Consider the following 72,089-nt stretch of genomic DNA (forward strand, 5'->3'; position numbering starts at 1 on the left):
TGAAGCTCAGAGATAGGGAGATTGAGATTTTTTTTGCAATTAATATAAAAATTCCTAGGATTAAGGAAATGACCAATTTGCAACAGATTGCTATCTGAGTGAACATATAAGAGGGCTGGCAAAAGATAGAAAATCAGCATGGCAATCCCCAAGAAAGAACAGGAGCAGAGATATTTTACCATTTCTTAGGAGGAAGAGATTGGATTTTAACATCAGAATCACACTGTATATTTTATGTTGAATGGTCCATAACAGTCTCCAGTAAAAGCTTACATCCTAGATAAACTGAAACTTCTGGAATGCCTAGTGGACCTATGGGCAAACTTCAAGCTGTCCTTCACATGGTGGACCAAGAAGCCTCATGGCATGGAAAATTGATTAGACATTTTGAGGGGACCACTAAACTTTGGATCTAAACATCTTTAAGCCAAAGGAAAACAAAGGTTACCTCTTAACACCCTCCTCCCATCTGGCCCAGACAGTGAACAAGATGGGGCAAAATTCCCTCCTAGAGAAACAGAAGAGTTGGGGTCAGAGCTCACTCAGGCATGAAAGTTCAATGGCTGATGCCAGACTGACTGCCAAGCCAGCCCCGGCTGGACCAGTTCCATGAGGGAGAGAAGGCTGGGAGATAAAGAGCAAGTGATAATAACAACAGTAATAAGGAAACACGCAGAGTATCTAAAGGACCAAGGTAGCACAGTTGTGAAAACTTAAAGTATCCCTTGGGGAGGAATTTCTTCCATTTCACTTCAGAAAGAGAAGTTTGCTACGGAAAAGAAAAAAGACAATGATGACACATTGCAGATCAAGAGAGAATTTGTAGCAAAGCAGGCAGTCGAGGAAAATGGAGTCCCACGGGCTCTGCAGGGGACTCCTGTGGCAGTGACCTAGGGACTTCTTCCTCTGGCCTGTAGTGTGGTAGGCAGTCACAGGCAACAGGCTATTTCTTTCACTGTCACTTGTGTGGCATGCTGTAGGTCCGCCCTGGGATCAAAGAGGCAATTAGCGAGGGGTCAGGATCCTGTAGCTCTACCTGGGGACAAGCCAAGGAGTTACTCTTTTATTTCTCTTACAAAGACTGAGTTGTGGTGTGGTCTGGGCAAAAACCTTTCATCTAGTGGCTTTGACTACCTTTAATTATATATTCTGTTGACACTCACAAGTTATATAATAAAATAATTTCTTCATGTAGTGTTGGACATCTTAGCTAGACGTATCCAGTTGAACATTTCTGTGAGCTTTCTAGCACCACATTCATATAGGAGTATTGGGAAGATAAAATAGTTTCACCTTTAGGAAAGCAATTTCACAATATACACCTCATGAATTTTTAAAGTACTTTTATTCTTTGTCTAGTAATTCCATTTTTTGGAAACATCCTAAAGAAATAGTGCTAAATGCTAAGATAAGTGCACAGAGATGTTTATTATCATGTTAGTTATAAAAGTCAAAAGGCTTCTATTAGTCTTAGTGCTTAAAAATTGGAGAATGGTGAAGTAAATTATGAAAATCCATTTTACGGATGTAACAGAACTATTAAAACAATGTGTTTATGATAAAATTTTAACAGGGAAAAAGCAAGCTAGTGAGTTTAATATACAATATAAACTCTTGGCTAGATAAATAATATACATTATGTATAGAAATAACGAAATAGATTAAAAATTCTCTCTGAGTGATAAGATTGTTTGATTTTTATTACTTTCCCTTTATTTTTTTATATTTTACTTTTTAAGTTTCTACATAAGCAAGTGATTAATTTATAATCTTAAAAAAAGATACTGCAGATGCCTCGGTGGCTTAGTCAGTTAAGCACCCCACTCTTGATTTTGGCTCAGGTCATGATCTCACGGTTTGTAGTTTGAGCCCCACTTTAGGCTCTGTGCTGACAGTGTGGAGCCTGCTTGGGATTCTGTCTCCCCCCTCTCTGCCCCTCCTCTGCTTCCTCTCTATCTCTCTGCCGAAATAAATAAAAGTAAACTTTTAAAAAAATGCTGGGATGCTTGGGTGGCTCAGTTGGTTAATCATCTGACTCTTGTTACCAGCTCAGGCTGTGATCTTGGTGTCACGAGGTAAATCCCTCCTGTCAGTGCAAAACCTGCTTTGGATTCTCTCTCTCTGCTCCTCCCCCACTTGTTCTCTCTCTCTCTCTCTCTCTCTCTCTCTCTCAAAATAAATAAATAGCCATTTAAAAAAATGAAGAAAAAATGCCATGTGTGTATGTATGCATGTGTACATATATCCTATGCACACATGCACACACACACACACACACACACACACACACACACATTTGGTGCGTTGACAGGAAAGCAGCCCACCCTTGCAAAATGGCTGCAACAAATGTTCCAGGCTTCACATTCTTTTTTTTTTTTTTTTTAAGTTTATTTATTTTGAGAGAGAAAGAGCACGTGAGTGGGATAGGGACAGGGAGAGAGGGGAGAGAGAATCCCAAGCAGGCTCTGCACAATCAGCACAGATCCCAGTGTGGGGCTTGAACCCATCAACCATGAGATTATGACCCGCGCTGAAATCAAGAGTCCGATGTTCAACCGACTGAGCCACCCAGGTGCCCCCCAGGCTTCACATTCTTATTGCTTTCCCTTTTCTAGTTTGAATAATAGTTGTAAATCTACTTTTTCTATTCCTTTTCTTCCCTCTCCTCATGAAAAACTATACACACACCACATACACAACACACACAAACTCAAACCCACTGTTGGAGCGGAAAAATTTTTATCTACCCTTCAATGTTCTTTTGGCTAGTCTAAGAATTAAGTTGACAAAAGACAGATTAACAGGAGAAAATAAAATTTAATTACATATGTGCAGGATCCATAAGAATATGAGGCCCACAGGCAGTCAGGCATTTGAGACTTACATGCCATCCAGAGCTAAGGAGGAGGGGGCAGGGAGTTGGGACTTCAAAAGGAAGGAAGACAATTTGCAGGAAGATGAAAGAGAATAAATACTTGGTTTTAAAAAAAACTTTGCTTGGCTATACAAAAACAATGGGACATAGGGAGGAATTTTAACAAACAGACTTGCTAGGTTCCTCCCTGTTTACCACCCTTAGTTCATATTACACTGTAGTTATATATGGTGATAGCTCCCTTCCTGGAACAGGTCCTCCATGTACATTCTTTTAGGCATTCTTTTAGGTCATGGGACTTTCCTGAGCCTTCCATTCCTTAAAAATACTCAGCCTAAAATAATCGACATGACAAAGAGACACATTTTGGGGTGGCAATTTTGCTCACCGACAACACCCATACACGTGACCAAAATCTATGTGGACAGAGACCTGAGATTAAATAGTATCAAGTATATAAAATGCCTTCTCTAAATGCTTTCTCTCTCTCTCTCTCTCTCTCTCTCTCTCTCTCTCTCTCTCTCCCCTTTCCCTTACTTTCTTCTTTCCTCCCTTTTTATTTTTAAACTTTCCTCTTAAGTATCATTTTCCATTCAGAGATGCCCAGAGAGAAGGAATAAGATGGGCATGGGGGAAGGGACAGCGAGGCAAGCAGATTTCCTTGGCAGGATTAGAGTGGTTCGTGTCAGCAAGCAATGAGCCAAAAAGCTGCTGAGATGAGGTCCAGGGTGAATTGGAGAAGAGCCTGGGAGGCAGATAGCTTGGATTAGATGAGACAGGCCATTTGGATCTCCAGTAGTTTCCCCAGCAGGGAACACCAACATTCCAGAGAAGACTGACTGTAAGGAAGGTCCCCGGCCAAGTGCAGGTCCAGCCTGGGAGCCTGTCCTCACCTTCAGAGTGCCAGGAAACATGGGAATGGCACAGAATTCTTATTTTTCTGCGGGCTGAGTGGGCTATTTTCTCTCCCCTTTCCCACTATACTGGCTTCATGTAAAACAAAGGTCATGGATTCAAATGCCTTAGGATTCAGCCATTATGTAAGTGAGGCAGGCCAAGTGTGATGAAACACAGAGCGACAGGAACTGCAGCCCACCGGGAAATGTTTGCTCTCTGAAGTGGTTCAGCACAATCTCATGCCAGCACTTCTGCTCAGCAGGTATGAGGCTAAGGGTTGCAGGTCTTCTAATTTTTCCAGGGAAATTGAAAATCCAGAGAAGCTTGGAATTCTCAGTGTGTGTGTGTGTGTGTGTGTGTGTGTGTGTGTGTTAGAGATATCAATTTTTTTAATGTTAGCTCCATTTAAAAAAAAAAAAAAAAACATAGAAACAAATATAGTGTAGTGTAGACCAAACAAATATAACATGTTTGATGACTGGATTTAACTTATGGGCCATTGGTTTGGGAATCTCTGAAATAAAACTACGTAAGACTGCCTCCTTCTTTCCCTTATGACTGGTAAGAAACATGGTGTCTCTTGTAAAATGACAGATATTTAGTTCCTATTATGTGCACAGCATACCCTGGATACCAGGAGATATACTAAGCTGTTCTCTGCCTTCTAGGAGCCTAAAATATTATTGAGGCAACAAGACATTCACTCAGGAAAGTCAGGTGATAGTGCTATGCAGCATTCTGATACCAAGGCCAATATTGGTAAGATAAGATATACCAAAGTCACCTTAAAAACAAAGAATGGCTTTTAGATCTATATCAAAACTTGCCTATATAGTAAAACCAGTGGTGTAAAGGTATCTAGGGTATTGTTCACTTTTATATTCCTAGCACTTGGCACATAGTAAATGATGTTCAACAAATATTTCTTGAATAAAACGTAAAAATTAGTAAGTCATAGAAGGGAAGTTTTGTGAGCTTAAAGAAGTGGGGGAAAAGGGAAGCAAATCTTTTTATGGTTGATGACAGTAACCAATAGTGAGACACTGAATTTAGGGACCAGAGCATTCGGTCACTAAGGTCCCCATTCCTTTTGGAGAGAAGGGGTATATAACTAGTTCTCACTATAAGCCATATTAAACAACGTGCACGGCTATCTTTCCTCTTTGCTGAAATGTCTAGTCAACTTCCTGATGACCAGTTGAGGTTCCCTGACATCTTGATGCGGGGAGCAAGAAGATCCTGGATAGGAGATCCACATAGTCTGCTCTTATGAATGGTCTGTGTTTCTCTAAAATAAGCATTCTGATTTCCAGATGACTGAAGAGTTTGATTAGCAGGACTCTGTCTCCCCAGGCCAGATGCCACTCTTTGGGATCCTGTCTTGGTAACTACAAAATAAAAGAAAACTTTTTTCCTTTACATTTATTTATTTTTTGAGAGACGGAGCACAAGTTGGGGAGGGGCAGAGAGAGAAGGAGACATAGAATCTGAAGCAGGCTCCAGGCTCTGAGCTGTCAGCACAGAGCCCGGCGTGGGGCTCGAACTCACAAACCACGAGATCATGACCTGAGCTGAAGTTGGACGCTTAACTGACTGAGCCACCAAGGCTCCCCAGTAAAAGAAAACTTTTGAGGGCCTCACAACCACAGTTTCATGAAAGACTCTGGGTAAGCAATATGGACCAGCATTCCTAGGGCTCCTTACATTAGATGGGGAACTTATACAGATCACAGGTATCTAGAGCTGCATCTTTCCACCTGTTTTGGAGTTTTGAGGCAAGAACTCATTCTTTAATGAAAACACATCCAGAATTCCAATACATGAAATGATGAAAGTGTCAAGGCTCTGGCAAAAGAACGTAGGAAATCCTTTCTGACAGGCCTTTGGCTACTGTGCTTTCCACAGCTAACACACTTGCCCCTCTGGGGAAACTGAGGCACCTCTGCTCAAGCTCAATGCTCCCTAGAACATGCTGTAAAACCAGCTGCGTGAGACTGTATACCTGCAGAATGGAAACTTGATTTAGCCACTGCCCAAGGTAATAATAGCAATTATAAATATTCGTTTAAGTAAATTTATTTTGCACTTGCTATGTGCCAAATAGCACTTTATATATGTTAATTCACTGAATCCCCCCCAACAGCCCCACGAGGTTAGGAAATATTAATACCTCCATTTTACACACAAGGAAACCAAAGTCTAAGAAAATTTAGCATCTTGCCCAAGCTAGTAAGTGATAAAACCAGGCTTTGGTTGTAGGCAGTCTGACCATAGAACCAGCCCTTTGAGCACTCCAGTCTTATTGGTTCTGTCTCAATACCTTGGGAAAGTTGTTAATCTCATAGGATTTGTACACATGTGTCTAGTTTTAGTTTTCTTTCTCTTGCCTAAAAAGAGAGGAACAAGCAAGGGAGTCAGTCAAGCTTCAAAAGGGCCTGGACTGGAGGCCGGCTCTATTCCGCCCCTCTTTGCAACATTGGAAAACAAATGACTCCCCTAACAGCGTCAGGAAAATATGACATCCTTGCTCTATGCTGCACAGGAGGAGGGACTGCAGCATGGAAGCCATGGCTATAAATATCAGAGTTAATGAGGGAGGACTCCTGGAGACCTAAATGAATCCATTTTATGGGTTTGTCATACATCAGGTTAATATGATTCTGACAAATAATTATATTCAAAACTGGACAGGGATGGAGAATGCTGTTATTCCTTCTGGTTGTAATAGCAGAGCCTTCTGGCCAATGAAAGGTTGATGACGCCAACACTGAAGTGCAGAGTGAAACTATAACAATGTGTGGCATTTAGACAAAGGAGCTCACAGCTCTGCACCCACCCTGGCTCAGGCGATGGGATTGTCATTGTCTGATTCCTTAATGAGCAGAACAGCTCCTTCAGGAGGATGGGGTGGAGGCAGAATGGAATACTAATGTGGCTATTCTTTTTTTTTACATCAACTACATCATGGGGAAGGACATATACATGGGGTGAGCCCTGAAAAGAGGGTTTAAGTTTGCCTATGTCAAACTGTTAGCAGCTTCTTATTTAACTAGGACAATGGTTATTCTCTCTCGAGTTAATTACAGTGGCCTCTGAGGGAAAAGGGCTTCTTACTGAAGAATGGGGGCAGGGTGGGGGAGACACTATGAGCTGTGACATTTGTCACCTAATTGTGTTACCCTGAAGTCCTGGAGTTGTATTCTGGGCTGGAGGGCTGGGACTCCAAGGAAGACTGACCCCAAGGGAGACATTCAAGTTCATGGGCCTTTCCTCAGCTACACAAGTGGTTTCTTTCCAGCGCTATGGACTGTTCACCACACAAGGGCATCATCCCAGGAGGTGCAGAGAGGCTGAAGTTCAGCCCTTACTCTGTTCCCCCAACCTTGCCACCTGGAAGAAGGGGGCATTTTCTAATTTGAACAGAAGTGCTGTATGGGTTAGCAGTGGCCCTCAGCTTATCCAACATGGTCAAGGACCCACAGCCTGGGCAGTTAAGGCAACAAAAGGGACAGTTGTTAGTCCAAAACAACTACCATTTGCCCTCCAGATTCTCCTTCCTTATCACTCTCAGCCTCCTCTTCTGTGGCATTGAGAGGAAAAACAAACTCATAGATACCAATACAGATTGGTGCTTGCCAGAGGTGGGGGTTAGGGAGGTGGAAGAAATAGGTTAAAAGTGGTCAAAAAGGCACAAACTTCCAATCATAAGATAAACAAGCCCTGGGGATGTAATATACAGCATGATGACTGTTGTTAACAATACCATATTGTATATTTAAAAGTTACTGAAAGAGTAGATCTTAAAAGTGCTCATCACAAGAAAAAAGGTAGTGACTGTGAACGATGATGTTAACTACACTTACTGTGGTGATCGTTTTGCAAAGTATACATAAATCAAATAACTGCGTGGTTCACCTAAAACGAATACCGTGTTGTATATAAATTATATGTCAACCAAAATTTTATAACTTTTTAAAAGAGAGTGGGAAATGAGGCACGCAGTCGCGACTACACTAAGAATAAAATTTCATTAGGCCCTGGCCTGACTCTGTTGGCACTGTTTGTTCTCCGCAGTAAGGACGTGTCCTCACTAATGCCCCTTCCTCTCTGCACCTCGCTCCTGCCCAGGAGCTCGTCAGCCAGGAACTGGCAGTGAGACGTTTCTTCGAATGTGCACACCAGAGTCCCCTTCCCACAACGAGGTCAGCCTGGACTCTGTACAGAATGAAACTCAGGGAAGCTGCTTTAGCAAGAAAACAACACAGGAGCTGTCTCTCACCAATCAATCAAAACCGATAGCGGAGTCTTCAGCGTGTTTTTTTTTCTTCATGACATCCTCCGAAGCCGTTCTGGGTTAAATCGGTTAGCTGACTTCTCCTTGAGGTAACTGTGGTGACTTCCACAAGAATGCATGCCAGAATATTGCCATGAGGAAAGAGTCTCCATTTTTGAGGACAGCTGCTCTTTCCTCCCATTCAAAAAAGTTGCCAGTAATGTAGGATTCTCTCCAGGCCTCTGAACACTGGCCCAGGGACCCTCTTCCCCCGGCCTCCCAACCCCCATGTGCTCATCCTTCCTTCTACCACCGCCCAGTTGAGCAGGAGGCCTTGGGCTTGGGCAGAGCCTCCTCGAAAACAGAGAAAGGCCCTGTGAAGGTCAGGCCTCAAACCCAGTATTTGGAGAACACGTCTTCCTTCTTTTTTTCTTTCCCAGGATCAAGAAAGGATAAGGCCACATATTTTTCTAAACAGCAGACACACAGCATAAGAGAAAATCATTTTTTTTTTCCAGCTAAGCTTCCCGCTGGGTTCCCCAGCCAACTTTCTGCAGCTCATAAAATAAACACCATTCCCATTTATCCCCCCAGCTCCAAGTCCATCATTACTTGGCTCTGCACAAATGGGCAGGTGGTGCTGCACAACAGGAACTAGATGAGCTCTTTTTTCCTTCCTGGACGGAAGAAAGAGGATTAACACAAAATCTTTTCTATGAGTGAATGGCCTGGCGGATAACTGGGAGGTTCGTGTGAATTTCATCCTGGAGAAAATTATGGAGGTGATAATTAGAATAGTCTTGCTGTCTCTGAAAGGGCAAGCCTAGAATCTGCCACGTTGACCATCTCATGCATGGTCCAGATTGGCTTCATTAGATGGAGATGTGCAAACATGTGGTGAGGAGGTGGGGGGTGGGGGAACAAGACGGGGAACAATGTGGGTGGGCAGGGAGCAGAAATAACCAGAAATAACGAAGTTCTACTAGAAAGCATTACCTACTTTGTTTCATTTTAAATATTGAAATTTGGGAGAACTTCAAGGAAGTAGGGAAAACATTTCCCTGTTTCAAAACAGGGAAAACATATAAACGAATGTGCATTTTCTATAAAGTTAATAGACCTTCAGTGCCCTCACTTGCTTGGGCCTCGATGAGCGCCGAGAGTTTCTGGGAGTTGTAGAATGTTCTAGGTGGGGAGCTGAGGCCTGCTTATAATTAGAAAGCATTTCTGGATAAGCACAGGCTAACTTCAGAGCTGCTGATGTTGCCAAGTCTTTGTGTAGCTGAGAGGTGGCTATTAAGTGACAGTGCCTGAAGAACGGTCACTTCTTTGACATCTGTAGGCCCTGAGGCATGGTCTGAGGCTGGAAGAGGAACAAGGGGTGGCTGAGTCTGCAATCCATGTCAAGTGTGAAGTTTCCTAGGGGAGTGTTAGTGTTGCAGGGTGAGTGTTGACATTCAGAAACCACGTCTCCTCCTCGGTGAGATTCAGGACCTTCCGTCTGATATTAATGGCTGTTCTAAGGCCTCATCTAGGTGTGAACATGTAGTGTATCTGATCCAGTGTGTACCTATTGATACCTTTAAATACTAAGAAGACAATCCATACCCGTAGGGACACCACCAATCACCTTGGACTTGGGATGCCAAAATCCAACCTGAAATACCCTAAAAGTCCCTATTCGCATGACTTCCTGGGGGAAAGATGGATCCCAGGTCAGAATGATCCTTCTAACTAGGGAATCCATTTCCTTGGAGGAATCTACACATAAAACTGGTAAGTCAGAATCTGTGAAGGGTCTGAAGGTTTCATCTTGCTTGCAAGCTAACAAGTTAGACTGCCACAGTTTTATTTACATGTACCACAATATATATTTTTATTTATATATGTATCTATATACACATATATGCACACACATATATATACGTATATATATGTATACACATATATATACGTATATATATGTATACACATATATATATATATACACACATATATATATACACACACATATATATACATATATATATATATATATATATATATATATATATAAAACAGACAAACACACAGATGGAAGTCATGAGATCTTTGGGTCAATGACAAAGTCCATTTATTACTCTCGTCAAATGCAGCATGTTGGAGAAATATCCCCCAAAGTTTATGCCGGGAGGGCCAAATGGCACCCACACATGTAGTGGGATGCATTATTGGAGATAACCTCCAATAGTTTTTGAACCTCCAGAGTTCAAAAACTCTGCTCTTGTATAAGGCTGCTGGCAACCTACATGTCCTCTTTCTCTGGAGAGAAAAAAACCTTAACTATAATCTTGAATTTAAGCTAATCTTTTGGTAGTGGAGGGGAAGTATTTATCTTCCTTACCTCGAAACATCTCCAGGGAGGGAGATGTCACTAAGCTTTAGTATCCTGAGATGTCTCCTAATACAAACATTCTTAATTTGGCTGCAAATGTCTTTGCCCAAAGAAATGTGAGATATTTGTGGAGAATTGTCTCTCAACAAAAACATGTAGGTAAAATAAAACTACCCTCCCTCAGTAAGAATCTATTTAGTTATACATAGATTTTCAGGAACATTTTATACAATTATACCACCCCAAATATTGGTCTTTCGGGGAATAGAAAAAAGAGCAGTAAAGGGAAGTGTGGCTACTTTCCACATTTATCCCTCTATTATCAACCACCTATGAGAAATAACATTCTATTAAGGGTCATTGGAGTCCAGGGGTTCCAGGCTGTGACACAAATGGTGGTCAGAGGAATGGCAATAGAGACATAAATTGAGAGGGCATCAGCCCAGGGGACAGCTCAATGGAAGGCATGAGATAAACTCCCTCTTTCTCAAAGGACTGTAACAGAATGAGACTCTTGAAGCATGGGGTCTTACAGTTGGAGTATAAGGGTACACGTTTTTGCTGCGATGTGTAGCTAGCTTGCTGAGTTTTCCTTGGCCTAGAGACGGGCTGGACCATCCCAATCAGAGGAAGTCCAGGCCCTGAAAATCTTGGCTCTTTGCTCACTTTCTTTGGACCAAAATGCTTTTGACTTGTCTGCGCACTGCTCTTTGGCTAACAACCATCTCCCTGGGCGTCCCAAAAAAGAAGACAGGGAGTTTGTTTTTCTTTAAAGTGTGGAGGAACTCAGCCCCCAAAACAAATCCCTCGTTGACAGTGCAGTTGAGCGGTTCATCATCACCCCCCCTGCCTCACTGTGGGCTGACTTTCTCCTGTCTGACCTGGCAAGGGCCTCAGATTTTCAAGCTGCAGTTTTGTTTTCCAGCTTCCACCCCATGGCACACCTACCTCTTCCATGCCTCCCTGTACCCAAGCAAAAGATTATCTAAATCCCTATTGCAGGTGAGGGTGAAAGCAGTGTCATGAGTTGTAAGGATGAGGTTCCTCTTAGTTTGAACCATATGAAATTCTTTTCCTGAAAGTCATAAAAACAGTTAAGAATTGGCAATTTCATGATTCGCCTAAGGTTCTTCCTGCTGAAAGCAGCGTGGGTATACATCACATTGGTTCTGCAATTGGTCTCTGGATAAGACACTTCCTCTTTGGGTAAAATTTCTTCTCATTCAAGAGGCTCATTCGATACCATGATTCCAAATACTGCCCAAATACTGAAATGGATAACTCTAAAGTGTGTACCTCCAACTTCAGCTCCTCTCCTGGCCCACTGGACATGCCCATTTGTATATGACAAATGCACCTCAAATCTAACATGTCCAAAATGAAATCACCTTCCTCTTCTCAGACCTGCTTATTCTATATTCCTTCTGGCAAATGGCTCCACTGTCTGCCCAAAGTCACCAAGATCTACCCAGGGAACATGGTTGGCTGCTCTCTCCTTGATCTCTACCTCTAGACACATACATTACTATCTCCTTAATGGTGGTTAATTTATTTCCTACTTCCTCCCTGCCCTCTTCTAAGCCCTCAGAATTTTTACTTGCCCTCGAGCAACAACAATCTCTTCATTGTTTTCCCTGCCTCCAATTTTCTCACACCTCCAAATGATACGGAATCCTTCAACGAGAGAAATATTTCTAAAACACAAATCCAAAGGTTGTTCCTCTTGATGTGTCCTGTTGTCTTTATGATAAAGTCTCTTTTTAATGTTTATTTCCTTATTTTGAGAGAGAGTGAGAGAGAGGGAGAGAGAGAATTGAAAGCAGGCTCCTTGTTGTCAGCGCAGAGTCTAACATGGGGCTCGATCCTATGAACTGTGAGATCCTGACCTGAGCTAAAACCAGAGTCAGACGCTTAACCAACTGAGCCGTCCAGGTGCCCCTATGATAAGTCTTTATCCCTATGGCCCATAACACTTTGTATGTCATGGTTCTCAAAGGAGGTTGGGATCAAGCAGTATTATCCCTTTTGAGTTATTTGGGGTTTCTCAGTGACCAGGATGTTACCGACATTTAGTGGGCAAAGGCCAGGGATGCTAAACATCCTGAATGGGAGAAGAAATTTTACCCAAAGAGGAAGTGTCTCATCCAGAGACCAATAACTCTTGAGTTGAAACGCATTGCTGGGTTTTTTGGCCACTTATTCAGTCTGATTTCTACCTACTCAGACTTCTTAATTTTGTGCTGGAAATGGGAGGTGTCTATTATCTTACACCTGTCTTTGCCTCCCCCATTCACCAGCTTCTTTATTTGACCACTCCTTCCTTTCTACTTATCCTGTGAGAACTCCTCTCAGATGTTATAGGTCTGAGATTCCCTCCTTCCCTTCTCCTCCTCAGCCTGGATCTGGAGCCTGGCCTCCAAAGTACCTTATGCTTCCCTCTCTAGTACTGGGTTTGGAGGTATCTCCCATTCCATGGTGAGGCCTGAAGGGCAAGCCAAGCTAGTTTGTTTCTGTGTTCCTAGCATGGAACTAACATTGTAGTAGCTTCTCAATGAATTTTTAAATCTATAGAGTATCTTCCACTTTTTGTCAATATCTTTTACATCTGAATATTAATACATCTGCTTGGTAAGAATTCAAACGGTACAAGAAAGAGAGCAGGTAGCATAGTCAATAGAATTATCTGAGTTTGAATCCAGGCTTTCCTGCTTAACACATCAGGAGATAACAGAATACCATTGCACAGTGATGAATTCTAAGTGCTCTAGAGGCTTACATACCAGCTCTGCCCCCCTATTAGCTCTGTGACTTTGGGCAGGTTACTTGACATCTCTTTGCTTCAGTTTATACAAAAGTAAACTAAAAATAATGAAATCTGCTCCACATGGTTTTGGATAGTTAAATGTGATAATACACACCAAACACTTAGAACATTGCCTGGCCCAGAGCAAATACTCAATAAATGTTAACAATATTATGATAAATAATAGCAAGAATTCATAAAAGGGTATATATTAAAGGCACCAGCTTCCCTTACCAGTGACTACCATTATTAATATTGTCTATGTATTACTCCAGACATGTTATATAGATACCCAGTATTTCTGAGCTTTCAAAAACAATAGGAGCAAATTACACATTTCTGATTTTTCCTCATTTACAAATATGCTAGAGATCTCACTCATTGTTTTAATGGCTTAATAGTTTAACAGTTCTATGATTTATTTACTAGTTTCATAATTTTTTGACCAACTCCCCAAACTGGGGATAATTATTTCCAGTTGTTCACTGTTGCCGTAAAAGCTTTTTGTTGAGTAAGTGCATTTATCACAAATACTTATCTTTCCCTTAATAGAAGGCAATCTCAAAAACTGCAGAACTTTTGGTTGCCTGGCTTCCTCAGGGTCTCTTACACTGCCCTATATTGATGGAGTAGAGGTGCAAATGACCTGGGGTTATCTTGTCTGTCCCTTGACTCTTCCAAGCCCCCAGAGGCTTTATAGTCTTTGGGATCCACACAGCCTGAATTTTCACCAATAAATACATCAGATAACCGATTACTACTGCTAAAAATGATTGAAGAAGACAATTTAGGTAACACAAACAGACTTTATTTAATACTTCATAAAGTGGATGTGTCCATCTGGAGAACTGCGAGGTGGAAGGCAGGAAGTGTTTACAGAATAAAGAGAAGGAAGTAAGTACAGAGCCCAGAGCTGGCTTGGTGTTTGGGGAATGGCTGATTAGACATTACTAGGACATAAAAGCTGCCTACGTTTTGGGTGGCTGACGTGCCCCCCTAGGCAGGGGGTGCTCCTTCTTGGGCCAAGAATTTTATTTCAAGACTGTTGTTGAAAAACAGTGTGGAACTATAAACTCCAAGGTGACTGCTGCTGGGCAGAAGAGGGGGGGGAACCTGCTCCTTCATCTTTCCAGATAGGGAAAATGATTCACAACCGTCAGAAATCTGATAAAAATTTTAGAAGTACATGCAATCAGTTATATAAATGATAAAACATAAATCATGGTTCTATTTGCTCTGTGACAACTAAAAGAAATGGCCAAGTGGTCATCAATTCAGAAAATAAATACAAATCCATGTAATACCTAAGTGAGTGTTCCCACTCCCTCCCTCTCCTACAAATATACTCACCTTGTGCCTGTGGATGGCATTGGAAGAGTGGAGGAGGCTGGAAGTAGGAAGGAAGGACCAGATGGAAGAGGTGGGAAAATGTCAGTGAGAAATTCTCCTGTGTCCCAGTTTTGCCCAGAGCTGCTTTTGCCTCAAGCTCTACCACAGAAACTGTTCAGAAAGGAGGCCAAAGAGGAGAAACTCCTCTGTGAAGCTTTCCAGGGGTAGACATTTCTGAAAAGCTGATTGTGTTTCTTACCCATCCTGCAGGCCCACCGTCACCCACATCCAGTCAGCACAAAGACTGAGACAATAAACCCACTCCACAAAAGTTCCTGGAATCCAGGCTTGTCAGAGTCAGACTGCTTGAAATATGCAGTTCCCCTCTGGAAGATTTGTTCCTCATGAACCCATGCTTTACTGTCAATTGGAGAAGCAAAGGCAGGAGTCAAGACCGTGTTCTTAGCATCTATCTTCTGAGGATACCGTGCCGCCGCACGAGGGATTAAGGTGAGCGATAAAGAAACATCTCACATTTGCCCTGGAGGAGCACCTCATCCTTCTACTGTATTTTGTACAGAATCAGCCATTTTTTCAATCAGATTTTTCCTGCTTTCGTTTCTGCACAGTCAGGTTGGCTGAATGGAAAGACTAGCCCGTTCATCTGGAAATGCCAGATGTACTTTTTCCTAAATCCTGGAATGCCTGTCACTGAACACGGCCAAGCTTCCATCTGGAAGTTTCTGCCCCGTGCTGCACCTGGGCTACCGGCTCCTGGGGCTGCGAGGGCTGTCCTGTTGGACTGAGAGTGCCTGAGCGTCCCCCTTGCCTCTCTACTCTGCAGAGGGCCAGCCTGGAGTGGCGGGAAAAGCGTGAGATTTAGAGACAGTTTCTATCAACACTCCTTCCTAGTTCTGTGACTTTATTTCTCACAGTTGACGCTCAGTACATTTAGCTATTATTATTAACATTTATTAGTGACCAAATGTCACCAGCAAAAAGGCACGGCTAGTCCCCTGCTTCTCACTCTGCGTCCACAGATGAACTTCATCTTCGTCAGCTGGGAGTTTATTAGAAAGGCAGAGTCCCAGGCCTCACCCCTGAGCTGCTGAATCAGATTCTGCACTTTAGCAAGATCCCCAGGAGATTTCCACACACGGTTGGGTTCTAGAGGCCCTGCGGTCGACACTTTGCACCTCCCTGAAAGGGCCAACCAGCCCACTTTATTCAGAAGAACAATCTCTCCTAACATTCTCCTTGTGATAAACATTTTCCCACAGCCCCAGACTAGACCTGTGGTGATGTGAAATATGGAACTTAACGGGAGCAAGGGGACAGAATATCTGACTTTGAGTTTTCCCATCACCATGTTTAACTCCCATTTCATAGATATTTTGCTTTCTTCTTTCTGAAAAGTGTGGAGCATTATTTTTAAAAAGCCCAGCCTAGTCATGGATAAGACCTTGTGGTGACTTTTTATACGCCTTTCTCCCAAAACATTTCTTTTAAGGAAGAAAAGATTTCCTACAGACCACCCCCCCAGAGGAATCTTCCCCCTTCCCACCTTGCTTTTGGGGGGTCAGACACGGCACTGATGGGGCTTGGCCACGAGCCAAACTGGGGTGGACGACCCCCCCTTCAATGAACATCACAGGCCCTGCCTATTAAATGCTTGTTTCTTTCCACTGTACACACAGGATCCCAGGTCATTTGCAACGGCAGTGTTTTAGTATGACCCGCAATGCCTACTTGCCAGAGAGCAGCAGCCCTTCACCAGGACCGACAAATTAGAGACCGAGTCCTGCTGCTCCCTAAGCCCCGGCTTCCTGGTCAGAGGCCTCTGGTTACCATCCGTGGCACTGCTGAGGGCCTGTTTAGAAACAACGATGCTGTCTGGGCTGTGAGCTATGGCACTAAACGTTTACGCAAAGAGACCTCACCCTTATTTTCGGTAATCATTTCCTATTTTCCAATGTTCTCTCGCCAAAAATGTTCACTGTGTAAAACTTCCAGCAGGAGTGCTCGTTGTCACCCTTGGTGTCCTTGACCAAGAGTTGTACAAGGTCCTGGGCTGCACAGGATTGCTCTGAGACCTTTGGAACCCAGGGAGGGGCTGGCTGTGGGTTCTCGAGTTAGTAAGATACTCAGCAGGGATTTGGTCATTTGCAAATAATAGAAACGCAACTCAATCCTAGCTCAGGTGTGCTCAGCCACTGGGAACAGTGCTGTGTGGCTCACAGGGAGAAGAAAGGGCTGCAGAACCAGGGCATTAGTGATGCCTGGGGAAGTCTCAGTGGTTCCAGAATTTGTCCTTTGTTCAGCACATGTGTGCACGCACGCATGCTGGTGTCCTTTATACCACTAGAGACAATGCTGAAAGTAGCTCTTTGCTTCATTGTTTCTGTACTATGTCCCCAAGGAACCTGCAAGCTACTAGCCTGCTTTTGTACATCCGCAACTCCACACATGGCAAGCTAAAAATGGTTTTAAATTTTTAAAGGGTTGTAAAACAGTAAACAAAGAAAGAAGCCTATGAGACAGGACCCTATGTGGCCTGCAAAGCCCAAAATATTTACTATGTGGCCCTTAACAGAAAAAGTTTTCTGACTCCTCGGAGGAAGGGGACAGACTCTCAGCCCCTCCACCAATTCCAGCAGAAATGTCCTCAGGAGATGTGCGCATCCTGGAGGCAGTCAAGGTGGCCAGGGAGATCAGGAGAGTCTGACTGACCAAGCTAGAGTCATGTGACCTTGTGGGACTGAGGGAGCAGGGAGAACACGGCCACTGCCAAACTGTAGCCTGACGGGACAGGAAGGAAGTTCACACTGCCCTGCCCTCTGGCTTCCTGCCAGTGCCTCCCTTTGGCCAAACCGAACCAGAACGAGGGGGCATGTCCTAGAGCTCAGCCTCTGGGGCATGGAGCGTGGGTTGGTGGAATGGATTGGATGGAGCAAATGGGGAAAATACAGACACAAAGTGCACAAGAGAACAAGTTTGTATTCTGAATCTCCTCAGGGATGGCCTCACGCATTTTCTACCTGTGGTCACAGAGGCCTGAGCTTGGAAGGACCCACACTTGGTCCAACCCTCTGCTGTAGCTATCTTGAAACAAAGGGCCCTGCATTTTCAGTTCGCCCTTGGCTTCACCAGTTGCAGAGCCTTGGCTCTATTCTTAGGTCTGCGTGATCTCAACAAGTCACTTTATCTCTTCTGACTTTCAGTTTCCTGATCAAGAAAATGATCTTAACAACATTTTCCTCTCAGGGTTGAAGAGCAAATGAGATTTGTATGTAAAGGGCCTGCTTGAGAGAGTGAGCCATCAACAAAGACAATTTCCTTCCTTCTCCCAAAGTGCTCTTTCTCCAATTTTCCCCAGAGGTGGACTTTGGCAGCTTTGGGCAGGCAGCTCAGGAAAGAGCATGCTCTAAAATGCAAGAAGCAAGTCTGGGTAACCCAACTACAAAGAATACCGGCCTTATTTCAGGCCACGAGCTGATCAAGAGGGAAGGAGGGACAGAGGAAGGGAGAGCTAATTGGTTGTTTTGGCCACTAGTCATTTAGAGATCATTAGGAAAAAACAAAAACAAAAAAAAAAAAACCTTAAAAATCCCCTAGCTCCCTTGTTTGATTTGTGAGGAAACTGAAGTCCATAAACATCAAAAAACTTGCCTGAGGTTCACAGAAATAGTGCAGAGCAGAGCTTGACCCCAACCCAGGATAACTAGGTAGTTCATAACTAGGTAGATAACTAGGTAGGATAACTAGTTCAGTGAGCTCTAGACTCCCTCCTGTTAAATTAATTAAACAAGGAGCCTTTAGACTGATGAGGGTCTAATGCCACGGTGGCCTAGATAAGCAAACCAAAAATCCAAGCCTGTAAATGCCTCAAGGTTACAAAGTCGAAACACTAAGGAAGACCAGACACAAACAGGCAACTAGGCTTTCAGTTACAGCCAGTCAATTATTTCCTTTTTTTTGTTTTGTTTTGTTTCCGCATGTTTTCTATATAAGCCTTTCCCCTGGCTCCCCATAGGAACACCCCTGACCACCTGGGGTTTTGGCATTGCCCCATTCAAACAGAGATATGCTCAAATGCCATCGTAAAATGTTTAATATGCCTCAGTTTATCTTTTAACACAACATACCCATGCTCGTACCAGACACTGGACATGGTTTGACTTAAATATAAGGCTTGGGAATTATTATCAATTTGTTGCGGTCCAAATCGTCCTTTTACAATTTGCCTTTTCTCCTCCTCACTCCCCTCCCCTCACCCCACCCCCAAATCCCCTCCCTCTTTCTTTCTCTGCACCTTCCAATTCAAAGACACTCGGGGTTTTTTTTTTTTCCTTAGGGACATGTAATAGCATCATGGGTGCCATGGGCCTCAAAGTGAAGGGCCTCAGGACTCTGATGAAGCCGACGGCAGGATGTCCTGAACACCACAGCGCTTAATGGAATCCGCATGAAAATTTCATTTTCTCCGCATAATGACTCGGTTCTAAAATATTCAATGTTTTGTGAGTCTCATTAAGGTGAAATAATTCTATTCTAACTTGAGTCATAGATTTTCTACCTGCTTCTATTCCTAAAGGCTTTTTGCAATTCTCGTCAGAGTATTTTTCTTTTTTTTTAATGCAAAATTGTCTTCTATCCCACAGAAAGCTTTAATCTGGTGAGGACAGTCTCTCTCCTGGCAACATCCAGGATACTAGATGAACAGGGGTCAGCTGGGAAGTTTGAAGAGAAACCTTGGTAATCTGCAAAACAAAGCTGGGAATTCTCTAAAGAATGTTTAGCAAAGATACTACAGTTTGAAGTGAATAGGAAGGGTTTTGTTCACAGGCTCTGCCTGGCTGCTGGATTCAAAGAGTGTTCAGCCCCAGAAAAGAACATCAATGTCTTACTTGGAAATTAAACACACACACAAAAGGCTTCTTTACTGCCCACGTTGAGTTTTGCTTGACTGTAGGAAGGTTCATCATGCCTGAAAATACGTATCATTGCCTCTGATCCGAAGCAAGTGCTACAGAGGAACAAAGACACGTCTTCTGGCTTTGGGGAAACAAATTGGCAAGGAATTTGCTTCAGAAAGATCTACAAAAGACCCAAATGATTCTGTAGAGGGAGACCTTGAAGTTTGGTCTGTGGATTGTGAGTGGGGTCGCTGGCCCTCATCCCCTAGACCATGTTTGTGACCTCAGGCAAGGCACGTGAGCTTGTTGTACCTTTATTCCTGCATTTGAAAATCAGGGATAATACTTGCTGCCTACTTACCCTCAAAGGGATATGTGAGGATTAGCCAATTAAAATTTGCCAAATGCCTGAAAATCAATGGTGGGAAAAATCTATATGCCTATAAAGTATCATTATCGTTCCCCTCTGTCTACCTTTTCTCTCTCTCTTTTTCGCTATCGTCGGAGACTTCATGAGCATTGCCTGAGGTTTTGCTTTTGGTTGCTATATCGCACAATGACCATCTCCTTTGAATGATTTGTTTGAAATTGGTCCTTTCTATACTATCAGGGGGAGGTTTCCAACGCAAAGCATCCTAGACTGACTGTCAATAGGTCATACCTGGCAAGGTTTCCTTTGGGTTTATCTTCAGAGTCCCATAGGGTGGAAAAAAATCAACCTATTTAAGGTATAATACAATATAATTTGGAAAAATTCACCAATTAGTGACTCAAAGCTGGTGAAGAATAAAAATAAAGTCACTTTAGAGCCCTGTTACAATCCTTAAAGAGATGCAACTTTCAACCAAAACAATAATACTTTATATGTTACAAATATTGCCCCTCCGGTTCTTACAACCACCTGTAAAATGAATATAACACAACTTGGTCATATTATACTCATTATACAGCTAAAAAAAAAAAAATTGAGATTCAGAGAGGTTGAGTGATTTTTTTCCACAGTATTTAGCAATGCATGGCAAAGCCAGGTCTAGACTCCAAATTTCTGTATCTTCTGGTCCAAGGGCAATAGATTTTCCCACTACACCTTGCTGCTATCCTTTGACTATGGCTCAAATGATATTAAAAGCACAAATATTATTGCTTTGATACTCCAATATGCGTTCTTTTTTTCCACACCACCAAACAACTCCATTCTGGCACTGTCTCCCTGGAGATAGCACCAGATCCCGCTTCAGTCCTACAAGACTGTCTCCCTCATTTCAGATGCCAGTTGTAAGTCCGGATAGTCACTCCTTCTGACAACATACTATAGCTTGCAGGTTCTGATGACCTTCTCCTCTGGTTTGATTAATGTGCTAGAGCAGCTCACAGAACTCAGAGAAACACTTTGCTTCCTAGATTGCCAGTTCATTATAAAAAGGATGTACTCATTCAGGAACAGCCAGGTGGGAAAGCTGCATAGGAAAGGTAATGGGGAGGGATGTAGAGCTTCCATACCCTTTCCAAGCATGCCACTCTCCCTGGATCTCCTTGTGCTCACCAACAAGGAAGCTTTCTGATCCTGTCCTTTTGGGTTTTTATGGAGGCTTCAGTACACAGATATGATTGATTAAATCTTCGGCTCTTGGTGATTGAACTCAGTCTCAGCCCCACTCTCTTCCCTGGAGCTGGGGGTGAAACTGAAAATTACAATCCTTTAATCACTTGGTTGGTTCCCCTGACAACCAGCCCCCATCCTTTGGTTACTTAGGGACTTTTCAAAAGTCACCTCATTAACAAAAGACACCTTTATCGATTTCTTCCATTAGGAAATTCCATGGGTTCTAGGAGCCCTGTGCTAAGAACAGTGGATGAAAGCCAAATATATATTTCTTATTATAAATTACAGTGTCACAAGTATCCTTTCCTTTACTTCGAAGACCACCTGGACCTGTGCAACATATCTAATCTGATAAAGAACCTGCAGAAAGCCTGGAATAGAATGCCCTTTCGAAGACCACTTCCTGTGTGCTTTGGGATCACAGGATGCCAAGTGCTCACTCTCTAATTCTACCCATGCTGTTGCTCTGACATGTCTAGCGTGTGGTAAGCAGTCAGCCTATCAGGAATATTTGGTAGGCCTTAATGCAGGGATGGAAAATAGTTATCATTGTTAAAAAAATAAAATTCAAGGGGTGCCTGTGTGGCTCAGTCGGTTAAGCATCCGACTTCGGCTCAAGTCATGATCTCACGGTTTGTGAGTTCGAGCCCCGCATCTGGCTCTGTGCTGACAGCTTGGAGCCTGGAGCCTGCTTCGGATTCTGTGTCTCCCCATCACTCTGCCTCTCCCATGCTCGTGCTCTGTCTCTCAATAATAAATAAACGTTAAAAAATAAAATAAAATAAAATAAAATAAAATAAAATAAAATAAAATAAAATTCAACTAAGTAAATCTTATTGGCTTTATTCAACAATTCATGAGTTGAGCGGCATCCAATATAGCAGGAAAAAAAGAGTCCATGGAGATGTATAAAATGAAAGACTTTTTTAAGCAGAAAGTAGCAGGAACAAAGAAATTATTCTAGGCAAAAAAAAAAAAAAAAAAAAAAGGTTAAAAGACGGCAGGGGTCTATCAAGCAGTTTACTGAACTAGTGCTGATCAGGCAATTCTTGATTGACTGGTTTAAGATTCCATTTCTGGGAGAGCTGAAACTGTAATTAAGTTAAGTCTTGGTTTGGTCACGTGGAGCTTAGCATAAGCAACTTCATTTGGGGCCTGTTGTCTTGTTTTTAACGTCATCTTGTGGGATAATGAGTGCTGTGATATGCCAACCAGATCTGTCTTTCAGAGCCAGAGTTGCCATTCCCCCAGATTCTTGGCAGCTCTTGGCTAAGTTCCTTTCCAAGAATTGGCAACAGCCCAAGAGAATTGCCCCCACCAAGATGTTGGTGGCAAGATGTTTGAGTTGGGGGGTAAGAGAGGAAGGTTTGTGAAGGTACAACCTCCCTGCCTCAGGGCAGAACAACGTCAAAGGACCATTTGATGTTCCAGAACTCCTCTTAAAACTTGGTCAGGCCTTTGTTGCAATTTCACCACAGTTCAATTTCTTCCTAGACCTAGCCTTCCCCACCCCCCTCACCTCTCATGGTTATTATTCCTGAGGGAAATCTCCCAATAAACCTCTTGCACACAATTCTAAGAATTTCAGAACCTGTTTCCTCCGGAACCTGACCTGCCATGAATAGTACCAGAAGGGGCCCAAGAGAGCAGACTTTAGCCAGCTGGCAATGATGACTCCATAAATGGTGGGAGATGAAGCATTAATTGCCCTTATCACATGCGTGCAGTAATCATTAAAATTTTCACCAGTGATGAATTGGGATAGGATGCTGATGGAAGTAAATTGTACCAGCAAGGACAGTATTTCTGGCATTTGAGAGTTTTGTGGTAAATACTAATTATAAGGACTTTGAAACCAGATGACTATTTGCTAGAACCATCCATGCGTGAGATGACAGCAATGAATGGCTGAAGGCAACTAACCACCAATATAAGCAAAGTGTGAAAGCCACAGAGCCTACTGGGCAGGATATAAAGAGACTCCCATATTCAGCAAGATGGCAGAAAAATCTGAGGATCAGGGCCAGGATTTAAGTATAAGAGTAGTGGAGTTACATGGAGGTTGAAATTTCACTTTGGCAGGTCTCCTACACTAAGCTCATGGCCCTGCTTGGAGGAAGGGGGACCCTGAGACTCCGGATGAGGAAGAATCTAAACCCTCAGATTCCACTGGACTATCTAGTCCTAGAAAAGGTAGAGCATTCATTTTTATTAAAGGCTAAATTTTCTTTCTTACTTGAAGGTGATGCAGAAGACTCTACCTTTCAAGGCAATATACACCCCTTATTATCTACCCCACCACCTCTTATAATCACCAGAAGAATAACTTAGGGTCAAATCATAATGCAGCCCCTTTGGGGAAATGCTGGGATTACAAATCAAGGAAGGGGATTATACACCTAAGGACCTGAAGGATCCAACCATTTATTGGCAAGGGACAATGAATGAATGGGCTGGAATTTGGGGGGGGGGGGGGGTTGATTAAGGAGGATGGAATATAAAGTTGGATAAAGAATAGTTTATAGAGGGGTGCCTGGGTGGCTCAGTCAGTTAAGCATCCGACTCGATCTCAGCTCAGGTCGTGATCTCACGGTTTGTGGGTTTGAGCCCCACATCAGACTCTGCTGCTGACAGCACAAATTCTGTCTTTCCCTCTCTCTCCCCACCCCCCCCCCACTCTCTCTCTCTCCACCTCTGTCTCTAAAAAATAAATAAAAAAACTTAAAAAAAATAGTTTCTAGATACAGAAGCACTTGCCCTTGATGCAGGATTTAAGATCCTAGCAAGAGCCTCAGGAAACATGCCAACATTGTTGTGGCAGATGATGGAGGAAGGGATGGAAAGGCCAAGGGAGAGTGGGCATGTTAATGTGGCTATATCGTGCAATGTCAGAAAACCTGTTAGCTTATTATGTTCTGTGAGAGACTTCAGAGGACATTCCATTTACCAAAGAAAATGGGATTCTCTGGGGACACCAGCATTGTTAAGAATCTTTGTGGTGGCTAACCTCTATAGATCAGGACTGATTTTGGAAGATGCTATTGCAGAACTGTCTCTCAGACAACCAAGTGCTGGGAGACTCCTGAAAAAATACAGTCCAGGTGGTGGCACTTAACTATCAGAAGTAAAGTAAGCTCAATTACTGTAAAGAGTGGCAAGTTTGGGGCAAGAAGACATGACACCTACAGTGCTATGGAGATAGTGAATGGAATACAGCATTTCCAAGGTCAAAAACAGAATGAGCAGGCAACAATCACTTCTCAATGTATACAACAAAAAGAAAAAAAGGCTAAGGGCTGGTGCCCCAATAAAACGTCACAATCCCTTCTGGGTTTCTGAGTCTGATGTAGGTGTCAACCCAGAGCCCATCAGCTGGAAGACTGGCTGGGTCCCATGAAGAAAGGACCCTGCAAGATCATGGCAAGTACTATAGTAACAATTCTCCCAGACCTTCTCCTGAGGGATCTACAATCATCTGCTTAGGGAACCCTGTGCTAGGGAAAGGGGGATACTCAAACATTTCAATAACCTTGTGATGACAGAGCATCAGGTCAGCAGAGCATCAGGTATGTACACTGTTGGTCATTTCTCCAGCCCCTGAATATACACTTGGAATAAGGAGCTGACAGAACGTTTGCATTGGTTCCTTTGTTTTTGGGATCTACCACGCTATCCCCCATTTATCACCAGTCTTGTACCTACAAAAGTCTGATGTGTCCTGCAGTATGACAGTGGGCTGCCACAAATCAATCAAGTAGTAGGGCCATCTGTAGCTGCTGTACCAAATGCGGTATCTTTGCTGGAGCCGATTAGTATGGCATTTAGTACATGGCATACAGCCATTGACCTGGATATAATATAAACAACAGGACATAGCCATGATCTTGCCCAATGGCTATATTAACTCTCTCCCTCTCTCATAATATGGTGACTGGCCTGTTTGGGTATTCCAGAGAACCATATATTTGTCTACTTTGTTGGTGACATCATGTTAATCCATTCAAATAAGCATGAAGTGGCAAATATTTTGGAGGCCTTGGTAAGACACGTGAACTGCAGAAGGTGGAAGATATAGCTAATGAGGATCCAGGGACCTACCACATCAATGAAATTTTCAGCTGTCTAGTGGTTTGGGTCATGCCAAGACATCTTCTTCAAGGTAAAAAGAACAAAATACTGTATATTACCCCTTCAACCACTCAGGGAGAAGCACACTGCCTGGTTAGATCTCTTTAGGTTCTGGCTGTAGTACACATTTGGTAATAATGTTCTCACCAAATGTTTATTGCTCTGTTTAAAACTTAGCTAAAAACAGTAATTATTTTTTTCATACTTAACGTGTGACAGGAATCCAGGAAGGTCTCGGGTGGGTCAGGGTTGGGTCTCCCATGTACTTGTAGTCCAACAATGGTTAGGCTCTGAATAGTGGTGGGAGGGGTGGTGGGGTGAGGTTGTTGGAGGGGGTAGTGAAAGGGAAGGTGGGGGAGGGGTGGGCGGGGGGGCTGGAACAGCTGGCACCTGGCAAGACCTCTCTCTCTGTCTCTCTTTTTCTTTCTCTCTTCATATAGTCTCAGCAGATTTCCAGTCTATGAGGACTAGGTTGGGCTTCCTGAAAACATGGCTCTTGGTTCCAAAAGCATTCTCAGAAGGCCAAGTAGAAGCTGCAAAATCCTTTCTAAGCTAGTCTCAAAAATCACTCATTACTTCTACTCACCTTCGGTTGGAGCTGTCACAAACTCCACCCCCCCCCCCCACCAGATTCAAGGGTAGGGGACATAGATACCACCTCTTAAATGGGAGGATTTAGGGATCATGTTTCTCAAATGCCATAGTGTGATAAATTGAAATTAGCATCAATTTTAGAAAAGCCTGGGCATGTGTGTTGGCTCTACTACTTTCTACATGTGTAATAATACAACCCATCTTTTCAGGAAAGGGTTTTTTAAACTTGAAGTATAGTCAGCACACAACGCTGCGTTGGCTTCAGGTGTACAGCATAGTGATTCAATAACTCTTAGTGTTATGCTATGCTAACAAGCGTAGCCACCCTATGTCACCATACAGTGTTATTACAGTACTATCGCCTATATTCCCTATGCTGTACCAGGAAAGGATTTTTGCTTTCTCTTTTTGCTTTAGTTTCCTCAATGGCAACATGGAGGATAGCAATTCTTTGTGGTCAAACTCCATAGGATGCAAGGAATAGAGACTCACTCATGTTACCAAGGGTTACCAGGAAAAAAACAAACCAAGGGTAGGAATGGCAGCTGCCCCAGAACTGAAAGTGGAGGTCATGGAGTCCCACTCTGGTTCTCTTGCATTTATTGACTTGGCTACTCTTTGCCTTTCAGTTTCTCCCTCTTGCTTCCTGCTCACCTTCTGCTGTCTCTCGACTCTCCTTATCACTTCTAATGGTTCATGGTTTTTGCTTTCCTAGAACTTGAGCTAGCATCATGGCCTCTCCAACTTCCCTCTACATAGAGACATGTCAACATTGGCTCTCACCACTATCTTATTCTTTAGGAAGATCCTGGTTCAAATTCTTAGGAATGAGATAATTTTCTGGCCTCACAGTGGATTATCTGTTTGGGTCACTTAGCAACCACTCTTATATAAAGACAGGCTCAGCCCTTACAATTTTAGCTGGAAGAAAAGGGCAGTCAATCGTCAGGCAAGGCTATATATTCCTCAGCATGGTCCAGTGTAGATGTTGACCCCCCAAGGATTGCGATGCAGATCAATTAGAACAGAAATGTAAAAAGTATTATAAAATACAAAGTTATTGAAGAAGATGTGACATTATGTTTTATTTTATTTTTTTAAAACATTTTATTTTTTAAGTAATCTGTACTTCCAACCTAGGGCTTGAACTCACAACCCCAAGATCAAGAGTCACACGCTGCATTGACTGAGCCAGCCAGGTGCCCCTATTAAGTTTTAAACATACATTCAGATGTATCCCCAGGTTCATTAGAAATCCACATATCAAGTTAACATCCTTGCTAATTAATCTAGCATACGTCTTTACAGATTAATGTTTTCTTTCCATAAATGATTCTTGCAAATATTCTTCCCTAACATCTGGCTGCATGCTAGCCATGTCAGGATCTCTGAGTCGAAACAGAATCCTTCAAGTTTCAAGCAATTAGGCATTCAAGTGAATACCATGCTAATATGTAGATTTTAGCATTGTATTTTCTTGGATTCTCTCTAAAAAGAGGGAAACAGAAATTATTCTTCGTTCAATAATAAAGCATTGAAAATGCATCTGTTTCCAACTGCATGTGGTATCTGCTCAAATCTGTATTGGAAAATTACACTGTAAATGCTTTGTAGGCTTTTTTCCCCCACTCATTTTCAGTCTCTCACAGTCTCTCACTTCTTAATCAATTCCTATTTTCTCAACACAGACTGCATTGCCACCAAGCTATCAAATAATAATTTTCTTAGAACTCACAATGAAAAGGAAAAACTTAGCCAAACAAACAAACAAGTGTGACGCTCAGGAACCTTTTGTACCTGCGCCATCACCCTAAGGCGTTCATCCCTCTGCAAGCGGTGGGTTAAATTCAGACAGGCACCTGATATGGTGATTGCAATTCTTTAATTCAAGATTTTTCTTTAAGTCTGAAATGAACTTCCTTTCCCTTGTCTTCAGGAAAGCCTGCAAATACCAAATCCAATTATGAGAGAGATTTAATTTCCCTTTTGGTATATGACCCAGCACAACAATTATCTGTGGATGCTTAAAGAAAATTCATAAAGTACAATTCTCTTGGTTCACACCAGATAAAGTCCCCATGAAATGATGCTGTGGTTGGCGTCATCTCCTGACATTCATGCATGATTCAGCACCTCTAGACAACAATTTGAGGGAATCTGTTTTTCCATTACAAGCAGACTCTGTCTTTTTGCTAGAAACCGGAAGGATCAGAATTCCCAGCTTTTTAAGGCTGGCTGCCTCCTGTGACACCCAGCACCCAGAAGCAATCCAGAGGCTTTTCTGGGTGTTTCTCTTCACACTGCTCCGTGGCACGGCAGTGATGAGCATCCATCCAGGTGATTGACGGTTTTTTCACTTGTCCGCTGCCTACTTCTGCATCTGCTGAAACGACAGCCTCTGTGTTTATATGTGTGATTAGGCTGAGAATTCTTGGGTCAACCACCCACAGATTGTATCAGAAATAATCAATCTTATTTGACTGTCTTAACATTTTGGCTATTTTAGTTGTTGAGGCAACCAGATCTGATGAAGTATTCGCTCGTCAATTTGATGTTCCACAATCGTCTGTCATGGTTCTGAAGTTGGAGGGGGAAAAAATAATAAAAATCAACTGTCAAAACAGTTCATTCCAGTCAATCCAATCATGATTTTCTTCTTGACACCAGAGAGCACTGCTTCTCTTTTCCTTTTTTTTCCTTCACCTCCTCCTCTTCTCCTGAGATCTGTCCCTCCCACAAACAGTTTCTTTCCTCCAGTTATGTTGATGAGCAGCAGAGAAGGAAAATATTTTAGGTTCACAAAGGCTTACATTTTCCTAGAAGATTTGTTTCCTTTGTTTTGATGTTTGATGACTTTTTGCTGTTGGGTAGTCCTGGAAAGACAGATATATTGAATGTATGGAGAGTGTTGATCTTAATGGAGAATTTAGGCAGCAATGTCCTTTGCTTTCTCGTTCAAGATGAATTTTCCTTTTCGGGGAGCACAGCTCCAAAGCCAGGGACAGGCAGCTGGCTTGCACAGTCCCTTCCTGTGCCTGAGCCTGCTCCAACCTTCTTGGAACAGAACAGCTCTGAGTCTGGCCCTGGTGTGGGATGTGGCTAGCTTTCCAAGTTGGGAAATGTGTTAGTAATTACTTTTTACTGCTGTCTTTATTTGAATTTCCAGACTTCTCCCCCCTTCTCCCAGCCTGTTTTTCTCCACCCAGCTTTCTACCTCATTCTGACTGCTAATTTAACCCTGGCTGCCTTCCTCCAGAAACATTTGACCTTGTGCAAGAACTTGGCATGAATTTCTCTCCTCCTACTTCCCCAGAAGGGAAGCACTGGGCTAGGATAATTAGCATCAGCAAGCAGCTCGGCCCGACTGCCTGCCTGTGTCCTCTGGGTTCCACCTGGTTCAACGATAGCCCCCTTTTTTCTGGGCAAAAGGGCAGTGGCCACTAGTTTCCAGTTGCCAGGAGACCTTGTTCCACATTTTGCTTCAAGAAGATGTTACCAGGGATGTGGACTAAGCCAATTAGCTCCTTTAATGAAGTAGCCTGTAGGGGAAATGTAAAAGCATGGGAACCTCCCCAGTCCACATCCTTTCTTTGGACTTGAAACAATTCTATTGGTTTTTCTTATCAAGAAAGGTTATTCTGTTTCAATTGATAGTCTAGAAAGGCTTACAAGGAAACTAAGATTGTTTAACCTGCTTACCTTTGCAATCACTTAAGAAATGTCCATTTCTTCCTTCTGTTGATAAGCTAATTACATACCACTTTTATCTCCCTGTTAATTAAGCCCCTAAGGGCAAATACTGGGTATAGTTTCATAACTGAAATACCAACATATATGTACTTGAAAATAATGCTACTTCAGTCCTTGAAAAATGGTCCACAATTCCATATTCACTAATTCAGTCCACTTTCTTTATTATACGGAATGAGCAGGGTTTCATGGTACATGTTTGTGAATGTATATTATTAGAGTGTATAGAATAGAACTATGTTTGTAAAATGACTTGGGTCATAGGGATTCAGTATAGAGCTAAGGTCAGTAGGGTGGAGATTGTGATAGAAATTATAGATAGGGACATTGACGATACCCACAGAAGCACAATCTATTGAATCCAGCCTATGAAACGCAAGAGAGTACAAAGCTCAACCATTCTGTGCACATATACAAAACACATATATTTTGTGTATATGTACAGGACACTTAGTCACACAGATTAGGACTAAATTGTGGATCACCATCCTATCCTATTTACTGGGCAGGGGGAAGTAGCAATTGTATGTATGGGTCCAGGGGATAAGACCTCTACTTATTAGGAGATGCATGTCCAGAGATAAGATTTCTCCATATTGTATCTACCTCTCAGATTAATGAAAACTGGCATTGTTTTCTAACAATGAGATTCTCCCTGCCTCCACTTAGGAGGACCAGTTCCTTAATCAAGCTTGGATTCTCCATAATGAAGTATATACTACATACGGCCAAAAAGAGAGAGTGTGAGAGCAAGAGCATGCACTCTAGGTCTAAAGCTCTGCCTCTAGCTGTGGGCCCCCGAAGTATTTTCAATAAGGTACAAACTTGACTGTTGTACAAATACACAAAGGACACATGCCAAAATTCATTTGCCCTATTAACGAAGGAAGCAGTGGGACTGTAAAACTGGTTCAATAATTGGAAAGACTAACTCTGTATCTATAGATAGAAAGACAGATAGATTGAAATGATCTTTGGAATTGCATTTTATACTGGACAAAAATCAGTTGCATTTTCACGACAAAAATTCATGAGTTAGGGACACCTGGCTGGCTCAGTCGCCCGAGTCCATACCCTTGATCTGAGGCTTATGAGTTCGAGCCCCACATTGGGCACAGACCTTACGAAAGAAAGAAGAAAGAAAGAAAGAAAGAAAGGTAAAAAAAAAAGACAAAAGAAAGAAAAGAAAAGAAAAGAGAAATGAAATGAAATTCACAAGTTAAATTATAACTTCATATAAGTTCATAGAGCCTGGTACTAATCAATAGTAAATAAGAAGTCACACAAGAGTACATTCCCCTACAGAATGAATACTCTGTGGGCTCCAATTAGATAAAGCTCCAGTATGATATTGAAGGTCATGCAGGTATCTTTTTGCTTTATTTTCAGGTTTGGGATAATTTTCCCAACAGGACTTAGGGTAAATTACCTCTCTCTCTGAACTGCGATGCCTTTATTTGAAAATCAAGAGTAAGGATATCTACATTTCAGGATCGCTGAACAATTTAAATGAAATTATATATCTAAAGCACACCCCACAATACCTCCATAAGTGACAATTCCCTTTTCTACATGGATTCTTTTTATTCCATGTTAACTGACATTTTGCCAATCAGATCTCTTTCAATTGGCACTTCCACATATTACCAAAATAATGATAATTGATGGTTATGATGATGACCCTGAAATCTTCACAGCCTTCTGTGTCATTACAGTTAAAATTATGTGTTCAGCATAGTATTAATATTAAGTGTAATTTATTATATTCTACTTTTTAAAAAAATGTCATTATCCCTGGACCTTGACTCAGTTAAAACAAAATTTCCAGTTAACCAAAACCATATTTTCCAGATTATTAAGCTTATAAGAAAACTCTAACAAGTGTTTTTACCTGGAACACCAGTTTGAATCCAGAAGTGCCCATCTTAAGTGGTAGATTTGAACAAATGTCCTCTAAATTTTCTTCCAACTCAAAAATTTTATAATAAGTGGAAAAGGATACCTAAGAAAAAATAATACATAGAAAGGAGAAAGTGCATACATTTTAGGCCTCAGAAAAAACACAATTGTATACTAAAAATAATAACTGTGGGAGTAGTGTTTTTATTTCTTTAAAAACATGTCATTATGGACAATTTCAAACATATAAAAAATAATAAAACACTCAGATACCCACTACCCAAATTTAACACAGTTTAACATAAACGTTTTACTCTTTTGTCATGTCACCTTGAGATTTAAAAAAAAAAACATACAGCTAAATCCCTCTTCTCATCCTCTAGTCTCTCCCTTTGCCCACCTTCTACACCCCAAAGATAATCATATCCTCAAGTTGATCTATATCCTATGGCAATGTGCATCCGTAACAATATACAGCATTGTTTTGTGAGATTTGAGACCTTACTCAAGTGGTATCATATGTTATGTGTCATTTTGCAACTTCTCTTTTTTTCACTCAACACTGGGTTTTCTTTAACTTTATCTGTATAGATCTATCAAGACCTACTCTATTTTGTATTCCAAAATGTAATTATCCTACAATTTGTTGAACTATTTCTTTACTGAGCTATTATCTCCAATTTTTTGCTGGAACAACTCTGCAAAAGCTATCTTTGTAAGTACAAAGAATTTCCTTTGTACACCTTCTACCTTCCTAGACATTGCCACATTGCCCTCTAAAGTGATTATACTGATTTCTATGTCTCATAGCATGAATATTTTCATACAATTATACACATTTGACTGTCCTTTTCAATGAAGTGACTTCATAATCTGTGCCTATGTTTCTATTGAATTGTTTCTTTTTCATATTCATTTGTAAGTGTGCATGTGTGTGTATGTGTGTGTAAAATCCTTTGATGGTTATATGTATTAAAAATATTTTTTTCTATTATTCATTTGTATTTTTAATTTTTTTTTTTAAATTTTTTTTTCAACGTTTATTTATTTTTGGGACAGAGAGAGACAGAGCATGAACGGGGGAGGGGCAGAGAGAGAGGGAGACACAGAATCGGAAACCGGCTCCAGGCTCTGAGCCATCAGCCCAGAGCCCGACGCGGGGCTCGAACTCACGGACCGCGAGATCGTGACCTGGCTGAAGTCGGACACTTAACCGACTGCGCCACCCAGGCGCCCCTGTATTTTTAATTTTTTATGAGTAGGAAGTATATTTTCTCCTTACATAGATGGCACTTTTCTGGAAGTATTTATTGATAGCTTATCTTTTCCTCATAATGCTACCTCAGTCATGAACATCTCAAATATACGTGGTCTGGCAATGGGTTCTTGGTTTGTCCCAATGGTCTATTTGTCAATACTATGCTGCTTTAATTGCTATAGTTCTATAGAACACCTGCGGATATAGTTGTGTGGGTCTTTCCTCCTTATTCTTTTTCAAACTTGCCTTGACTAATCCTGGCCTTTTCTCTTCCACATGAATTTTAGAATCAGGTTGCCAAGTTCTATGAAAAATCCCATTAGTTCATTGGTTTTGAGGAAACCTCAATTACAAAGCTAGATTTCATCCTAAGAAAGTTCATTTGTATGATAAGTATGTTAAGAAGAATGAGCCCTGGGCTAAAATTTGGGGTAGAATATCTAACTATATAAGAGCGTTTGGACAAGCCCATTTATAACTCCGGGCTTCAGTGTCCCCATCTGCAGAAGAGTCTGGCCCATGATCATACGATAGCATACCAAGACCAATACCACTCAGAAAGTAATTCCTAAAATAGCCGCATCAGCATCACCTGGAAGCTTATTAGAATTGCAATTAGACTCAAAATCTCTGGGGCGCCTGGGTGGCTCAGTTGGTTAAGCCTCCGACTTCCGCTCAGGTCATGATCTCCCGGTTGGTGAGTTTGAGACCCGCATCGGGCCTCTGTGCTGACAGGTCAGAGCCTGGAACCTGTGTCAGATTCTGTGTCTCCCTCTCTCTCTCTCTGCCCCTGTCCCACTCATACTCTCCTCTCTCTCTCTCTGTCTCTCTCTCAAAAATAAACATTAAAAAAATTAAAAAAAAAAAAAAAGAATCAGAATCTCTAAGGATGGAGTCCAGGAATCTATGTTTAACAAGTATCTCAGGTGATTCTTATGTATGGTGTGATGGTTAATTTTGTGTCTCAACTTGGTTAGGCCACAGTGTCCAGATATCTGGTCAAACAGTATTTTAGATGTTTCTCTACACGAATTTTTTAGATGAGATTAACATTTAAATACATAAACTTTGAGTAAAGCAGATTATGCTTCATAATGTGAATGGGACTTGTCCAGTCACTTGGAGGCCTTAATAGAAAAAAGACTGATTTTCCCCTAGGAATAAGGAGTTCTACCAGCAGAGCATCTTTGGACCCAAACTGCAACTCTTCCATGGGTCTCCAATCTGCCAGCCCACCCTGCAGATTTTGGACTTGCCAAACCTCCATAATTACACGAGTCAATTCCTTAAAATAACTCTCAGATGGATAGATAGATAGATAGATATAGATCTATGTATATATTGTATATTATTTATATTTATATTTCTTTCTCTTACTGGTGCTGTTTCTCTGGAAAACCCAGACTAATATACATGGTAAAGTCTGAGAAGCTCACCCTCCAGAGCACCTAGCATAACCCCATCCTTTTATGTATGATTTGTCCAGGTTTACCCATTTGTGAAGAGCTGTGTCTACAGTGTAGGTCACAGGATACCCAGTTTGATGTGTTTTCTGCTGTGCTGTGCTGGTTAAGGAAAACACACTGTCAAGAAAATAAACCGAGTGGGTGAGTTAAGGAGAGCAGACATTTTATTTTCACAATGAATTAATGTGAGTTCCACTTAAATAAGGAGCTCACCTGGTAATTCATTTATAAATTTCTACCTGCTTGACAGAAAAAGCAGCAGCAGAGAACTGAAAGAGTGGGCCCAGATACCATTTAAAGCTGAATCATAAATGAAAATAAAGTATCTCTGAAATAAAAATGAAAGACAAGATAAGCTTCTTTTAGTAAAATATTTTATTACCCTCCACAATTTAAAACGTGTACAAGTGTAGGAGCACCTGGGTGTCTCAGTTGATTAAGCGTCTGACTTCAGCTCAGGTCATGATCTCGTGGTTTGTGGGTTCGAGCCCTGCTTCGGGCTTTGTGCTGACAGCTCAGAGCCTGCAACCTGCTGCGGATTCTGTGTCTCCCTCTCTCTCTGCCCTCCCCTGCTCATGCTCTCTCTCTGTCTCTCAAAAATAAATAAATGTTAAAAAAAAAATTTTTTTTTTAATTAAGAAAAAACGTGCACAAGTATAAAAGTGGGACCACAGACATAAGCTCTGTATGCTCACCACTTGGGCCTGGAAAGCATTTTGTGGGCAAAATTAACCAGTCAAGCCCTGGCGGTGTGAGAGATCCATATCCCAATAAGGGGGAGTGAGTAAACGCAGCTCTAAACTTCATCCACTTCCTAGTAACATACCCTGATGTAGGGAGAACAGCACAAAAGGATCTAGGGTTAGATCATTGGAAAAATTTCCATAGTGTAAGCACTTTGAATAATGGAAAGTACTCTGCATGACCTGAATCTAAATTCCTACCCAGCAAGCCAATGACCTTGGGATCCCAGGTCGAACACTTTATGTTTCTAAATGTACAAACCTATTGCTATCAGAGAGATTTTGCTGACTTGCGCTCAATAATGGATCAGGCCTTAGTGAGTAATCAGTGGATTGAGAAAAAAGGAAATAAAAAAGCGTCTTTCCAACCAGCAGATCTGTTTTCTCCCTGCGTGAAGCACAAAACACACAAAATCATCACTACTTCCAACGACTGGAAGAGTTTACAGAAAGTGAAAACTAATCCTCTCATGTGGAACATAAGCCTGGACACAGACATTTATAACCCTTTATCTCAACTGAAAAGTCTTTGGTGCTTTCCAATGGCTCTGGGTTGTCTGAGGCTGACCTGGGGCCTTGTTAGAAATTTAGCATCTCCTCCGGCATCACTCTTGCTAGGGTGGAGAGCCCACACTGAGGCAATGGGGGAGGCCCCTGGAACACTGCATGAATATTTATAAGAGAAAATGTATTAATAGAGCTTAAAGAACGTCTATCCCCAACCCTCCAAGAGACAAAAGAAATGTCCAAGGGAGATAGCTGACTAGAATTTTTTAAGCCACTGATATTTTAAAATCTATTATTTTTAAATGGCACCTCTCCTCTCAGCATCTGAATGGGGAATTTCAAACACACACTGCCCATTCCCTGCCTTTATCAGCTGTCCTCCCAGGGACTCTGTTGGGAAACTTTCTTTTGAGTTTATCAGACCTGATTCTCTACAGAGAAGCCAGCAAAGCCGGTATGTTTCAGAAATGCATATGCTGTCATTAAAATAGCTGTCCGTTCTCCCAGAGTACCTCCCATAAAAGCATTTTAATTCTCTAACCAAAATGTAGTTCAGCCTTTATTCCGCAAAGCCAATTTGTTTATGTTTCCAAGTTCAATCACAATCTATTTGTAAAACCTATTTAGAATCAGAGTCACATAGCCAGAAATGATCATGCTCTAATTTCCTTATTAGAGAGATTCTTGTTGCAGCTGGCAGCTTGATTTGACTGCTCCCAGGGTCTGGAGCGACATGTTCTTAACCTCGTTTCCCGATTTTGTTCTTCATTCCTTTTGTTTTCTTTCCCCTCAAAATACAAATATCAAGCCAGAGGAACAATTCCTAACTCTGTTGCTTAGACGGAGGTGAAATAAGAGACTGCCACCTTTTTACCTGTCAAGACATGAACAAGATTGGGCTACACATAATATCTGCAGGAGAGAAAGGAAGGAAATGTTCACAAAACACAGCATGACAAGAAAGATGCTTTAGGATTTGGGTAAAAGGTTGATTATTTCAAAGGACTCGGAATGCTATTTTCTGGATAATTGAATCGGAATTAAAGCAGAAAGCCTTTGTAGCATTTGGGAAATCTACTTTTTCTTGCAAAATTTTCTTTACAAGATAGGTGACTCAATCTTCTTGACATAGCAAGATACATCTTTCAAGGTAATTTAACAGTTCTCTAACAATGCGGTGTCCTGAAGCGTCTCTGTGTCTGTATCAGTTGGTGAAATCTTACCCATCCTTTAAAGTCTGGTTCAAATGTTATTTTGTGAAGCTTTCCCCAATGTCTCAATATTTTCTTAATGCAACCTAGTCATTTGTTATGTACAGTATTACAGATTTCACTAGTCTAAGCAGAGGATGCTATGAAAACCACAAAGATGCTCCCATCTTGCTTGTAATGGTGGTTAAAATAATGTCATATCACAAGGTGCACCCTGTAATAGATTATCAATTGCCCAGAGACCTTGCCTCCCTTCCATGTCTCTCAAATTAAACCAGACTGAGAAGCAACACGGTCTACTAATAACTAAGTGTCAAATAAATATGTGAAACTTGTCACACAGCGCTAAGCTTGTTTTCCAAGAGTCTGGGGTACAGAGAATCAGGCAAAATGACATGTTCCAGATCTTGGAATTGGACAATTCAACCAATAATACGAATATATTCAGCCAAAAAAAGATGAGATCTTACCATTTGCAATGAAATGGATGAAACTAGAGGGTATTATGCTAAGTGAAATAAGTTGAACAAAGAAAGACAAATACCATGTGATTCTACTTACATGTGACATATATAAAACAAACAAACAAACAAAAAACAGAACAGACCTGTAAATACAGACAAGAAACTGATGGATGCCAGAGGGGAAGGGTTTGGGGGGTTGGGCAAAATGAGTGAAAGAAAGTGGGAGACAGGTTTCCACTTTCTGAATGAATAAGTCCCAGAGATGAAAGGTACAGCACAGGGAATACTGTCAACGGTATTGTAGTAGTGTTGTGTGTGACAGATGGTGGCTACACTTACGGTGAGCATAGCATTGTATAGAGTTGTTGAACCACCATGTTGTAGCCCTGAAACCAATATAACATTGTGTGTCAACTCTAAAAAAAAAAAAAAAAAAAAAAAAGATGCTTGCTAATTGCTTACCTAATATTCATTCATTCCTCCCTTTTTTCTCACCAACTGAACCTTGAATGTATTAATTTTTTTGAAGGTGTATGTGTCCAATTTAAAACAACTTTCCAGACTCCCAGCAGTTAGGAATGGCCCTATGATCCAGTTGTGGCCAAGGAGATTAAAGAGGAATGCACTGAGTACAACTCACAGGAACTTTTCAGAGGCAATTTCAGCTGGTGTGCTTTTGGCCCTTTAACTTTGGTGTTCTTTTCCCCTTCTTTTTTAATTTCATTTAATTTTTTAATGTTTATTTACGAGAGAGAGAGAGAGAGAGAGTGAGCAGGTGAGGGGCAGAGAGAAAGAGGGAGACACAGAATCTGAAGCAGGCTCCAGGCTCTGAGCTGTCAGCAAGGAACCTGACATGGGGCTCGAACTCATGAACTGAACTGTGAGATCATGACCTGAGTCAAAGTCAGATGCTTAACCAACTGAGCCACCCAGGTGCCCCTCCCTTTCTTCTTGCTTAAGACCTAGACTTAGTGTCTGGTAATACAGCAGCCATTATGTAATCTTAAGGATGATGAAATAGTAAGATTTAAAGAATCTGGACCCTTGATGATGTTGCTGGTTCATGTTAGTCTTGGATGCCAACTCAGATCTGCTCTGGCATGAGACAGTAAACTCCTTTCCTGTCTACATGACCTTTTGTCAGGCGTCATTACTTGCAGGTGGGAACAATCCTGACAGATATGCCTTTCTTTTTTTTAATGTTTATTTATTTATATTGAGAGAGACAGTGTGTGAGAGTGGGGGTGTTAGTGGGGGACGAGCAGAGAGAGAGGGAGGGAGAGAATCCCAAGCAGGCTTCGCACTGTCAGTGCAGAGCCCAATGCGGGGCTCAAACCCCCAAACTGTGAGATCATGACATGAGTCGAAATTGAGTCATATGCTTAACCAACTGAGCCACCCAGGTGCCTCCAGATATGTCCTTCTTAACCAATGGAGAGGCCCAAAGTAAACTTGCCTGGGACTTACTTGTCCAAACACACAACTCCTACAGCTCGAATATCAGTTGCCCCCACCATCTCCCCTTATGATAACGCTTGACAGTCATTTCAGAAAACCTGGCAACCCACATCAATGAAATTCCCAGAGATTATCAAGCCCTCTTGTTTTTAGCCAATTTTTGTATTGCCAAATAAAATATTTTTACTTGCTAAATCTAGTAACCCTACCATTTTTTGGGGAAACTGTCTAAAATGTTTTACAAGCTTTCCAAATATCTTGAACACTTTGTAATCTTAATATTTTCTGCATGTTTCTGTGATTACTACATTCTGCTTTCTATACAATGCTCTTTGTTAATGTTTACTCATGTGTTTCCTCTATATTCAATGGTTCCAGTATGCTAAGTTTATGTTTGTAAGTGCATGCAAACACACACACACACACACACACATTTTCTCCCTCTTGCCAGTTGGGAGTGTTTTACTGACAGAATGGCCACCTATGATATCTTGGCCTTGCCTATCCAATTTACTCTTTAACACCTGCTTTTAATGTGACTATGCTAGGATTTGGTCTAAAGTAAAACTAAACAACTCTAAATAATGATTTAAAGGATGAAGCTATCAATAAAAATGGTGGACTTTGTGGTATTTATTTTCACATAAATGTTTCTGGCCTCCTGGTTCTTGACTATGTTTGGTTGCAATACCTGTATATTCAAATGATCTCTCAATAAGAGAGGTGCTGCTGTGTAATATTGTCTCTTTAAACACTTGCCCATTCTGTGTGTGTATACATGCATGGGCATCCCTGCATAGGGATGCTCACACACACGTGCACGTGTGCACACACGTGCATACACACACTTAGTTGTCACTTGAGAGCTTTTATGCCCTGAAAGTCTATTTATCTGAACGTCGTCTGTGCTAGTGTTTAAGTTCCTTGATGGCCTAGATGACAGCAAATAATTTTATTGAATACTCTTGACACGCAGCATTACTCATCAGCTGGGCTTGATCAGTGCTCTCTGTTGGTGTCAATTCTCTGTATATTCTTGCTTCTCAAGCAAGGACTGGCAGCAAAAGCATAGCCAGGTTGCTTAGGAGAAAAGCAGAGTCAAAAATCCTTCCCCAGACCTACCAAATCAAAATCCACATTTTTAACCAGACCCCAGAAGAGTCCTATGCACATAGAAGTTTGAGGAGCACTGATACAGAGCAGGGGTTCTCAGACTTTAGTGCATCAGAGTCACCTGGAGTGCACACTGAAATACCAGTTTCTGGGCCCCACTTCCGGAATTTCAGATTCAGTAGTTTGGGGCAGGGTCTGAGAATCTGCATGTCTAACAAGTACCTGCTGGTGTTTGGAGACCAAGGCCAAGTCTTTTTGAGAACCACTGCTCTCAAGGAAGCTAAATGACAAAACTGTCAAAATGCAACGGCTTAATAATCAGAAAGCTGCATTTTAGCTTTTATTCTTCAAGTAGCTAGCTGTGTGACCTTGAGAAGGTTGTTTTACTGTCTCTCTTTTTCTCATCGGTAAATAAGATGATTTGAGGATCAGCTCAAGCACAGAACTTGTCTTCTTGGCATCTGTTTACACGTCTGGTCTCCCCTGTACATTGTCAGCTCCTTGAAACCAGGAACCACATTTTAATTATTGTTGTATCCCCAGTGAGACCATAGAAGTCTCTCAGCTGAATGAGTGAATAAATGAGCAAATAAAGAAATGAATCCAAGATAGGAGGTACAAGTTGTAAAAGCATTTTTAAAATGAAAGATATTATTGTTGTATATGGTACCTAGTTTTTTAAGATTGGTGATTAAACTACTATCGTGTCAAGGACACTAATAGTAATAATAATAATAATCATAGCAGCAACAACTAACATTCATATGTTAGATGCAAAAACTAATACTTTTTTTGAATTTATTTTGAGAGAGACAGAGACAGTGCAAGTGGGGGAGGGGCAGACAGAGAAGAAGAGAGAGAATCCCAAGCAGGCTCCACACTGTCAGCGGAGAGCCTGATGCAGGGCTCAAACCCACAGAACCGTGAGATCACAACCTAAGCCGAAACCAAGAGTTGGATTCTTAACTGACTGAGCCACACCCGCACCCCGCAAAAACTGATAATTGAGGAAGAAGACATATCCAAGATATTGAATCCAGTAGGCATGAAACCATAAGATACCAGGAGGCATGAGTTGATATGTCTAGGGAGATGAGGATTAGAGCAATTAAACTAGACTCAAGGCACTGGGTGTTGTATGGAAACCAATTTGACAATAAATTTCATATATTTAAAAACATAAATAAATAAGTAAATAAAACAAACCTCAAAAAAAAAAAAATAAACTAGACTCAAGGACAACCAAAAATGCTACCAAACTTGTAGACAACATCTACTTTAAGGGTGGTACCACTGCTTGGGTGAGTCAGAGGATTTCTGGGAAAAGACTCTGCAATTTCATGCTTAGCAATTTAGCTTTCCTTGTGACAGCATTGCAAGGGTGAGCGGTGATGGGAGTGGCAAGTCGAATTTATATCTCCCTACATCCCAGTTCCTTGTATGACCTCAAAGCCCCAAGCCAGGTCTATGCCCCAACTCTCATTCCACAGGTCCTGGTAACTGCAAGGGACTCAACCTGGCTTAGAATCCTTCAGTTCCTAGTGAACAAGGTGCACCAGGAATGTTTCCAACTCCTTTGTTACCTTAGAAACTGCAAAGGTTTCCCTTACCACGTCTGATTGCAACAAAAGCAAGAAGCAAATGTTCCTGCCTGTGCCAAGAGAATAATGCTGATAGAAAGAAAGATTGGATCAACAGCTCTATATGTACGAAGAGCAGTTGAATGTGATCAGGGACCAGCATATCATTTTATTAAGAGAGAGTAGATACCCTTGGTACTTGAGAACTCAAATTTGTTTCCTCAAGAAGTTTTCATTTTCCTCTGCTGTGCACATCTGTCACCTACTTGCTTGCATTGATTTTTTTTTTTTAAGGAAAAAAAATGCAGCATACAACTCGTCTACCATGTGGTGGGATTTAATTAATGTTTGGGAAGTATTTTGAGCTTCTTTGATGAAAGATGTTGGCTGCCACTCGTGTTCTTACTGCACAATTTTCCTGGTGGTTTTTAAGGTTTTAAAGTGAAATAAAAATTCAATGGGATCTGAAACACTGATGATGGGTGAGTTTTTATTCAGTAAGTTAAAGAAAATAACACATTAGAATCACCTAAGCATACGAGAGTGTACCTGCAGCGTTGCTAAACTATAACCCAATATATCTGCAGAAGGAAGAAAAAAAAAGATAACAAAGCCCAGAAAGCGGGTATTAGCTTTCTACCAATAGATAATTGTAATGCCACTGTGGGTTCCTGAAAGATACACCAATACAATTGCCAGGAGTCAGTACCTGGTCTTTTAGGCAAGTTACTCGCAAAAGTTGAATATGGCCACTATTTGAATGAGATCAACAAGGAACAGAACATTTAAACAGAGCCAAATGTGGGTATAGCAGGCATCAACATCCATGTATTTGTGTATGCAAATTAGTTTAAACATTTGATAGGCTTCAAATTATTGTGAATGGCTTTTCCTTCTCTCTGATGACATGGAAATATCCTACCCTCCAAGCCCTCACACTTCCCTGAGCACCGCTTAGGCTCCCTTACTGGAAACACAAATCTAACAAGTTTAGTTAGCTGGTTGCTGAACCCATGGCTTATTCCCAGCCAGAAATTAGATAAAGGAGTGGGGCTGCTACAGAAGGCGCCTTGGTATCACCAAAGAGTGACATAGATGTTCTTGCCAAAGATTTCATTCAGCAGGCAATTCAGTCTCAGTGCTCACCGTCTTCAGTATCTGTCCAGGTTGGTTAGATGGCTGGCCCGTCAGTCAGCAATTCGGTAACACCTTATTATCTGCCTGTGTCCTGTGTGGCGCTGTCCCGTCATTCCAATGAAATTCCCATCTTCCTGGATGTATGTCCTGTTGACACACCGGCTGGGCAGGACCCAAGGACCCATCCCACCACAGCTTAGCATAAGTGATGCATGGTCTGAACGCTCCCAAGTACCGAGAGCCATCGCTGAGCAGCCATTTGCCCGGGATCTGTTGGGTTTGGGTCTGAGCCCTGCAGTTCAGCACACTGATCTGGGTTCAAGTCCTCCTTTCCTAGCTGACATGCATTAAATAACCCCAGCCATTTACTCATTCTTCCGGAGTCTCAGTTTCCTCAACAGTAAAATGCGCATTATAATGGGACCTAACTCAAAGGGCTGTTAAGAGGATGGCATGAGGCAAAACGGGAAGGCACTCAGGTTTGATACAGGTTGATATAGGAGACACGTAGAACTAGAAGGGGTTTTGACAGTCAACTTATCCTAACACCTCATTTTTTAAAAGTTCCAGAGAGAGAAGTGTCACAGACAAATGTTGGCAGAATAGGAAATTAGATGAAAGAAAAGAAAAACAATTGCCTATCTAGTCTATGCCAGAAACCTCACATCTACTATCATTATTAATCCTCAAAAAGTTCTCTGAGGTGGTGTTATCATTTTCTTTTTTTTTTTTGAATGGAAGAAAAAAGCTCAGAGAGGTTCCGTGAAGTGGTCAAACGCCACACAGCAGGTGCATGCTGGAGCTGAAAGGCAAACTTGTGCGCTTGAGTCCAAAGTCCACATCCATGCCTCTCTACTGTTTTGTCTCCATGTAGAAGGCAGGACTCCTATTTTTAGGTAACCTACTTGATACTGGGTATAAAATCCTTAAAACTAATCAGAACACACCCGAGCTATTATTACTGAGGGAGATTTAGTTGTATCCTAGAGGTGCTTAATGGGACGGTCCCTTTTTAGCTGAAATCCGAATATCAACATGTTTCTTCCTAACAAAGGCAGAGAAAGGTGGCTGTTTTCACATTCTGCCTTCATGTGGCAGAGAATGCTAATAGAGGAGAGGCACACAGACAGGGCATGGAGGGCATAGTCTGAGCAGACAGAGCCACGGTGCCAGGTAAACAATCCCAGAGAGAGGCCTGTCTTGGCAGTCGGAGGTGGGGATACTGCAGCAGGTACTGGAAGAGCCCATGTCTGTAGAAATCAACAGACAAAGGCTGTATTCAAAGGGAAATCTGAGGAATGACACCGGCAGAGATGGAAAAAATCTGCAGGTAGTAACAGGCCCCAGCAAAAGCCACCGCCATACCAGCACCGCCACATAGTGAGAACCTGCAGAACCTGAAAGCAGAGGTGTCCTGGCCGTGCGGAAGCAGTGAATATTCCCTTAGTCACAGAAGGAACTGGAAATTTTCCCTGGTTCCCCATGGATCTTTTGCAGAGGCAGTTGTAGTTAATCACGTGGGATCTGAGATCAGACTGCTTGGTGTGGCTTCTTCGCAGCTTGCCAGCTGTGTGACCTTGAGCAAGTTGCCTAACCTCTCTGTGTAGCTCAGCTTCCTCATTTATAAAATGGGTTGAAAAGCTGTACCCACATCATAGGATTATTGGGAGGATTAAATAAATAAATTTGCGCATGGATGGTAGTTGGAATAATTGGGGGCACCTAGTAAGAGCTCAGTAAACTGTAGCTGTGATTATAACTTCAGGGTTTGCTCAGATAATGAGATAGGATTTACGTTTGGCATCCAGTAAATACTGGATAAAGGTTCACTGTTATTTTATACTTGCATATATTTAACATTCACAAGCTTGGTAGGCATTAAATGGTTGGATTAACCCAACCAGTATGGTTGTAAATAGATATCTGGTCTGGGTAAACCCTACCTGACCTATGGCCACCAAGATTCTAGCAAAAGAGCAGATAACTGGGAAAGTGCCACTTCCCCACCCCCTCCGCCCACCGTGCAGAAGGCTGCTCCAAAAACAGATTTCTGTGTGGTGCCTACAATGTCATCCACTGATATCAGATTATGGTGCAGTTTCTTTTTCTGAAGACATTGGCAGTAAAAGGACACCAACCACAAAGCAGGATTCAGATTCTCTTCCAAGCAATCATATGTATTAAAGGTTATCATAGTATGTATATGGCACCAGATGCCCTCCCGTGAACCTTTTCCAAAATTCTCCCAGAGAAAGCTCTGACCTGCTGCTTTATTGCAGAGAGCTGCGGAGGTGGGGGGGGGGGGGGCGCTAATAATACAAACAATAGGCACTTTATTTTAAAGGATCATAATGGGCAAAAGCTGAGAAAAGTGAGATTCGTGAAAAGCAGCAGGAAATTATACTGACCATCTTTGCACCACTCAATTGAGATTCAGAATGAGGTTCACCCAAAGGCCACCTTCCGACTGGTGATTTACATGGTGTGAGTTAAGTAATAAAGCAGCCATGGAGGAAAACTTACTTAAAAAAAAAATTGCTTCCTCTGCTGCCTGACTGGTGGGTGGAGAATGAAGCAAGACCATCTACAGAGAAAGCAGAGAATGTGGGGTGCATGTGGAGGTGGTCAGGAGAGAGAATCAGGTTAGGATGGCTTCGCCTCTAACCAAGAGGTTTTGAAATTATCCAGAAAGAAAAGAAGACCTGGAATCCTGAGGTCCATAAAAAATAAAGCAATACGCAGCTTTGTGACAAATAAGACTGCCAGCAGAAAATATGCTGTTTCTGGCCAGCTCTTCAAACCTACTGAATCATCTGCCCAAAGGCAAAGCATTTGTGATACTAAATAACCCAGTCTTAAAATGTCCAGTGTGAAATTTGTTTTTTTCTTAAAAGAAGTAGCTTTGTATTCTCAGGCTGTGTTTGTGTGCCCATGCAGTCTGGCCATTTTGAGAGACGTGACCAGTCAAGGCAATTGAACCACATCAAGTAAGAAGTCTCCTTGGTGTGATAGCATGTTGAATTTCAGCTACACTCTCCTCTCAGGACCCTCAACCGAGTAAAGACAGCAGTGTGGCTGACCAGCCGACCAGCCAGCCAGTCAGGTGGTTTGTTATTCGGTCAGGCTATCTACAACGCCCTCTGGAAGATTCTACAGGGTACAGCTGGGAACGAGTGGAAACCTGGTTTAAAGTGGTTACCAGATGACCAGCCTAGAGCCACTCAACCCCCAACACAGAGAACTTGAGAGCTGTGCATCTTTAGTTTGACATGACTATTAGCCACTTTGATTCCTCCTGGCAGGAAGACTAGAAGTGAAATTTGTGCAAATCTTCCTTTTGATGTAATGAAGCATTCCATAAACTGAAAATCTTAAGACCCAATTATAAAGGCCAAATTGCTATTTTACTTACTAAGATAAAAAGCTACAGTCTCAGTCATTTGCTTTTTGTAATTTCCCTGATCTCATGGATTCCTCACAATAAGTCCATGAGGAAAGTATTCGTTCTGGTCACGGATCTATCTGTTAGTTGCAGGTAACACAGACTCAATTCAGCTCAAACAAAACAAAACAAAACAAAACAAAAAAAACAGGGAGGAATGAAGGTTGGGGATTATTGCAAGGTTAAGGTACAGTCTCACTGGATCTAAGAAAAACTGAACCAATCAGGCTTCAGGACAGACGAGACAAAACTGAGGTAGTTCCGGGAACTGTCACTCTCTACTCCCACCCCTCTCTTGAGTCAGTGTCCACCATGGTCTGAACATTTGCAGTATGATTGGGATACAAAGATAACCCATTATCAGGAACTAAAGTGAGGTGGCCATTGCCAGAGAAAAGGATTTGAGCAAAGCTTACCTCGCAAACAATTCTAGTATAGCATTACTATCTCCATTCACCACATAAGGAAACTGAGGCATAGGAAGGTTAGAAGGGCTTAATCTTACAGTTAGCAAGGAGCTCTAGGCCTCCTGAGAGAATGGGTGTTGCATTCAGACAGATGTATGTTGAAATCCTCTAGCTCGCTTGCTGCTGGATCCTGGGCAGGTTTAATCTCTTCACACTTCAATTTCTTCACCACCAAAGTGGGCTCATGTCAAAGGTTTGTTTTTAGGGTTAAATTAGATGAGATGATCCATTTAACTCATCTAATTTGGTGCCCGGAATACAGCAGCATGCAAAAAACAACAATAGTCCTTCTCTCACCTGTGAAACCACATCCTAAGCTGCATCACAGTTGACCATGGAATGTAACTGATCTTTTGCTCTTCCTCCTCCAGTGCATGTGCTGCCACTCCCGGAGACTGCCAGCTCCTTAGACCATGTCTCCTCTCTCTCGCACCCCTCCCTGGGCTGGCTGAGCCCTTTGGCAGTCTCTCCAAATTCCTGTGGAATTAAACTGGCTGAATGCGTTCCACATGTCCCTCTCTTCCCTGCAAATCCATTAAGGACCACACCCCATCTTTACATTTCATTGTGTCTTCCTCAGGCTATCAGCTTCTCTGGGGCGCCAACATGGTTTTTTCTCTTTTTCCTTTTGTCTCTCTTTCATGGAGCTCCACCTGGAGGTCAGTGGCTTCGGTTTGTTATGAAGACAAATTTATTGCAGAAGAAAAATGGCCTCCAGGCGAGGCGGCTGTTCAACTTCAGATGACTCCAGTTAAAGAGAAGGAATCCTGAATTGTACTTCTTGGGTACATTATCATGGGATTTCTTTGTTGGGGGTGGGGGAGGGGGAGAGCAGGGAGGGAGGATGACACACAATTGTCATCTCACAAACTTCTTCTCCCAGTTACATGCAAAGTCTGGATGTCAACAAGGAGCTCAAGTATCTCCTAGACAAGGTGCTAACTTTGAAGAGAGATATCCATCCCATAGGATGCATAAAAGATAGAAACAGGAACTTGCATTTGACACATACTATCTTGTGTCTGCACTTTACATACAGTACTTCATTTCCCCAGCAACCTTGCAAGGTTGGGGATATTATTCCAATTTTACAGATAAGGAACACTGAATAATAACCCTAAGCTATGCAATTAGTAAGGGATGTGCTGGAACCCAGCAAGGGGGCTGCTGCAGAGAAGATACCAGGTCAGTCTTGCTTCCAAAAACCATTCGTTTCCTTCTTTGATGTTTTAGGCAACTCACCTTGACCACCACTAACTGAGAGAGAAGACTGGTACCCAAGGGGACTGGCTGAGCAGAGCAGAAAGAAGGAATAGAGTTGTTTTGGAACAAAGCCACTAGTTGACCATCACTGAAAAAGAAAGATTTGCACCACTAGTTTGGAGCCGTTGAAAGACCATCATCAGCACGTGGGCATTTGGGCCAGACTGAACCAAGCCCTATCCGTTATTACACATCCTTGCTAAGTCTCAAGTTTCCTCACTTGTTAAAAAGAAGAACGATAGTGGTGCCTACCTCACACAACTTACTGTAAAGAGTAAATGCAAAAGCTTGCATAAAGTGTTCCTTGCTTAGGAAAAGGCCTGTATATAGCAAGTACTCAAAAAATGTTAGCTATTATTGGGGTCCCTGGGTGGCTCAGTGGGTTAAGCGTCCGACCTCGGCTCAGGTCATGATCTCACTGTTTGTGAGTTCGAGCCCTGCATCGGGCTGTGTGCTGACAGCTCAGAGCCTGGAGCCTGCTTCGGATTCTGTGTCTCCCTCTCTCTCTTCCCCTCCCTGGCTTGTGTTCTGTCTCTTTCTCTCAAAAATGAACAAACATTAAAAAAAATTTTTTTAATGTTAGCTATTATCAATAGTGGACAATTTAAAATAAATGGGGATTACTTTGTCACAGAAATTGCTACCAGGATGATAAATAAGATGTCCTTCCTTAATGAAGAGATGTGATTCATTTACAAATAGCACACATTTGCATGTAGACAATAATGTGATAATACCATTAAATGCAGTTTGTTCCTCTAACAAGTTTGAAGGTACTACTTCCCATTGATGCTGAGCCCCACCCCCTTGTTTACATTGTTAAATTGCTTAGCAACCCCTCTTCTAGTCTTAAGTAGAGATAAAACAGTGCAATCAAGCAAAGGACAGGGGTCCCTGGGTGGCTTAGTGGGAAGAACATGCGACTCTTGATCTTGTGGTCATGAGTTTGAGCCCCATGTTGGGTGTAGACATAAAAATCACATTTATTTTAAAGTACCTTCTCATGATTTTGACTTTTTGTGACCTTGGATGATTCTTCATAGCCCTTGTGTAAGGTGAGGGCTGACCACAGTAGCTGGGTGTGTTGGTGGAAGGGTGAGAATCATCTTGGGAAGAGACGGGTCTCTGTGCTCTTGGTTGCAGATTTCCATCTCATCAATAATTCTTCACTTTCTCTTCCTTGCCTTTCAAATCTTGCCTAGCTCAACAATGAGAGAGAAAAGAAAGGTGGTAGTGATAAACTCTGCTTACATAGAAAAAGACAGAAACATTTACATCGTGTGTTTTCAAAGGGCACCAACCCAGTCTTTGTCTGTTACTGTATTGAGCAGAGAAATTCATGAGCCCATGACACCTTGAAATCCCATCAGTATCAATATCCCTGTGCCAAGGGTAACATTCTCAGCTTTTTGATAGCAGCCTTTCCTATCCTTCACATTACCACACTGTGTGCCTCATCTGTAACCTCTTCTAGAAAAGCTCTTATCATTGGTACTTCATTCTAATTTCTGTTTTCAAACAAGGGAGGAAAAAAAAAGAGAGAAGCATGTATTCAATTTTATGATTGACTTATAAAACCTCAGGTAAGTTTTCTAACATGAATTTTTGAGGGCTGATCACTTGGACTGCTACAGCCAAGACTCCAAAATTGCTCTCCATTTCAGGTGGAGTCCTTTCCATGCTATATTGTCTTTTTGCCTGTCTCTTTCTCTCCTCCCTCCTCTTGAATACTGGACTTGGGATCAGGAAACCCTCCGCCTCCAGATTTACCTCAGATCTAGTTTCTAGCCTCATTAGTTTGGGGCCTTGAATAAATCACTTTACCACTCTGAGCATCTATGTTTCTAAATGTCCAATGAGATTGCTGTATCACATAAATGTCAAAGTCCTCCTCACCTCCAAAATTTCTAACCATTCATTTATCTGAGGACTTTCACTTTTGGACAGAATGTAAAGATCCCAGTAAGCTAACAGCAATACTGTAGCAAGAAGGAAAAAGAAATAGGTACATTGAAGACATCATTAAAAACACTGAAGAGTGATGGATGCAGAGAAATTAGACTGAAATTCCTAAGGAGTTTATAATCACCAGCTGCTGGCTTCCCAAGAAGCATTTGCCCACTGTGGGTATAGGCTGAAGGCTGGATTTGAGCCATGCAGGCCTCTACTGGGAAAATAGGAACACAGCAGAACTATTGGTGAAATGGGATTGAAGTAATGTGTTTGGTATAGGATTGAAGTAATGGATTAGAAAACAGAGAAGTGCCAAATATAAGATCCATTCCCTTAAGGATGGTGGGGAAAGCTTATGTGGGCTAACCCAGAAAGAGAGAATAAGTTTTTTTTATAATCTGCAGTGTCTAGGAGACAAAATCCCACTAGAAATAAGAGTTTTTGATGAATGGATTACAGTTCTTCCCTTTAAACCATTTACCAGATTTTGAACCTATGTGAAATGGGAGTGTCCAAATCTCTGCAGGCTCCTAACCTCTGAAGAGCAGAACTGTTCGAGTTAAGGATACAAGGAGTTTCTAGGCTCCCCATTGAAAGCCCAAAGATGCCCTTTGCAGAGAACAGGGACCAACTGGAGGGCAAATGGTTTATCTACCAAGATTTACTCAAAGCTGCAACCCAGCCTCACACCCAGCTCAATCCCTACCTGTCTGCCTACCAAAGGAAAGGAAGAGTCCTTGATGGTACAGGATTTCATCTGAGCATTCTGGGATTTTTTTGTTTTGTTTTGTTCTGGATTATTTTTGATACCCAGTTTCTATAATACAATTCAAAATTACTAACATGAGAAATGAATGGAAGATGTGATTGATAATCAAGAGGAAAAAAATCAAATAATAGAAGCATACCCACAGATAATTCAAATGTGGTAATTAGCAGAAAAGGATTTTAAAATCATTAAGATTTTGATATGAAAAAATAGAGGAGAAATGAAATAAAAGATTAAGAATTTCAACAGAGAATTGAAATTGTTAAAAAAATCAAATAGGATGGGAGGGAGGGGAGGGTGGGTGATGGGTATTGAGGAGGGCACCTTTTGGGATGAGCACTGGGTGTTGTATGGAAACCAATTTGACAATAAATTTCATTAAAAAAATTTAAAAAATCAAATAGGTGTTCTAAAACTGAAAAAATATAATAATATATTATTTAAATTGAACAATTAATTGGGTAAGTGTAACAGTACATATACCACAGATTTTTTAATTCAAAGACAAGATCATTTTTTAAAAACAGTAGCCCAAGTTGAAGCACAAAAGTGAGGGAAAAGAGTAAAAAGAACAGAATAAAATATAAGAGACATATGGTACACAGTAAAAAAAAAAAAAAAAAAAAAGAAAGAAAAAGAAAAGAAAATCCAATACACGTATAATTGAAGTCCCAGAAGGAGAGGAGAAGGGGACTGGAAAAGAGCAATTGTTATAGAGATAACAACTGAGAATTTTCTGAAATTTATCAACGATATCCACTCCACTCACAAATTCAAGGAAGGGAAACAGGGAACACTAAGAAGAATAAAAACAATGAAAACCACATTTAGGGACATCATATTCAAAGTGTTGGGAAGTAAAGACTAAGAAAAAAATCTGAAAAGAACCAAAGGAAAAAGAGACACATTCCGTTCAATGTCACAAAGAGACTGATGGCTGACTTTTCAATAGGAACTATGGAGGGGTCCCTGGGTGGCTCAGTCGGTTAGGTTTAGCGTCTGACTTCAGCTCAGGTCATGATCTTCCAGTTCATGAGTTCAAGCCCCGCATCAGGTTCTGTGCTGACAGTTCAGAGCCTGAAGCCTGCTTCAGATTCTGTGTCTTCATCTCTCTCTCTGCCCCTCCTCTGCTCTCTCTCTCTCTCTCAAAAATAAATAAACATTAAAAATAATAATAAAAACATAGAAACTATGGAAGCCAGAAGATAATGCTTTAACATCATTAGACCTGAAAGAAAAATGCAACACTGAATAAAATTATATCAAGTGAAAATGTACTTCAAAAGTTAAGCCCAAAATAAAGATATTTTCCAACAAAGTAACTTTGACTGAGTTTGGCTCTGGAAGAACCATAAGATTTACTAAAGGAAAATTTTCAGGCCAAAGGAAAAGAATCCTGGATGGAAATAGTAAACTATGGGAAGAAATGAGGAGCACTATAAAGAATAAATATGTGTACAAGATTTTTTTTAATATCAACTTTTTAAAAGAAAAATAAGAAAAGATTATTGAGAGTATAATGTAGGAGTCAAATGTTAGCTAGTGTCACAAAGAACCAGAAGATCTAAATGAGATTAAACTATTATTGTAAGTTTCTTGAGTTACTTGTGAAATGGCAAAAATGCTAACCTACAAGATATATTGGGAAGCTAGGAAGGCACAATAATTTTCTAGGAAAAAAGACAAGAAAATGAAGAATGTATAATAAGAAACTACTAGAGGAGAAACATGGAAAATAAATACTTCAAAAGAAGGTAAAAAAAAAGGCATAAAAGAACAAAGCATAAATGGGAAAAATAGAAAAAATAACAAGTAGAAATAATTAAACGAACTATGTCAGTAATTTTATACATACATGGACTAAACACTCCAATCAAAAAGGAAAGATAAAATGGATTTTTTTTTAAAACACAAGACTCAATTATAGGCCCTTTATAATAAACATATTTTAAAGTTTAATATATTTATCTGGGAGGAGTAAGGCAAGGGCTTTGCAGATTAAGTGCCCTGGGTTTGAATTCTAGCATCTAATTATAAACTGTTTGAACATAGGTAAGTTACATAACTTCTCTGAGCCTCAGTTCCCTTATCTATAATAAAAGAGCAATAATACTTATCTGAAAGGGTTTCTGTGGGAATGAAATAAAGTTAATGAGAAAAACCAGAACAGGCTAGAAAAGCCTCAATTAGTAATAGGTATGACTGTTACTGTCATCACCACCACCAATGATCCCAGTTTCTCTTAGGGAGGAGCTGTAATATTGTGGTTAATGGCTTGGGTGCTGGAATCACACTGGTTGGCTTTTAATTCCAGCACTGTCATTTATTAGCCATGTGACCTTGAGTAAGTACTTAAACTCCTACACCTTGGTTTTCTCACCTATAGAATGGGTACCTCTCAGAATTGTGAATACAAAAATGAGATCATCTATTAAGACACTTAACACATTGCCTGGAACATGAGTGCTCTCTACACAGCAGCTGGAGTGACCATTAAAACATAAATCAGATAACGCCAATCACTTGCTCAAAAGCTTTCCGTGTCTTCCCACTGCACACAGAGTAGAAGCCAAAGCTTTACAATCACCTACCAGGTCCACGAAGATCTATTACCTTTTCTGAACTCACCTACTAGCTACCCCCTCGTTTATGCCACTTACTTTACACACCTGTCTCCTTGCACTCCCTCAAATTAATCAGGTACGCTACCTTCTCAGGGCTATTGCACCGACAGAGTCCTCCTCCTGGAGAGTTCTTCCCTCTGCAATCTCCATCCCACCCCTCAGATCAGCATGGCTTGCTCCTTTACCATTTTTGGGTCTTGCTCAAATCCATTATTCAGTGAAGGTGTCTGGGACGACCCTATGTAAAATTGTACCTCACTATTTCACCACTTCCAGTCTTACTTCCTTGGTTTATGTTTTTCCTTAGAAGAAATCACCATCTAATTTTTTTTTCTATTAAAATTCTTTATTAGTTTGTTGTATGTTTTCTCCCATCACAATATAAGCCCATGAAGGCAGGGATTTTTGTCTTTGACCCTTACTATGCCCTGTAGCACTTAGACATCTACCTGGCACATAGTAGGCACTTAAAAAATACTTATTCAGTAAAAGAATTTAAAAGTTAGGGGCGCCTCGGTGGCTCAGTCGGTTAAATGTCTGACTCTTGATTTCGGATAAGGTCATGATCTCATGGTTCATGAGATGGAACCCTGCGTGGGGCTCTGCGCTGACAGCCCAGAGGCTGCCTGGGATTCTCACTCTCTCCTGCTCTCTCTGTCCCTCCCCCACATGTGCACGTGCACGAGCAGGCTCTCTCTCTCTCAAAATAAATGAACTTTTTTTCTTAGTGACCATTATTATTATTTGCTTGTCTGGTCATTTCTTCCTCCTCTTCCTTCTTTAGTAACCATTGGTGGTATGGAACTTGAGACATAACTGAGCTCAGCCATCCCTTCCTCAAGGGGTTCTCCCCTGAATTTCCCACATCAATTCCTCCTGTTTTGCCTTCTCACAACATTGATCTCTGTTGTGTGGTTATTTGGTTTAAGTCTGTCTTTTCTACTAGACCTATATTAGTAGAGACCTCATCAATAAGTATACTTAGTACAGTTCTTGGCACGTAAAAAATACTCAACAAATAAATAAATGAATGAATGGTCAGAATAAGCTCTTGCTTTATTTTGCCTATTGTAACACTAATTTTACATGTTACTTAACCCCTCTGGCTGTGCTATGTTTAGTTTTTGTTCATGATTAACAAGCTTTGGCATTTTTAATGTGCCATTTCCTTGTTGACACCGAACTGTGTAACTTAAACTAAGCTGTGTTCTGGTAGGTATTCACAAATATTTTTCATTGATTTGTATTCAGAGTAAAAGATGAAAGAGCAATAGGTTGCCAGTTAGCAAAAATTCATTTACTCTTGTTCAGATCTGCGAAAGTATCCAATTAATATTATGCATGAATATTTCACAATAGAAGAATCCGGGAAGTTAGTCTAGTAATAAAAAGAACAAAGTGAAGATAGACGCATTCTTCTTTTTTGGGATGGAGAGATTATGGCAACCCGTAGTGCAGGCAAGAGGAAGGAACGGTCATTTATTGGGAGCCTGTCATATGCCACATTCCATGCAAGATACTTTGTATTTATGATCCCATTTGGTCCAAACCACGAGTGTGGTGGAGGTGAAAAAATGCCAGCAAGTGCAGACATGTATGCACGTGTGCTCTTATGCAACCATATTTGTAAGTATTTGAAATTAACAGGCTCTAGTCCTGTCTCTGCTTCATATTAGCTGCTCAAGCTTGAGCAGGTCACTTCATGCCACTGAGCTTTGGTTTCCACATTTGTAAAGTGTGGATCATAAAGCCTATCTCACAGAGCTGGTATTAAGATCAAATAAAATAATGGATATGAGCATTCTTTGAAATATCAAAAGCGTGTGTGTGTGTGTGTGTGTGTGTGTGCCTGCGTGGTGTTATAAGGATCAAAGCAATAATGTCACCCTTTGGATATCAAAATATATTTTCATTTTCCCTGGTGAAAGCTAGATGTGGGGTAAAGTCATATTGTATCAGCTTATTAACTGTTCACTTATTGCAACTCAATCTAATAAACATATTAAACACTTGTGATGTGCCAGACTCCGTAAAGCCAAGAAGAATAAAATGAACTAAGCATGATCTTGCCTCAAGGAGTTCACACTTGAAAGGAGGAAGCATACAAGTATAAAAATAACTATAAGATGCAAGGCAGAATATGCATAATTATATATATATTAGGGAATTACACCTAGTAACCTATACAATAAATATATATTGAATAACAGCTGTGGGCCAGGCACTGTTCTAGAACCCAACAAAACAGTAGAACAGAATTTTTTTTTAAATAACTGGTTTTCATGGGGCTTACATTCTAATGTGCAAAAAGGGAGAATAATCTCATAACCCACAGGATAAACAAACCAATCTGAGTTAACTGCTGTGCTGCAAATAAAATAGGGTAACGTGATAATGAGTTCTGAATGAGCAGCGGTCAGCTAAGGTTTCTGTCATCTGAGCTGAGGCCAGTATGACACCGAGGCAGCTTGGAGGAGAGCTTCTGAGAGAGAATTCTCCCTAGCATGCATGAAGCACAAGAGCCCGGAGTCTGTGGGCGCAAGGCTCAGAAAGAAGGCACCATGTGAAAACGTGCTCTGACAAAACGTGAGGAAGTGAGCGAGCTGAGAGCCCAGCAAGGGTGGATGGGGCCAGACCACATACCACATTTTGCTCTTGTGTAAAGAACTGGGGGGATCTAAGTGAAGCACAGTGGGGAGCCAAGGAAGCCAAGAAAGAAAGGAGTTGTGATCTGATTTCCATTTTAAAAAGAGCAATCTGGTTGCTATGTGGAGTGGGTAGGCTGCATCGAAGAGAGAGGGAATCCAGGAAGACCAGAAGAGATGCTATTTTTGCAATCCAGGTGAAGGATAAGCAATAGTGACTTGTAAGTAAGCTAGAAGCCAGCTAGATGTGGGGAGAGGGACAGATGCAGGATACATTTTGGCGGTAAGCCAACAAGAATTTGAAGAGGAAAAAGGTTGTTTCTAAAAGAAGAAGGCCTCAGTGTCTATCTTTAGTTCGAAATCCTTTTATGTCAAACAATAAATTAATTCTATAAATATACCTAATGTACATGTAAGCTACTATTAAAGTTCTTTGGCTTTTTAAGGGTAGTACATGCTTATTAAAGAATTGCAAAAAAAGAGAAGAGCAACAATTAAGAAAAACTATATACCTATATATAATATAAAATATGCTGTATACATATCTAAGACTAGAATGCCTACATTTTCCCCCGGAAATACGATTTGATCTTGTGTTTCTGAGGTGGTTGTGCTATATCAGATTGTGCCCCCCCACCCCCCACCCCCACCCCCCACCCCCCGCTTTTTTTCTGTAGCATCTTTTGAAAACTGCAAAGTTTCCCAACATCAACACAAACACCAGATGTGGACATTGCTTCATGTAAGGGAGATAACTTCCACCCACTGGGGCAACGGGACTGGGAATGTCCAGTTATCTTAGCGCGTCAGGGGCTGGATGGAGCACAAGTCCATCTCACCAAGGCCTGAAATACAATGCAATCAGACAGGTTGCTGTAAACCCATTCCCTTCCGTGCTTGGACGGGGGTGGAGGGAGGGTGCAGCTATTTACAGCAACAACTGTCTGAGCGAAGACTGCGTAATGCAGTCCCTTGGTGTGAGCGCCCCCCCCCCCCATCCCCCGCCCCGCAACTCCCCGTGTAAACCCTAGGGATTCCGTGGAGGTAAGGAATGGATGGGAGTGAGTCGTTGCGGGGCAGGCCAGGGAAGGAATACTGTAGAGAGCCGTGGGGCCACCGGGGCAGGAGGTATGTTCCCACTCCCCATCTCGTGCACCCGCTGGCCGGATGCAGCCTCCCGGAGCCCGCGGGGCTGAAATGTGGCATGCATCAGCTCCCTGCAGCATCCTCTCCCCTACGGCGCGCAGTAATGGATCTGTGCGTCCTAAAAGAGGAAGATAATGCCGGGTTTAGCGTATAAATAGCTGGTTGTACGCTCGCCCTGCGAAGCATTGATTGAGAGAGCCAAGCTGACTATTGATCTAATTTTAACTTACATTTTAGCACTCACCCTCTCCGCCTCCCTGCCGTTGTTCGGGGCGGTGGAGCTCGGGGCACCATCGTCTCCTGCGACCGCCAGAGGGCGGGCCACTCGTGTCCCCGCCGCCCTGCCCGTCTGGCCTGTGTTTACGCAGACACACAATGCCGGCCTTTATTGGGTCTGAAAAATAGGAGTTTGATTTTTCTGCGCCGGGATGACCTCATCACTCAGGAAAGTCAGAGGGAAACGGGGAATTGGATGACAGGCAGTTAGGAACATAAAGGTTGCATTTCACCCCCTCCCACGTCACCACCTACACAGAGCGCTAGGGATGTGCTTCTGATTTTAAAACCACTTTGCGGAAGCCGGGAAGCGGAGGAGGGCGGTAGGAGTGGAATGTTAAATTCCTCTTGGTACCCTGCCACCGGGTGTGCTGAGGCTTCTGTTTAGGTTAGTGTCACCTATTGACCACCTCCAGGGTCTCAGTATTGAACTGTCACCAAATGCCAGGGGACCAACACTCTCTAGGAAAGAGTGGCATGCCTTTAAAATATTATTAGTTATTGCAAACATGATTCATCTGGCCAAGGTATATAAATAATGGTCATCAGCAGTTTTATACTGACTGCTAGCTTGGAAATTTCAGATCTGCTTATGACTTCAAATGAATAGTGTGGAAAGTAAAGCTTATCTACATTTTTGTTGCCACCTTTTGGTACCACAAACTATTGTAGGGCAACCTATCTGTGGTTAAGAAGGGAGACAGAAGACTGGAAAAGATGCCTCCCCAGAAATTCCCCAGACCTAGAACTCTGCATTTGGACTTTCCTTCTGGGGTTGAGTGAAACATATCAAGAGAAGCTGAAACATATCAATAGAAGCTGATGTTTGTGTCAGGCATTCTACTAACCATTTTACATTTGTTGCCTCATTAAATCCTTAAGACAACCAGTCAGTTAACTTCTGTTATTATCCCCATTCTATAGTTGAAGAAATTGAGGTGAAGTCAGGTAGCTAGAAAAGAGCAGCCTCAATAGTGAGTGACCACAGAGCCCTCGCTCTTGATCACCATGCTACATGCCTTGAAGACATGCCTATTACTGGCAAAGTCTTAAACTTTCTGCATCTCTAAGCACAGGAGGCCATGTGTGAATACAGGATGGCAATTCTCAAGTAGGCAGCTAGGCCAAACCAAAAGCCTCTTCGTAGGGTGAGCTCTTGAAAAAGTGAAAAATGTACAAAGAAATTCTCATCTGAAGCGTTGTTCCTGACAGTAGCTTATAAGCTGGAAATAAAGTGACCAGAAGAAGGAGACTTTCAGTAAAGGGCCCTCACTTGGCCAGTCATTCAGCAAGTATTTGCTTCCAGTGGCCAGGCCATAGTGGTGGGCACTGGGATACTATAAGGAAGAATATAGACATGGTCCATCACCTCATAGGAACTCCTGAGAGAGGAGGTCATAAATAAGTGAACAATAAAACCCGTAATTGTGATTTGTGATGATTGTAAAAGGGACATGATTTATTTGGGGAGGGGAAGATAAGGCAGGCCTGTCTGAGGAAATGACATTCCAGCATGGAGCTACGTGGAGAGCAGGAATTAGCCAGGCAGAGGATGGGAATGAGCACACCACAGACAGACAGGGAAGGCTTTGAGGAGGAGCCGGTGATGAATGGGAGAGAACTCTGTAGAGCTCACAGAGGGTCTTGTAAACCCGAGTGAGGATTTCAGACATCATCTTAAGTGCAATGGGAAGGAAGAAAGACCCCTTGATGAGTTTTAAGCTTGAGAGTAAAGTGATTTGATTTACATTTTAGGAAGATTACTTTGTGATGGGAAGAATGGGTGGGACATAGGACAAGGGCAAGGGCATGGGCATCAGGAAGTTAGTACAGTAGCTCAGGGGAGAGATGACAGCAACTTGGATGAGGGCTGCCATATTGAAGACAGAGAGAAGTGTATGACCTATTTGCGAGTTTCATGATGGCTGGATCCCTCAGGAGAACTGAGGAATAGCGAGGGGTCAGACACCTCTCCCAGTTTCTGGCTTGAGGCACCGAATCGAATGAGGCATCCTTAACACATCCAACAGACCCTAAAAGAGGAGCAAGCTGGGCCAACTATTGGCTTAACGAGTCTTTCTTATTTGAAGAGTAAAGGCTGCTGTCCATCCAGACAGAAAGGAGACTTCAAAAGGAAGCTTTGGGTGGTTGGCCACTTCCTCATGGAAATGATCTTTCTGTTGTTACCTCCACAGTCAAAAAGATAAGTATTAATATCATTGTGAGTAAAATCGAATAAGAAAACAAGGAGGCCGTCATATATGTTTTTGCTTTGTTATAAAACTGGGAGTGCATGAGCTCCAAAGGAACCAGAAGAACCAACCAGCAGCAACTCTTGGCTGGAAAAGGATCTGCAGGGCTAGTCAGCAGCCCTGCGGTTCACAGGCCCACATATGAAGAGAATCATGGAGCATCAGAGTTAGAAAAGATCACATTAACACCCACTAGGAAACTAAAGACAGAGAGATGAAGTGACTTGTCCAAGATCACACAGCAAATCTGTAAGTGAACAGGGGAAAAAAATAGGTCTTCTGATTCTTTCCTATGCGGCTCTTACTTTCAGCAGTTAAGACTTTCTCTTAGACACACAAGCCTCTTCATAAGGAGATTTCTGGACTGTTGTTACACTTCCATCCAAATTCCATGAGAAATGCCTGTCCCAGAGTCTTCCTACCATTCTGCAATTCTCCAGATCAAGAACCCCAACTTCCCACCTCAGAGTTTGGCATCTGGCCAGGCAGTGCTGCCTGAAATACCAGCTCCTGGCAACAGATCATTCTTCCCTGTGTCAGAAGAGATGGATAGATTATTTCCTTCCTTCAGAGTGCTGGTAGGATGCACTCTCGCCTTTGTGGGAGGCTCCCAATTATAAAGGAGGAATGGATCACCTGCTATGCACAGACCTTTTACCTACAGAGTTCTGTTAAGTTAATGAAGTAAACACTAGCTGTTCCTCTCCTTCCCCATTCTATTTTCTTGTCTTCCTTTATTTGAAAATGTTAGAATTGGACCGGAACTGAAAATCATTATCTTATGCCAAAGAAGCCCTTCTGCTTTAGAGTCATGGATGTGTCTGGTTTTTTTCCTATTGTGTGTGGAAATGTGAGATGCAATCAATTGACCAACAACTTCGACTTATCAGGAGTAGAAATATGATTAAAGTTACTACTACCAATTTAAAACAAGAAAGGTGAAAATGGTTTAAATCCATCTATCACACCATTTTGAAATAAAGATTTTCATAGTTATGATTAGTGGGGGTATTTAATAATTATGAATCTTAGGTGTTAGGTATAAATAGTCCTCACTGCTCAAATTCGCTATTTCCTTTTATTTTTTTAAAGATATTTTTATTATGGTGAAACTTACATAACATAAAATTGACCATTTTAAAGTGTACAATCCAGTGGCATTGAGTTCATTTAAATTGTTGTGTAACTACTTCCTCTGTCTATACCCAAAACATTTTCATCACCACAAAGAAAACCATGTTCATTGTATTCTTGAACAATATGGTAGACCAAAAAAGCCCTGAAGTCTCCTCTGAGGAATTATTAAGTCACTCCGATTTGACCCTGGGAAAATCACCAATCATTTCTCAGCCTCAGTTCCATCATTCAGAAAATAGAGGAGTTGGATTAAGATGACTGATTCCTTTTAATCTCTTCAGGTGGCAAATATTTATGTGTTTATAAATCTTGTTCCCCCAATTTTATTGAGCTATAATTGACATGCAGAGCTGTGTACGTTTAAGGTGTATAGCATAATGCTTTCAAGCAGTAAATACTATTGTTTATATTTACACAACGTCCTTCTGAAATATTTAATTTCCAGAATTATCACAGTCTCTATTACAAGGACAGTAATATTTAATGTCAGTAATTTTCTAAAGAAGACCGCATTCCAAACTGTGATTTTCAGAAAAGCATCTGATGGCATTTCTCAGCAGAGATTGACATTTATGCAAGAGCAAATAGCCATAATGATTTCTCAAATAAACAGCGGGGTAAAAATAATGGCATGAGGAAATAGTTATGAATCGTTCCTACAATATAGAGTTTAATCAGAGAACTATCCGTAGTTTAATCAATTCACTTAAATGCTAAACACTCCTTTAGTATTCAGTCATAGCTCCTTGAAACAATTCTTCCCATGTTGACTAAAGGAGGTTTAATTTTTATTTATACTTGTCTGCATTTTTAATTATTTCTACATTGCATGCATGTGATTTTTTTTAAGAGCGAGAGAGAGCATGCATATGCACATGTGAGCGACAGAGGGGCAGAGGGAGAGGGAGAGAATCTTAAGCAGTCCCCACGCTCAGCGCAGAGCCTGACGTGGGCTCACTCTAGCTCAAGACCGTGAGATCAAGACCTGAACCGAAATCAAGAGTTGGACGCTTAGCCAACTGAACCTATATGTGACTTTTATTAAGAGAAAAAAGCAAAAGCATTAAAGAAAATTCATCCCATATAAAAAAAGACCACCTCAAAATCAGAAGATTGTTGCCTAATGGAAAGATGCTCCTTTGATATTAATTTCCAACAAAAGTCATTTGGGGCAAAATGCCTGTAAAAGCAGGGAGGGCCAGCCATGTAAACAATAGGAAGAGCTTGAGAGTTGGGAATACTTTAATCAGGCTGCCTGCCCTTCAGTAGGAAAAAAAAAAAAAAAGTTTATTCTTTGAAAAATCACAGTTATTTGGAATTTGCCCACCAACATACACACTGAAATGACACTGCTTTGAGTTATTTCTCCAGTAGAGGTGGGGCTTTTGCTGGCCCTGAACAGAGGCATTAAATTGAGGGATGTCTGGCAGTAGGCATCCAGTTTGTAACTATGAAATCCAAAGAGTTAACTGTCCTAATTAGGTTTATGGTCCATGGCCTTGACCTCATTAGGAGACAGGGACTCTTAACTGCTCACCAGCAAGCAAGAACATTCATAACCCAAGGTGCAAAGGAAAAAGACAACTCAACAGTGTGTAAGCAGACTTTTCCCACCCAGATACGAGCCAGGCATGGCAATTTCCTTCTGGAAGTCATAAGCAAATGAATTTTTAAGAACAACTCTCCGAATAAACAAATAGAAGCATTTTTCCCCCTGCTTTTCATGCTGCTTATCTGGCCTTGGCAAGCTGTTCATTGATGAGAAAACATTTCTTTAACCACAAGGTTTTCAGGAGGTTCTATTCTTTTCCTAGCCAACTCGATAGCCCCTGACATGCTCAAGCATAAACGTGGTGCTTTCGCCACCTCTCCCTGCTGTGCACAGTTGTCTTGACTGTTTTTGGTAGGGAATTCAATTCGGCTTCTTAATGCTAATTAAGGAAAGAAGACTGGGACTGAAAATGTTTAAAAACTTTTTTCTGTTGTATTTAGACAAAAACACCTTCCCCACTCTTCAGTCACTTGAATTACCACCCCTTTTTATTCTTTCAGTCTGGAGCTGTGGTTCCCAATGCTTTTCCTGCAGAAAACCCACATAGGCATGTGCTATCCACTCCCGGGATACAGATAAAATGGTCTGGGGATTTCCTGCCTTCCTCTTCCTCTCCTGCTTCTGTCCCTCTCTGAAAGCACATTGGAATGGGTGGGAACATGGGTGACCTTAGTACAAGGATAATCTTACGTCCCCTCCAGTTTACCTGAGAAGTACCCCGTTTGCAAATCACAGAACTTTCTTTTTTTTTTTTTTTTTTTTTTTTATTAAAATTTTTTTTTTTTTTCAACGTTTATTTATTTTTGGGACAGAGAGAGACAGAGCATGAACGGGGGAGGGGCAGAGAGAGAGGGAGACACAGAATCGGAAACAGGCTCCAGGCTCTGAGCCATCAGCCCAGAGCCTGACGCGGGGCTCGAACTCCCGGACCGCGAGATCGTGACCTGGCTGAAGTCGGATGCTTAACCGACTGCGCCACCCAGGCGCCCCCACAGAACTTTCTTACTTGTAACAAATTGCCTGTGGCAAACTTCACAACTGACTGGAACAGTATGTCACAACACTGTGCTTGGGAATTAGAGCCGTAATCTACTCCTATTTTCAAGATGACGCGAGGGACAGTCTACAGGAAGTTGCCCCAGAGGGCTCCGAGACCGAAAGCACAATATTTCATGTTCAGAGCAGAAGTTTCTCCATGAGTCAGTGTTTAATCTGTCGTAGGGAAAATAAACTCTGTAAGATCTGTTGCAAATTAACAGAAATACAATGTGCAGAGATACTAAAACAGCCCAGGTTACATTGATACATATTAATACAGAGAAAATGCATTGATCAAAGCACTTACCTTTCTTATGACAGAATTTCCTCTTTTTTAAAATGGAAGGGATAATAGTACTTATTACCTCTTAGGACTATTAGTAGCGGTAAAGTAATGTAAATGCTGCCTGCTGTATAATAATCTCTCAGTAAAGGTTAACGTCATTGCTATTACTATCATTATGTGGACATGGTCATTTTTGTGTTAAACTGAGGGTAAACTCCAATGCTGCTAGTGTTGCTAATTTTACTAGCACTGAATTCATCCTAAATATGACATAACAATGAAAGGAAGATAGGTTTATGACCATTTCTTTCAGCCAGCTTGGATCATCATTGAGCCAGAATAGAAGTACGGATAAATAGAAAAATAGCTTTTAAAAATGGTTAAATTCTAAAGGAAGTACAAATTGGTATGAACCTTCTAAAGGGTGTTAAAAGCCTTAAAATGTGAAGATTCTATGTGAATATTCTATGTCCCAGCAATTCCTTAACTGTGAATTTATTTTGTGGAAATAATTAGAGATGTGTGAAAAGATACATGTGCAAGATTCTTCATCAAATTTATTTATAACCTTGGAAAACTGGGAGAGCCTTAATGTCCAACAATAAGCTACTAGTTAAGTAAAATATGTACATTTATATGAAGGAGTGCAGCATAGACACTAAAAATTATGTTGTATAAGACTATATAATCACAGGAACAAATGTTCCTGATATATAGCCCAGTGAAAATAGCAGGTACAAAATGGTATATTATAAAAATACTATTCATATACAAATATAACAATTGGACTGAGGTGTACCAATGCAAATATTTTTTAAATGAAGCTTGCCATGTTCTCAAAACTTCTTTATCTTCCCATACACCCCGAGCATACATCTTTCTTTTTGCCTATTCTTGTTTAAACCTTAGTCTAGTCTGTTGATTTTTATAATCTAACCTGGTTATTAAAGTCTTAGGCCCTTTCGGTTGAAAGTTCTGTAAAAATTCAATATTATTAGCTGTCACTGTTCATAGTTCCAAGCTTCCTGTCTCTGAATTAACACGGTCTACCCGACTATCTCCAACTCTGAGCATAGCAGAGAAGAAAGAGAAATCCTCTTGTTGTGTTTGCCTGAGAGCGTGAGTGGGGAGCAGATGACCTGGTCCCAATCTGATGTCACTTAATTTTTGTGGCATCTGCTGCTCGGGAGTCTCAGTATAAATGATACGTGCGGTTTCCTGAGAACACGTTTTGTCTCACACCAATCTCCTCAGGGAGCACTCCTTGCTCATAGAGGACGGCTGTGTGTTCCCTTGACCCCCAGCAAGAGGCTTTACTCCTGTGTGCTAATTTGTGTTTCCATCAGGCATTGTGGTCTTCTCCTGTGCCTTCTGAGAGTCGCGGAGAACTGAGAAAGGTGTGCCCCCTTCCTCCTCTCTCTTCCAGGCACACTACAAAATCTCTTCGAGCCCCACTGGCATAGATTACTCCACAGAGCCTCTGCCTTCTGAAATCACCTGAAGAGCAGGAACCCTCAATCCACAAAGACATATTAAGTAGCTCCCTTGCTCCCTGGGGTGGTGACGGTTGTGGTATGGATGGGATAGGATGGTGGAAGGGTAATGGAGCAGGAGAAGTCAACTTGTCATTGCTACAGGACCTCAGAAGAGCACCATCAGAATTCCTGCCAGGACTCCCTGTATTCAGAAAAAAATTATTAAAGTATATGTACATAAGATAAAACGCTTCATTGTAAATATAGATTTGGATAAATATTAACAAATGCCTCCCCTCATGCAATTAGCACACTCAAGATGTAGAACATTTTCATATGTCCAAAAAGTCTTCTTTTGCCTCTTTAAAGTCAATTCTTCATCTTGGCAACGGCTGATTTGCTTTTTATTCCTTGAGATTTGTTAGAATTTCATATAAGTGGTATAATTCGGCATGTACTTTTTTTGTGCCTGGCTAAGCATAATGTGTCTGAGATTCATCCATGGTATTACTGTGTTGTTTTTTTTTTTTCTTTTCACCGGTAAATAGTGTTCTGTTACATGAATATATCACAACTTACTATCCATTCACTTGATAGATATTTGGGTTTCCAGTTTTGAGTTATTACAAATAATACTGCTATATAAACATCCATAGACAAGTCTTTTTTAAAATTTTTTAATGTTTATTTATTTTTGAGAGAGAGAGACACACACACAGAGTATGAGCAGGAGAGGGTCAGAGAGAGAGGGAGACACAGAATCCGAAGCAGGCTCCAGGCTCTGAGCTGTCAGCATAGTGTCTGATGCAAGGCTCGAACTCGCAAACGGTGAAATCAGACCTGAGCAGAAGTCCGATGCTTAATTGACTGAGCCACCCTGGTGGGCCCATGTACAAGTCTGGATATATATCCTAATTTTTCGTAGGTAAATACCTAGGAGTGTGACTGGATCATATGATAGTGTACATATAATGGTATAAAGCAGCCAAAATCTTCCAAAGTAGTTATGTAATTTTTCATCCCACCAGAAGTGTATAAAAACTCCAGTTCCTCCATCATTGCCAACTCTTACTTGTTGTCTTTATAATTTTAACCTCTCTGGGGAAAGTATAGTGGTGTCCCATTGTGGTTTTAATTTGCATTTCCTGATAAATAATGGTGTTGAGGATTGCACTTATTAGTTACGTGTATGTCTTATTTGGCAAAAAATCTGTTCAAATCTGTTGCTCATTTTTTTTTAAATAAACATTTTATTTTATAATAGTGTTTCGATTTATAGAAATGTTGCAAAGACAGTACAAAGAGTTCCTAAATAGCACATACCCAGTTTCCTCTATTGTTAACACCTTACATTAGTATGGCACATTTGTTACAACTAATAGACCAATATTGATACATTATTATTAGCTAAAGTTCACCCTGTATTCTGATTTCCTTTCTTTTTGCCTAATGTCCTCCTCAGCCGACCCCCTGTCCTATCCAGGATACCACATTAAATGTAGTTGTCATGTCTCCTTAGATTCCCCTAGACTGTTTCAGTTTCTCAGACTTTGCTTGCTTTAGATGACCTTGACAGTCTGGGGGGAATATTGGCTTATGACTTTATAGAATGTCTCCCACTTGAAGTTTGGTATCTTTCACAAGATTAGACTTGAGTTGTGGGTTTTGGGGAACAGACCACAGAAGTAAAGTGCCATTCTCATCACATCACATCAAGAGTACACGTTATCAACATGACTTAACCTTGATCACATGGCGAAGGTTATGTTTGTCCACTGCACACGTACTCTTTTCTTCTCCTTCTCATAATGTATTCTTCGGAAGGAAGTCACTATGCACAACCCACCCTTGAAAGTTGGGGAAAAATACTCTCCTCCCTCAGGTAAAATATCTGAATAAATTATTCAGAATACTTCTATTTGGGAAATTTGCATTTATTTATTTATTTTCATATTCAATTATTTACTTATACCAATATGGACTCATCAGTATTTATTTTATACTTAGGGTTTTAACCCAATACTATATGATATATTTTGGTGGTCAAATTACTCCAGTGTTGGCTATTGGGAGTTCTTTCAGTTAGCTCCTGTGTCCATCTGACATATCTCATTGTGTTTTTTCAAGCACTTCCTTTCCAGAGCTATAAGACGCTATCTAGGAGAAAAGATTTGGCAAGTTAATACATTTGCATTTTCTCCTACCCAACTGCTCACAAGGGTCAAATTCTCCCCTACTCTGTGGCTACCATGTCCTTCACACATGTCCCTCCCACAGATGCCATCTTTGTTTCGAGGACATAGGACATGATATGTAGAGAAACATTTCTCTACATGATTGAATGGTATTCATGAGGAAGGAAGCTTACTGTAATTGGTAGCTCTGTGATAACACTGAATGTAAGATTGTTCGAGTTGAGGCACCAATATATAACATTATATGTAAGAACTGTGTAATGTGTGTGGTATGCAGAGCTCCCTAAAGCAAAGTTCGGACAGTGGTGCCGAATAGAGGAATTAACATGTGTAAGTCAACTCGAACACGTGACTACCCACTCTGGTTTTAAAACCTTCTGTGATGGAACATCTCAGCCAACTCTTCCATTGTTTATATAACTTCCTCGTCTGGTTGCTCTGTACCAGTGGTCAGAAAACTATAGCCCACAGGCTAAACCCACCATTTTTTTTGTAAATAAGATTTTATTAGAACACAGCCATTCATCCATTTGTGCATTATTGATGGCTACTTTCACACTCAAATGGCAGACTTGAATACATGCAGTTGCAAAGGCTAAAGAAATATTTCTCTGGCTCTTTATACAAGAAGTTTCTTGACCACTGCTCTATTTCATGACTAGCCGAAACTGTGCACAACAATAGAGGGTCATTTTCCTGAGTTATAGCCTCTGGGGAGACAGAGAACCTCCCGTCAGAGCCATCTCTACAAGTAAAGTTCATATGAGAAGTCTTAAATACCACTTGTAAAATTAAATAACCCAGTTTGTCTAATCCCCTTGATTTAACTTTCTCCCTTTTATCTGGAACCAAAATTTACAAGTCTCACACATGCTTAATTGCTTGTTCAGGCTCACAAATTAGGAATACATATGCAAAAGCCTAAAGTGTTGATCAAATATTTTTTAGAAATTCAGAAGGAAGACAAACTTTCTCCTTCACTAGAGGCCCTCAAACATTAGAGAAGTGGGGTGCACACGAGATGCAGTCTGGGCCTCAGACCATTTCCAAGCTCTGCTCTCCTACATTCACATTATGTGGATGTGTGCAAATGCTTTGAGCAATCTATATGGAGAGGACACCAAACACAAGGGCTTTCAAAAGAAAATGTAAGTTGTTTTTTTTTTTTTAAGTTTTGTTTATTTTGAGTGCAAGTGGGGGAGGGGCAGAGAGAGAGGAGATAGAGAATCCCAAGCAGGCTCCTTGCTGCTATCGCAGAGTCCGATGCAAGGCTTGAACTCACGAACCTGTGAGATCATGACCTAAGCCAAAACCAAGAGTTGGACACTTAACCCACTGAGCCACACAGGCACCCCAAAATGTAAGTTGGGTTTTAATGAGGTACAACTGATCATGAGGTGATCAGGGAAATTTTTTTGTTTCTGCTTGACCTGGGAGAGTTTTAATGTATTTACTTTTTTTTTTTCTGTGTATATATTTCTTTAAAAAAATTTTTTTAATGTTTTTACTTATTTTTGAAGGAGAGAGAGAGAGACAGAGGATGAGCGGGGGAGGAGCAGAGAGGGAGACACAGAATCTAAAGCAGGCTCCAGGCTCTAAGCTGTCAGCACAGAGCCCGATGAGGGGCTTGAACCCACAAACCATGAGATCATGACCTAAGCCGAAGCCAGATGCTCAACTGACTGAGCCACCCAGGTGCCCCTATGTCATATTTCTAAAAGGAAGGAAGGAAGGAAGGAAGGAAGGAAGGAAGGAAGGAAGGAAGGAAGGAAAGAAAAGAAAGAAAGAAAGAAAGAAAGAAAGAAAGAAAGAAAGAAAGAAGAAAGAAAGATTCCTGAGAAAATGGCTATAAGCACTTTATTTATTTTTCCAAGATTTTATTTAAATCCAAGTTAGTTAACATATAGGATAATAATGATTTCAGGAGAATTTAGTGATTCATCACTTACATACAACACCCAGTGTTCATCCCAACAAGTGCCGTCTTTCATACCCATTGCCCATTCAGCCCATCCCCTCACCCATCTCCCCTCCAGCAACCCTCAGTTTGTTCTCTGGATTTAAGAGTCTCTTATGGTTTGCTTCCCTCTCTGTTTTTGTCTTATTTTTCCTTCCCTTCCCCTATGTTCATCTGTTTCATTTCTTAAATTCCACATAGGAGTGAAATCATATGGTATGGAGGCTACAAGCACTTTAAAGAAAGGGCTAAGCCTCGGGGTAGCTATCCTAACTCCAGGTCAAGTGACCGCCAGAGAATTCTGAGGCCAGAGGCTAGTCCAGCCAAAGGTGTGCTTGTCTCTCTGGACAGGTGGTGCCGTCTAGTGGAAAGCCAGTCTTGTCTGCCCTTGATTGCCGCTTTAGCCACTCACAGCTCTGTGAGCTGGAGCAAATTCTATAGTCTCTTTGAGCCTAACCTGTAAAATAGGGGTTGTGTCTGCCTTGCAGAGTTACTGTGAGGATACAAAATGATAGGTGTAAAATGTTTGGCAATTGATAAATGATAGTTTCCGTGACAATTATTCTTTCCGGGACATTGTACAGCTGCATACTTCAAGAGCCAGAGTGTCGGAGAGTGAAGTGGGATGAGACAGACCACAGGCATTCTGGAATAATCACTGTGATCCTCTCTTCTACAAGAACCCCTTTTAATGTTTATAGCTTGTTTGGACCTGGAGAAGGTTAGAGTGAGCCCTGCTGCAATCTCCGCTCCTCTCCCTCGTCCTTGTCTCCTTCTGCACGGAAAGTCAGCGACCTCTGTGACAAATTGCACACATCCCAGAGGAAATGCAGACTTCACTGTAATGAAGACTGAGACCACAGAGAATTTGCAGGCATGTGACACCCTGGCAGGGCCCTGCTAGAGGCAGAAAGGCCATTTTCTCACAGAGAACAGACAATTTCGGATTAAAGTCAGACCTTTACTTGGCTTCTCTTCTGATTTCCTTCCCAGCTGATGGACCCTTGGTTTAATCCCCAAAGTGCCCAAATAGGTCCACATCCTATTCATCTTCCTCTGGAACGTCAGGAAGGAACCCAAGGTCATGGATGCCATGCTGTGCCAGAGGCCAGTCCTGGGAATGAGGCAGCAATGAAGATAAACTGCTAGGACTGAATCACCAGCAAGGCTAGCAGTGGGGGAGGCGACTGCCTACATGTGAGCGGGGAGGGGATAGTTTGCTTGGGGAGAGTGTATTCATGTCCTAGGGCTGCCATAACCAAGTACCACAAACTGGGTGGCTTAAAACAACAGACATTTATCGTCTCACGGTTCTGGAGACTAGAAGTCTGAAAGCAGATTGTCAGCAGGACTACCCTCCCTCTGAAAACTGTAGAGGAGAATCCTTCCCTGTGACTTCTAGCTTCTGGTGTTTGTGGGCAACCCTGAGCATTCCTGGTCTTGTGGACACATCACTCTGGTCTCTGCCTCAACGTCACAGGGCACTCGCCCCCTGTTTCTTCACGCATCTGTCTGTGTGTGTCTCTGCATATCTTCTCCTCTTTGTAGAAGGAGCAGTCACATCAGGCAGGGCTTTTCCGACTCCATGATGACCTTATCTCGACTGGATTACATCAGCAAAGACCCAATTTCCAAATAGTCAGAAGATCTGCAACCCCAGAATTTGCCTTTTTTAGCCAGCCTGAGAGTCACAGCCTTCAGTAGAAACAAAAACAAAAAAAAACAAAAACAAAAACAAAAACAAACAATAATAACGGCAACAAACCCAAGAGTTTTGCTCTATTACCAGCCACTTTCACTATATGGTGAATAGGTTTCAGATTCTTTTGGAGTTAAGATATGGATACAGTAAAGAACAAAGAGAAGGCTTGAGGGATTTGGTGTGGGAAAAGAGTAAAATGGGATTAGAAGAGAATACTGGGAATCTCAGGACGGAAAGACTTCCCTCACCTCTGTTTGGCCCACAGTTGGCCCTGGGCACCAGCCTTTATATGTGGAAGCCAAGAGAAACATCATTCAGTTGTGTCATTTGAAATCGGACGACAGTGCTGTTTCTGTCCCCACACCTGCGGGCAAGTTGGGGCGGTTGGTTCTGCAGGCCAGGCTCGGATTCTCCACCCTTTCAAGACTCAAAGGGACTAGCAGGTCCCCTCAGCCAGAACACCATCACCTGAGTTGATCGTCACAATTTCTCGCTGATGCGGAAGTGTGAAAGCGGCTCCGAGTCGGAGGGTCTGTCCTGCCTTACCTTTGCCAGACAGAGTAAGCAGCAGATTCTCTAACTAGGAATCAGCCTTGTTTAGGCACCACTCCAGGGAAGGGGTGCTACAGCTCATGTTCCCTGCACACCCAGGGCACCAGAATTTTTATTGTGAACCATGGTTGGAGGGGACAGCAGTGGGGGAAAAGGTGGCCAATCCGGCTCAACTACTTCTCTGTATACCTTGTAATATCTAAAGATGCTCTTTTCCCTGAAACTCAACAAAAACAACAAAAAAGAAAACTAAGAGTTATTGAACCAGAGCAATGAAATGGAAATCCACGTGCTTCACTAAATGAACAACAAGCTATGAATACTACAGAGTTGTATCTTTGGTATACCTCTGATGCTTCCTGTTAGAAAGGACCTGGCCTTCCAAAGATTTGAAGGAGACCGTAAACCCTTCTCCTTCAGCTTCTTGTCAACACTGCTTAATAATTTAGCTTCCTGAAAGGCTACTGGCCCTTTTGTAGAGGCCAGTAGAAATATCATAGGAATGTATTCAAGAAATGAGTCATTGGTCTTGAGCAAAGTAGAGTAGGGAGGATATCCCAGGAGGAGGTAATGGAGGGACTGGATAGATTTTGCATTCCCAGGAGGAATGGCAACATTAAAGTTTTATGTAAATGGACAAAGGAAATGGGACAAGGAAGGAATAGTACAACCACTCACAGGAGGGGCTGGGCTAGCACTAAAGACGTTCATGTCCCTTTGGGAAAGAGATTTCTAAGGAGGAGGGGAAGGGGCACATAATCAGTCTGTATTTCTATGCTTTGGACTTAGGACACTAGGATATGGTTCTGTTTTCCACCGCTGATAAATTGATATATGGAATATAAGTTGAACTTGAACAAGCAGAATTATGAAACTTTGGATTGGCTTTGCTTCCAAGCTGGCCCATGGTGGTGGGATTTCTCCAATTGGAAGTGTACCAACATCACATGGTAGTGAATCCCCGGCCCTGGATCTAAGAC

The 72,089-nt window shown here is 41.6% G+C and overlaps 1 long non-coding RNA gene across 2 annotated transcripts; it reads right to left on the reverse strand.

The window, feature by feature from the left end:
• Positions 1 to 26,864: 26,864 nt before the first annotated feature.
• On the reverse strand, positions 26,865 to 57,075 carry LOC147577471 (uncharacterized). 2 transcript variants are annotated; one of them, XR_015240331.1, is made up of 3 exons: positions 56,918 to 57,075; positions 31,434 to 31,544; positions 26,865 to 29,331 (listed from the first exon to the last, which is right to left on the reverse strand). It is a non-coding gene; the product is annotated as an uncharacterized LOC147577471 (long non-coding RNA). The 2 variants fall into 2 exon arrangements; XR_015240332.1 differs by lacking the exon at positions 56,918 to 57,075 and adding an exon at positions 46,585 to 47,006.
• Positions 57,076 to 72,089: the final 15,014 nt, after the last annotated feature.

The sequence above is a fragment of the Puma concolor genome, chromosome C2 (assembly GCF_028749965.1).
Source record: "Puma concolor isolate L17-30 chromosome C2, mPumCon1.1.hap2, whole genome shotgun sequence".
Classification (NCBI taxonomy): Eukaryota; Metazoa; Chordata; class Mammalia; order Carnivora; family Felidae; genus Puma; species Puma concolor.